Here is a 72,089-nt window from a genome sequence, read left to right on the forward strand (position 1 = left end):
CATTTTCCCTCAATAATTAATCTGCCTCTTTAAAAAGGTTTGCCACCTGTTTGGGCACCACAGGTTATAAAGCACAACACAGAGGAAAGGAGTTGAGAATTTGCAGCATTTAAACAAAGCACCTACAGGTCCATATTTTACACCTGCAGGTTTTACACCAGCAATTTTTGGTTCTAACTTCCAGTGAGAGGCTCTGAAAGCCAGAGCTGGACTCAAGATTGTGGGAACAGGGCCTGAAGCTGACTCTGTCCAGGCGCTGCCTGAGACCACTGAGGCAATTCCACAAAATAAATCAAAGGCTGAACAGCTGATCAAGAAAGTGAAATTATTGAGATGCTGTTTAAACTTGTTATAAAAAAATGCAAACAACCTAAAAAGGGCTCATGATCAGGAATGGGGGCACTGGTGCCCACACAGGTTATTTCTCTGGATAGGAGGGGGCTTGGAAAAGCAGGGCTGCTGACATGGAACAGGGTTTACATAAAATAAAGTTTGTAGCAAGCAGACTGACCTGAATCAAAGTCCTCTTGTATTTAAGATGGGAATAAATAGACAACTTGGCTATGAAAGAAGTCATGAAGCCCTGTGATTTTTGCCATACAAATCTCTTGGTTTTCATCACAACATTAACAATTTGGCACGTGCAGTTTGTATTTATGGTACTTTTTAGATGGGATGTCATTGTCTCAATGTGAGACAAGAAATGAAAACAATGACCATGGCATGCACTTTCACCATGTGGCTTACAGCTGATAAATCCAAAGCTAAAACCAAACACTCAAAACCTTGCTAAGTTTAAGCTTACAGGAAACCAAAACTGGAAATGCAGCAAGAAGGACCCTTCTTGCAACTGAGATATCCGTGCAGGATGAAATAAAGATTTTGGAAGGAGTTTGGCAGGGCTGGCTATGAGGAGAACACATATATTTCACAAAGCAACAATCCAAATGCTGTGTGCCTGAATTAATTGTTTTGGGGACATCACCCACAGTTTGAAACAAAAGTCAGATAATGCATTGAGAATATCAATGGAGAACAGACTCAAATCCCGCAGCACATATTCAGTGAAATATGTGGTTTTCTATTCCAAATTCAACCTAACTTCAACTCATTTATTAACAGAGTGTTGCAAATCAAAATAAAGACAAGTTTTGATCATTGCAAAGAAAGTTGTTTAAATTTTCCACTCAGTTCACAGTACAGGTTTCTGTTCTATGATCACCCTTGTCACACTGACAATGAGCAAAAAAAGGACATGTCAGAAATTCAGAGAAGGATATGATTTCTGGAAAATCAAAAACAAAATAGAAAAAAAGGGGGAAAATGGGAGGGGGGAGTAAAAAGGGCATATGGAAAAGGAAAAAGGGAAAGAAATAAAAGAAGAGAGAACTGACATAAAAATAAATAAAATAAATAAAATTTATTAAATAAAGCCTAACTTTTAAAATAAATAAACAATGAATTTAAATAATATTTTTAATAAATAAAATTAATAAATATGATTTTAAAAGCTTGCTTTAATATTAATGGCCTCAAGGAATTTAGAAAATCAGAGTCCTCTCAGAGGTTTGTCACTTGAAGATATCTTGCACTCAACAGCCAGGGAGCTCACAGGGAAACACATCAGACAAGCAGCAAAGGGCAGAAGTGTGCAGTTGTCTCAGCCACTGAGGAGCAGAGGGACTGGCCATTAGTGCAAGTATTTGGGTGAAAGAAATAGATCCACATGCAGATACTGTGAGCAGAGCAATTAGATAAGGCTCCTACTGATATGAGAGCTGTAAAGCACTAGGAAAACACTTTGCTGAGATGAAGTGTCATCACCACACACAGCTCCACGGCTGGCTGATTTTGGAGAGGCTGAGCCTTGTTGAGCTGCTGCTCTGCTGAGCTGTCTCTCCATTATCCAGCACACAGCACTGAGGGCTCTGGAATTTGCACACCTCAGGGGAAACAGAGCAAAGCAGTCGTGTCAGAAGATGGAAGCCAAACTGAAGTCTTGAATGCCAAATGTGAAGTGAATGATAATATATTTACACCAATATCTGCATAAACTTCTGTAACACTTCCACTTGTGCTCATTCAGTGCCATTAGAGAATTGAGATTCAATAGCAGGTATGGCAGAGGCAAAGTAAGGGGTATAGAATAAAACAGAAATAGAAGAAAGTACCTGAAACTACTTTCCAGCATTGGTTTGACTGACATTTTTTGTAACTTGGAGAAACATAAATATTGATTTCTTCTCCAATATTATTTGATTTGCAAACTCCAAAGACATTTGTTTGTGTTTTAAGAGATGAGCATATTTCAGTACTATCTGTATGAAAAGGCAGCAAACAGAAAGAGCAAATGGGGAAAGATGTACCACTTGGAATACAAACCAGATTTAAAAGCACTTACAAAGAGGCTTAATGGGTATGTACATATAAATCCAGAGAACAATTTCTGCTTCTGGAAACCATATAAACTGTCTGAAAAGACACCATACCTTGTCAGAGAGAGCTGCACACTGACCCTGCTGGCCCCTGCTGCAGTGACCCAAGAGCTTCCTCACCTGCTCCCCCTGCAAATTCCCAGAGACCTCAGAGCTGGGTTAACCAGCCAGAGGGTCAATGCCTGCACAATCCCCCTGATTTTGCAAAGGAGCACAGTCAACTCCTTATAACACATCCCACACTCCACAGAAACCAGCAGTGCACTGGGCAGCCCTGCACAAATCACTGGATCATGTGTGGGCTCACTCAACATGATTGAAATGTAAATAAAATATATTACTTTGAAGCATCCAACACAAAGGTGTGATGGGTGAGGCAGCAAAACAATCTGAGGTGGTTTCCCAAAATGGTAACAATATCAGATTAACAAAAAGAAAAATCTTTCCTCAAAATTAAATAGAAATAACATTTGATATTAATAAAACAAAAGCTATTTTGGGATTTGATAAGAATACCATAAGGAGAAAAAAAAAAAATCTTATGTTTATTCATCTTTAGGAGATGTCAATATATTGACAAAAATATGCATAATCACCAAACTCACCATCCAGTATCAGAATTAGAATACCCTATACTGCTGATGGATTAATTATGTTTTTTCCAAGCTATTCAGATAATTAGACATACTAAGTTCAGAGCTATTTTTGCAATGATAATGGACTTGTTTTGTTGTGGTCTATTTAACAAACTGTTGGATGCTTTTTCTAAAGCTTGTTTACATTCCTGTACATCCTAGCTTGATTGATATTCTGTCCTTTGGATTATAGTGTCATGCCAGCAACACCATTGAAATAGCTCAGGACAATATAAACCTCGTTTTTCAGAGCCTCTACAATAAATCAGACTACAGCAACTCTTTAGACCCTTGCTGAATTGAAATGCAGCATATTGTGCCAAATAATTCTTTTTAATTTTATACACACACACACACCCTTGTGTGTGAGAGAACCCCAGACACAAAGGATTCCATTCAGCAAAGTGTTTCAGAGCTACTTTCAGCTTCAAAACTGTGTGCTCAAACACTCACCAAATGCACCACAAAACAGAACAAAATTTAGATTTTTCAGTTTCAATGCTTGTAAGAAACACATTTAAACTTAGGCACAGGCATGCATGAAGAACCCTGACCATTCTGGGCAAGTTCTCACCCTTTTACAGAGTCAGCTGTTTCAACTGTTAACTGGACTGAAGCGCCACCACTCTCAGCAATCTGTCCTGGATCACATCAGTCACATCAGTCTCTGCCTTTAGGCTGCCAAAGAGGAGCACATGAGGCCAAACTCAGCCCCAGCAGAGGCTGAGCATCATTCTGCACCTCATGCTGTCAAACTTTGCTGTGGAAGCACTTAACCAGCTCTGGCTATTCTGAAATATTGGCAGCTTCAAAGAGAAGCATTCATGCAGCTTCAGACTTTCTTGTGCTTGTTCAATGTCTGATTAAACCAAAGATCTACTTTATCTGTATTAAGAAATCTTGCCTGCCACAGAGCTGTCATGCACAACAAATATGAATATGCAGGCACAATTTTGTTTTAAACACACGTATGTGTATCTGTTGTCATTTGTGTTATCTGGCTGCAACAAAAATAAACAAAAGTTGCACAGCATTTTTGAAAGACCACAAACACTTAACAGCAGTATTCTTCAAAGTGAAAGTGCCCATTAATCAACACATATCTCAAAACATGGCTTTGTTTTTAACGTGCTACAAATGAATAGAATCAAAATATTAAAGTTAGCAGAAAGAATTCTAGAATTATATAATTAAACACTGCTTCTTTCCTTCTGGGTACCATGACTCACAATGTGCAAATGTATTATGCAAAATAAGATTAAAACAGAATCTGCATTTTACCCTTGGGTTCATTCAATAGTCAAGAGGAGTTAGAGAAGAAGAAGTTAATTTAGGATGAAAATAAAGCATTAAAAAATAAAATTTTTCATATTGTCCTTCAAAGATCAATCCACACAGAGACTTGAAAAGAACAGTATGTCTCTTGCAGTGGAGGGACATTTAAATCTACACTTTCATTTGTATCACACATCCCTGGAGTCCTGCAAAGTCTGTTTGCTTGCTTTGTTAAAAAAAAAAAAAGGAGGAAAAAAAGAAAGAGGACTTTACCATACTCTCAAATAAATGTATTATTGGACATACATAAGAGATCTGAATACTAACCTGCATGTCTTAGCCCTGTGAGTAAGGTATTTCCAAAGTTAAAATTTTGTGAGTTGGAAGGGATTACACAGCACTGAATAACCTTATGCAAGCAAAATTCTAGATGAATATCCACTGTGTATTTTATTTTATAATCCCAAGATATAAAATTGCATGTAGGCCTCATGTTTTTTTAAGTTTTTGGTTGTTGCTGTTTTTTGGTTTTTGGTTTTGGTGGTTTGTGGGTTTTTTTGTTAATCCTTCATGCAAATTAGAAATGCAGATTTATTTATTTATTTATAACATTCACCCAAATCAGCTTTGCTGGTTTATTCTTGTAGCTTACAGTTCAGCTTGAGATTCATTTTCTCAGGGGATTCATGTTCTCTGTCCATAGCAGGGATAGAGCAGCTTTGCTTCTCTAAGCAACGCACTCACTGTGTACAGGACTGGGATTGCAGCTCCTTCCTGGGCTCTTTATTGGAAAATGTTCATCTGCAGGTGGTAATTAAACACTGGATAGTGTGAAATGATATTTGCCTGCTTAAGGGGCAAACCTCAGCTCTGTCCTTGCATTACCCTTGAGTTTCCATGAAGGAATGGGGCTGATGCATACGAGGACTGACATGCTGAGCATGAGATTGCACAGTGGTTTTGGTCAATTTGAGCAAGGATTCCACCAGAACACCCTCCCTGACTGCCTGTGCCCTTCCCTTGGGCTACTTCTGTGCTTTTACAAACACATGGTGATCACATCCTCCTCATCACACAGCCTCTCTCCCCAGCAATCCTTTGATTATACTCATGCCCTCAATTCTCTCTGTAACCAGACACTAGATTGTCACTACACAGGAAAGGTGAAAACAGAGTCTAAAGGCAGAAGAAAGTAAAGCAGGACTGTTCCAGGCCTGGGCACCCCAAAAATCACTTAATCTAAGCTGGTCTGTGCTGGGATCTGCAGCCAACATTTGAGATAGTCCCCGGCTCACCAGGGAGCCATGGCTCTGGTAGCTGGTGACAATCCTGGCAGCAGGTGACAATACTGGCCTGCAGGTGACAATCCTGGCCTGCAGGTGACACCAGGGACAGGTCACAGCCCCAGGGGCTCAATCCTCAGCGCACAAAGAGAAGACAGAAGCAGCTAAGGGTGCTGAAGCAATGACTGAAGCTGATGTGCTCAGAAAGTGTCCCAAGCCATGGCCCAATGATTGGCCCTTGTGTCTCCAGGTTCCTTTGTTGTTTCCCATTTTGGTTTGCCTTCATGTCAATCCTCCAGTTCTAGGCAGCAAAACACAGCTCTAAGTCAGTCAACTCATATTTATATTGCTCCATCTGTGAGTGACTCAGCTGCAGAGGGCAATTAAAAATAGTAAATATTTCCAGTGCTTTTCTCTCCCCTCCTTAGAGGAATTAAACCACTGCTGTCACAGGAGGAAATGAATTGCTCTTGACTGCAGCTAACAAACACTTCATAAGTGCTTGGAACACTTCTGGTGATCATGACCCTCATATAAAATGTCCAGTGTGAATGGGCATCTACTGCTCTGTAAACAAGCCACAAAAATGTCTTCATTATTTATGAGAATAGAATGCTTCATCACCCTTGGCATGTGGATTTCTCACCTCAAAGGACTTTTTAAACCCCAAATCTCCAGTCAAAAATAATTCATATCATACAATGGTCTAAATGGATAGCAAGAATAAATATATTTGCTCAAAGTTTCTCAAGAGCCACTGATGATAGACTATCAAGTAATCCCTATGCTCCAGGTCCCCATATCTCTAGCTAAAATGCATTTTAAAAAAAAAATCACTCAAGGTTACTACACCTATGTACAACTTGTGGTGTGGTATTTTCCTTTAGAGCACTTTGAATCTTCCACCTCCCCAGAACAATGGACTTCAGAAAATAATATGAGAGGAAAAATTTCTCTTGCTTTCAAGAACATAATTTCAGGAGTGATTTCAGAAGTGATTCATTGAAATTAGTGCAGAAGGGAAAAGAGTTGGGATAAAGGATGAAAATGGCCATTCTATTTGCTTTGTATTGATTCTGCTTTAATCTCCGTGCAGGGACTATGCATTTCTAGGTGTGGGGCATGGCAAGGAGGTGGAATGAATAGGACATCAAAATTACATCGGAGTACTTAAAGCCTTCTATTCTTTGTTCTATAGACTGCTGCATATATATCTGTGAGATGCTCATCTGCTCTGCACATCTAATTCCAGCAAGGAGCACACTGCTGCTCCTTTTTTTTTTGCCCCTCCCAATTTTCAGAAATTAGTTTAATGAGGCAGTTAATTTATAAATTTCACAACATCAAATTCCGATGAATTTCCTATTCATATAAGCATCTAAAAGAGAAGAAAATTGACTAACTGGGGTCTTCTCTGTCCCTGTATTCAGGCAGAAAGATACATAAGGAACTGGTTTGCTGACAGCCATTGGAAACTTGAGGGGTTTTTCTCCACTTATGAGAACAAAAGAGAAGAAACCCAAGATTCAGATGCTTATCTCTCAACACCAGAATGAAGCACTGACCTCACCATCACTGCTGGGGTGCATGCCTTAGGAACAGGGGGGGCTAACAGGCTGCACAATTACTGCACTGAGCCAGCATGCTAGGTGGCATGTGGATTATTAAGTAGATTATTAAAAGCCCTGTAAAGGTTTCTAAATGAGCCTGACAAGTAAACTGTGTTGCTTCTCCTTTTCTCTCTTCTTGCCTACTCCATTTAATAATGATTTAATTCTTAAAATGCTCAAGGATCAAAAAACCAACAGACATCCTACTCACCTATAATATAAACTATAATAATAATGCAGGGGCAAAAAATAAAAGCCAAACAGTTTTTAAAGGCAGACAAACTGCATGATAACAATCACTACAGAACACAACACCACATGATACCCAGAACCAAAAGCCCCAGTGAGCCAACACATCAAACCAGGCTCGTGGTCACTGCCCAGGTCAGCACGAGGCCACCCTGCTGCAGGGGGACCTCAGGAGCAGCCCAATGCTGCCCCTCAGAACCTTGTACTGAGCTGCTTCTACAGACACTCAGAACCTCAGGGGTGACTCTGGGTGTTCACATCAGAGTTTCCCCAGTTTTATCATTCCCATTTCCCATCCTCAGCTTTCCTGGGGTCACTCAGGGGGTGGCAGGGGAGGCTGGACCCTGAGCTGTGCAGGACTGAGCCCCAGCCCAGGCAGACCTGGTGCAGTGACTGATGGCTACAAAGGCCCTTGTGGCTCAGGGATTACTGAGGAGGGCAGTGCCATCATCACTCTTGCACTGCTTGAAGGATGCTTTCCTCTCTAGGGAACAGAACTTTCATAACAAAAAGCCCTGCAATCGTTTAGCATCCAAAAGGCTGTTTATTGTGTCACTGGGGCAGTGCACTGCACCCAGACAGCAGGGACAAACTGGGCTCTGGGTGTGTTCTGGTAATGCACACACTTAAAACAGATAGCCTCTCTTTAGTCAAAGTGTCATCATGTCATCATTATAGCCAGGTCCTGTGCACGTGGTCAAAACCGTCATTATGTCGCATTGTGATTAACCTGTGCCCTTCTTCTGCTTCACACCCTTCCCAGGTGTGTAAGTCATGTTAGTTCTTCAAATATTTAAAAAGTCAAATGTATTCATTTGTATTTTTAAACTTCAGTCCTCCTGATAAATCTTATTTAGTGGGAAGAGCTGCTTCTTTTCTACTAAGCAAAATGACAGTTAGAAAGATTTAAATATCAAAATCTTTATTTGTTAAAAATTCAATCTTCAAGACTTTTACTTCTGCACATTTTCTTTGAAATGAATGCAGACTTTTACTTGAAAAAGGACCAAGACTTAGCATCAACTTCTACCTTCATAATTGCATTCAAAGGATGCAGGTAGCTTTTTCTTTGTTTTTCATGAAAACTCTCAAACACAGATTTAGGATTGTTGCTCCTAAAGCTCTTCAAAACAGCCACCATCTGCTGGAGCGGAGGGAAGAGTCAGTTACTCTTCTGAAGTCACTATCACAGCACCTGACAAACAACTAGACAGAAAAGAACAGCAATAGTTCTTGCTAACTTTTGTTTTGCTATAAAGCACAAGAAGTAAAAACACTATTCAGTCTTTACTGGCTTTGTGATTCATTTTATAAAAAAAGGTAAGACTGAGGCTTGCTTCAGTAGATAAAACATTAATCCTTTCACCTCTAGGACAGATGTTTTGTCTAACACAAGCTCCTAAACGACCAGAATTGGGCATTCTGCTTTGTGATAGCAGTTCATATCAGACTCAGCCTGGAGCTCTGACAGGCTGGGAATCCTCTCTCAGCCTGGGAAGGGTGTGAAGCAGAAGGGCACAGGTTAATCACAATGCGACATAATGATGGTTTTGACCACATGCACAGGATGTGGTTATAAGAAGAAAAAGTCACAACTCTCTATTTTCACCATTACTCTGACCTACACTGCCCTGCTTACTCCAGGAATGGAAAGACTAAATGAAGATTTAAAAAGAAAATTAAAATGTTGAAACAACTACCATCCCATCCATGGCCTTTAGAAATTTAGATTTCAAGTGCTGAGTGAGGCTGCATGCATAAAGGCCTGACGGCTGCATAGATAAACATTTTATATATATCAAAACTGGAATATACTCATGGAAAGCTTTCCAATGAAATCTTAACCACAAGCAGCCTCTGCACGTTCTGAACTGTCTGTCAGCAAGAGAAAATTCAGAATTTTGATCAGTGCTTGGCTTTTTGAAGACATTCACTCTGAACCATTCTTGATTCCATAAGCTATATGCCTTGTTTGTCAATGAGTCAGCTCCTGTTAATAAGTCATGCAAAATGATGCAGATTGAAGTTATGCAAAGAAAATTATCTTTCTTGAAACTACTGTGTTAGCTGATTTGCCTACTTAACATGTTATGACAGCTTCAAGATCTGGAAACTGTCTAGAGATATACACAAACCATTAAAAACTCCAAGAAAAGCTGCATTTGAAATAATAGCAAGTGTCAAAATATCTTGGAAAACGTAGGGCAATAAAATATTAATAACAAAACAGCTGTTTAACGGCAGCCTACTGAACATTTAAACATGATGGTGTTATTTAAAAGTGAGGGTATGTCATATCTGGAAAACGATGAATGATTCCCTGTGGTTCTCCAGGATGCTTTAAGCACATATTTGGGAGGAAAAAGAAATAAAAATAAGAGAGAGAGAGAGGAGGGGAAAAGCCCTATTACCTATATTTAAATTTAACCAGTGTAGAAATCAAAATGACAACTTACTTAGCTATAAAGCTTTCTTTATGCACTGACTCTTGATAGCCTTGAAGAAAATAAGAACAAATAATGCCTTATTTTGATGTTAACATCTTTGTTACCTGTCAGTGGTTTTTGTTTATTGGTTGGTTCATTTTAAAATACCAAACACAGAACAGCAGGCAGAGGAGACTCCTATTATTCACATGTGTTGAATGAGCTCAAGTAGATATATGTGACACCCAGGTCAGTGACACAGAAAAAAAATATAAACTATTATACCCTGAATATCTAGATTACTCTGAAAGATTAAGGGTCATCAGAATAAATAGATTTTTTAATGGTTTCTGAATTTGGAAATATTTTAGATTTGTAAAACCTTTTAAAAAAACTACATGAAAAGTTTAAGCACTTCAAACTGAGCTGTAGTTGCAAAACATACAGGGCATAGAGCACTTCCATTTCTGAAACAGGTTTCTTCATCCTGGGTTTTACAGTTTGGTTTTCTGGACATTGAAAAAAATTTAAAAAAAGATGAAATTATATCCCCTTTTTTTTTTTTGAGTGCCATTTTCTTAATGAGAAATTGATGAATGATGACATCTGGCAAGAGAAAAAAAGCATATGGTCTAACTAGCTGTTTCTAGAGAGGTTAAAATCAGCTTTGCAATTTCCTATGGTTGCCATTATGATTGACAGATCATCAAATAAATCACTCTTCTCCCCCTCTGTGCTGGTCCTCTGTACCATCAAAGACACCAGGGGGTAAATTTGCACTGTACTATATGAGGAATTAGACATGCAAGATCCATTAACATAAATGGGATTTTTGCACCTAATTCCCCACACATCATACTGAAAAACGTCGCCGTAGGATATAATATTCATGTTTTCTTCTTTATTCTATTTATAATTTTTAATTATTAATTTCTAGCATAATTGGGTTCTTCTAAAGAAAATTAAATGCTTGGTATGTTACCTAAAATACTGTTTAAGACCCCTTGGGCTTGGTGTGGAAGATGACAGGGAGGGTGAAAATCCCTCAAAGGAAGGAGGGTGGAAGGGATTGTTGATCCCACACTCAGACTGGCTCCTCAACAGGCAGAACCCAAACCTTACCTGTGTCAAAAAGTAATCCCAGCCACCAGTAATCTCACCCATCCCACCCTTACCTCTGTCCAAAAGTAATCCAAATGGATACAACAGCTGAAAACTATAACAAAGTGAAGCTAACTACAGCATCTCTGGGTCAATGGAATGGGACAAACAGATGTTGAATTTGAGATTTTTTTCCCTTCATAATCCCTCAAACTGCTAAATAAAGGCAGGCTTTCTGGATGACTTCGATACAGTCTGATGCCATTCCTTTGCATTCATTGGAAATTCTGAAACTGACTTACCCAATTTCAATCTGCATAAATTTTAAATCTTTCATTTTGATAAATGTGCAAATGATCAATTTGGGTTGCTCCACTCTTTTTTTTTTTCCCCAGAGGCTTAATGGCTACACTGAAAAAAGTTAAATTCCACTGCAGTGGCATAGAAATGAGATATGAAAAGTTGCTGCTCGGGACGTGATTTGCTATCCCAAAACACTTCTGTGTAGAACAGAGAACCTTTCTATAAGGAGACAAAGTCCTTCTTCACATTTCTGTCTTAAACTGGCAAAGGCACCAGAGCTGTTGAGACTGGGATTGATACTCAACTCTTTGTCTACATAAAATCTGGGTGCTATTGTCCAAAGATTCAAGAAGTGGTCCTTTACACCAAGGAGCTCAAAAAGAGAGGATAATGGACAAAACTTCAGCAACAAATTAACTAAAAAAGTTTCATGCAGGAACATGGGGCAGGTTCAAGGGAAAAAAAAATTACATGAACAACACAGAATTGAGGCTGGGTTTGCTATCACGCAGTTTAAGATCTGAATAACAGATAATATTAACAAATTGCCAGGTCAGACAAGTAATTTGTTGCCTTTGTTAGAGGCTGAAGAGAAACCAAGGCCAGGAATGGTGTGTCATTAGAGATGATGCCAATGAAGATGAAGCAAACCAGGTAGACATGGTCTTAAAGGAGATACTTGAGATTTTAACATAATAGGCAAAAGGACAAGTCCCAAACTGGATTGAAGATCTGAACAAGAATTGTCTTTTTGAAAGGGGTGAGGAAGAAGAGGGAGAAATGCTGAGATATTGACTGCCTTATTTGTTTTGGTTATGATTAATAGTGAAAAAAAGGCAATGAAACACACCAGAGACAGAAAAACACTGGGTAAAAGAAGAAAGGTCAGAATGGGAGTGTTAGTTTTACAACCTATTCAACACATTTCAGTGTGAAAGATACAATTTAAAACTATTAGATAATATTTAGATCTTGATTTCCAGTGCTTACTACCACCTTTTCTTCAATAGTTTTAGAATTCACATTTTTAAAAAGTGTAAATTCAAACTCTAGACAAAGCATGTTCCTGTAAGAACAATGTGAACACAGAGCTTATTTGCTATCTTGGTCCTTTTCTGACAAAGCCTGACAAGCAGTCCCTCTGTTCCTAACAAGTCTGTTTTATATAACAAGCTTGTTTTGAACAAGTATTTTTGTAAGAAACACCTATGTCTGTAATGATTCCCCCCAGAGGCTTAATGGCTACACTGAAAAAAGTTAAATTCCACTGCAGTGGCATAGAAATGAGATATGAAAAGTTGCTGCTCGGGACGTGATTTGCTATCCCAAAACACTTCTGTGTAGAACAGAGAACCTTTCTATAAGGAGACAAAGTCCTTCTTCACATTTCTGTCTTAAACTGGCCTAGGCACCAGAGCTGTTGAGACTGGGATTGATACTCAACTCTTTGTCTACATAAAATCTGGGTGCTATTGTCCAAAGATTCAAGAAGTGGTCCTTTACACCAAGGAGCTCAAAAAGAGAGGATAATGGACAAAACTTCAGCAACAAATTAACTAAAAAAGTTTCATGCAGGAACATGGGGTAGGTTCAAGGGAAAAAAATATTACATGAACAACACAGAATTGAGGCTGGGTTTGCTATCACGCAGTTTAAGATCTGAATAACAGATAATATTAACAAATTGCCAGGTCAGACAAGTAATTTGTTGCCTTTGTTAGAGGCTGAAGAGAAACCAAGGCCAGGAATGGTGTGTCATTAGAGATGATGCCAATGAAGATGAAGCAAACCAGGTAGACATGGTCTTAAAGGAGATACTTGAGATTTTAACATAATAGGCAAAAGGACAAGTCCCAAACTGGATTGAAGATCTGAACAAGAATTGTCTTTTTGAAAGGGGTGAGGAAGAAGAGGGAGAAATGCTGAGATATTGACTGCCTTATTTGTTTTGGTTATGATTAATAGTGAAAAAAAGGCAATGAAACACACCAGAGACAGAAAAACACTGGGTAAAAGAAGAAAGGTCAGAATGGGAGTGTTAGTTTTACAACCTATTCAACACATTTCAGTGTGAAAGATACAATTTAAAACTATTAGATAATATTTAGATCTTGATTTCCAGTGCTTACTACCACCTTTTCTTCAATAGTTTTAGAATTCACATTTTTAAAAAGTGTAAATTCAAACTCTAGACAAAGCATGTTCCTGTAAGAACAATGTGAACACAGAGCTTATTTGCTATCTTGGTCCTTTTCTGACAAAGCCTGACAAGCAGTCCCTCTGTTCCTAACAAGTCTGTTTTATATAACAAGCTTGTTTTGAACAAGTATTTTTGTAAGAAACACCTATGTCTGTAATGATTCCTATAAACTATTCTGCTTACTGGTTAATCTAATGGCTTTGCACATCACTTCAGCAAACAGAGAAAGGAAACCTGCACCCTTTTGCTTCTTGTATGACAAGTTTTTGTACAAGAATATATTTTCACAGTATATAATGGGGCTTTTCATACTTTCTTTTTCTTAAGATTTTCATTTCCTTTTGCTTTTCAGGAGCATTGATTGAGAAAAAAATCAATGGTATAGTTCATGCTTACAGCCTCTTCTATATCCAGTCCCCTCATATCTGACATAACCAATTATCCAAACAATGCTACCACCACCTTCATTTCTGCTGAACTATACATACTTCTTTCAATCACTCCTGAAATTACTGAGTGGGAGCTTTTCTGGATGGCTTTTAAAATGGATATGCTCATATAGGTCATCATTTCTCTCAGTTTCATTAGTTTGCATTTTTCTGTGATGAACAGAACTCGAATTGACAGCTACATTTTTAATGTTTCCTGAACTCTGTTTTCATTTATGTAACAGCTTATGGTGCTGAAGCCGAATTCCCTGTGAACATGCTTTCTGTTTGCTACTGCTGGATTACAATGAACATAATTAATAAAACAGCACTAGGCAACTCCAACAGTGTGTCAAATGTGGGACGTGACAAACTGAGTCAAATAGATTCACTTTTATATCTATTCCTTGATAAAATGCCCAACAAGTTACCAGAGATGGTGCCAAGAGATTAAATCTTCTTGTTAATAGCATAGAAAAATCAATGTTACCTTCAAGAGATTGCTGATAAAAGATTATAGAAATATTTTATTTTCTGGGTAACAACTATGCCTGTTGCCCTTTTATTTTAGATTCTTTATTAGGAGATTCAAAATACTCTCAGTGATGTAATTCCTGTAATTTTTTTATTTTTATGGATTCAAGTTTAAGAGTTTATTTGTGCCTGTTCTTTTGGGGGATATAGTTCCCTGGCACTTTGAAAAAATTGATTTCCAACAAGGACAGAATATATATATATAGCATGTAGGAAAAATGATCCTTAGGTTAATTTGCATGTAGGTATGTAAAATATATATGTGTGTGTGATCTAAGTTGCCTTCATTGCAGTTTCCACTTACTTTCTCCTGAATAAAACCAGGTAAATTTCCCACATATTCAGCATTAAATGTATGTTTAGTCCCTTTCTGAACACCAAAGGAAAACTGTGAAGATACCTGGGCATGGAAGTGCACTCTGAGGGCACTGTATGAAAATGGAATTTACCATGCAGCTCATCTCATCATCTCAAAGGAACTGTGTGCCTGCAAAGTTTAGGAAATTGTGGCCTTCAGCATCTTCACGCTGTAATAACAAAGCTTGTGGTTTTATTGCAGGCTAGTTGAGTAGATGAACAATACATCCCTTAAAATGCCAAATGAAGCTGCTATTTCCCAAGCATTGTTGTTCTCTAAATCTGATTCCAGCTCCCTTATCTACCGTGCTTTCCTCTAAGCAGATTATAATTGATCAGACTTATCAGTAATGTGGGATCGTGAGTTTATTATTTCATGAGCTCATGCTGAAAGGGTTTTTCCCCTGCTCCAAACTGAGAACATTTTATATGGGCTGCTGATGGTAGCACTGACCACTTCTCAGCTATCTCAGGGCAGATTAACATCTCATTTGTTCTCCCACTTTTGCCTCAAGGTCTCTCAGTGCTGTTACTGCACAGTCATTTCCTCTCAGCTGTATGAGTTTCCATTTTCCCTAGTGAACTTTCCTGTGTTCATTATGAAATTTTACTAAGATAATCTTTCAACAAGATAAACAAAGCAACAAATAATCTTTTTTTTTTTTTTTTCAATTCCTTGAACAGGGATGCTGAAAAGGAAGAGCCTAAAAATCACTATGTGAACTATGTAATGGCATTTTTTTCTCTTTATCAGAGGACGCACATTTTTGACAAGCTGCTTAAGTAGTTTCATAAATATTTTTATCATAATTTATGTTGGTAAAACACCCAAAACAATTTTCTTCAAATGAATTGCAGCCAATGCTGTAATTACAGCCAGTCAGAAGGGCAAGTAGAATTTATTGTTGCTTTCATTACAGTGACATGAGAGATACTGCTCCTCATTGTTCAGCATAATTTTGTCTCCATATTTATATTTACACTCTAGAATATTCCTACCTCATAAAAAACCTGAACCAAACTAATCCATTGAAAAGATATTTTAAGAAATTGTCAGCATGATTACTGCCTATTTTGTGAATACCATGGATCTGTTTCTTCTAAAACTGATGAAGAAGCTTGATACATATGATGAAGATAGCTAAAGATTCTAAATCTTTAATTTGTTATTAAAATCTGTTAATTGCTACTAGATATTATTCACTAATTTCTTTCAAATTGTGCAGTGCCTAATGAATGAAGGAATCTTCCCACATCCTATGGGCAGTGATCACACTGCAGATACTCAGTCCCTCGTATCCTTGCTTTGATAATCTATAATCTGAAACCGCAAGGCTTGCATAGGAAGGGACCATTTTATGGCTCTAAGTTATAGATTTGCACTTCTATGGCTTTTTGCAGGAAAACTGTGGGAGAAACCTGCCATGAAGTTAAAATTGTTGGAGAAATGCAGCTTCTCTTTTGTGGTTTTCTGCTTTGTTCTACAACAGAATACACAGAAGACAGAATCATATGTAAAATTTAGCAGGTCAAAATAGGCAGACTTCTTTTGGACAATTATCAAGGATTCTGAAATCCAGCTAATCATCAAAAACTACTCCAACAGCAAACAGTAGTAATTGACTTTAAATTGATTTTTAAAGGTGAGATATTTAAATTAAGTACCTCACTTTATTATAGATTATTTCTTTCTAGACTAATAAACAAAAGAAATATGGCTAAATTATTTAAAATATTCAGGTTTTACATAAATATGTTACATAAATAATACAAATGTTGTGTTTAAGATATTATAGTAAATCTAATTTCTCTTCATTTCATTCATAATAATATTTGAATTTCTGAGCTGAATATAAAACCCATAGATAATAAAAGAGTAGATTTGTGGTTAATTTTTGAGTAAAAAAAAAAATATTTTTTTAAAAATCAAGAAGTACTGACCTAAACAAGAGGTAAGCTTAGAATGAATGTACAATTTTACTCAAGCCACAAATCTGCCTATGCTGTTAATTTTGTAAAACAAACAAAATCCACAGCCTAGTGCAGGACAGAACCTGTTTTTTGCTCCACATGAGGGTATTGCTAGTTCACAAAATGAGTGGTTTTATTTCTTAGATTCTCCTACACAACAGCTGTGCAAGACTGAAAGTTGCCCGATAGAAACAGAAGTTGTTTTGTTATCATGGTTGCGAAGAATGAGTTGGAAATGTGAACACCTATGTCTCAAACAACTAAAAAGAAATAAATCCATAGTATTCAAATCATGATTTCATACCTCCTTATAGTTCATAGACATTTGTCTCCTATTTGAGTACACAGGATTAGCTGTGCAGAGAAGTATCTGATTTTGTCTCACTAAATCCTGTACTTGAAAAACAGAGAAGGAGGAAAGAATCTGACTAAAAAAATATGGAGAATATTACCTTAAATGTTTTAGTAGTCCCTGACCTCTCAGACTTGGTTAAGGAATGGACAAAATGTCAAGCAACATTTAAAGCAAACTGAGAACTCCAGACAGGGCAGCTGGCAAGGATAAATCCAACATCAATGATAAAGACAAAGGTCAGGGGGCAAATATATGAAAATTACTTTGTACAAGAGAGGACAACAATACTGTCACATCTGTCAGTTCTGGAGAGCATCTGAATAATAATTTCCCTTGGATCAGGACCCAAATGAGCCTTATAATATGAGACTGTAATTCCCCTTTGGGTAAAAAAACCCTTTAAACACAATGATAACCTAAAGATTACTGGAACAGGAATAAACAACATCACTTGGTCACACAGAGGAGCCACACTGCAGACACAGCGATGACCAGAATGACCTCAAAATGAAACAGGCAATGCAGGACAGACAGACACAAAGAGCTTCAGCAAATAAGTGGTTCAAATATGTGATTCAAAGTCATCAGAGCTGGAAGACCAAAGTGTTTCCTCTCTGAGTTTGGGTATATACAGGCAGGTGAAAAAGTTCTTTGCTGCGACAGAAGCTTTTAGCTCAGGACTAGTTGAAGTGTGCATCCCCCTTCTCTACAGCAGACTGTAAGCACAAGGAAAGGGAGAGATGTGTAATCTGCATCTGCACTCAAAAGATAAAAAAGCAGGAGCCTAGAAAGCTTAAAGTCTTACTGTGGTGCAGCTAATGCAAAATCAATGGCAGCAAAACACCTCAGAGCCTGGGTGATGCAGGAGCTTGGCTGGGGGAGAGGCCCCACGAGCTGGGAAGGGAAATAACTCTGATGTGAGACTCTCCCTGTGAAAACAGTCCAGAGCCTTTGTAATATTGTGGAGTCTTCATGAAGGGAGATAAGCATCAAGCTTTAAATAAATGTCATTTAGAAGACTGCACACATTCAGTGCTTGGATCAAAATTTTTCCACTGACTGAATTGGGAATATATCAAAATAGGAACATGAATTACAATAATAAAAGTTGCTTTTTTACTCAACTCCTTAGCAAGATAAAAGCTCTATGTCTGATATATTTGCCTTTCTACATTTGTTTTTGCATTTCCCATATCTGATGGCAAAGCACACGCACACACTTTGCAGCAAAACAATCCATATTCATATCTGAGAGTGCATTATGTAATTCTGTCTTCAGATAATATAACTGTAATGTGAAGTGAAAAGTGCTGAATAAATTACTTATCCTGATAAGTGTTTCTCTGTAAATGAAAGTCTAAAGGCACCACAACAGTAGGGGTAGCATTCAGGCTGAAATAAGAATTGGAATTGTACAGAGTATTTTCACCATCCTGGTGGCATGAAATGGGACTGCTTAATGTACAACACATCCTTAATATTGTTTCCAAAAGAAAAAACCCTGATAATCTAAGATTCCTGTGTGGGTGTGTAGTATTGAGCCAGCATTTATCACGGCCACAATGGATGGTAACACACTCACAATGATTCTGCTGTGAAACTCTAACCTCAGAGTCACAACACTTCCCCAGCAATAGCAGCGCAATTCACGAATTACAGAAAAGCATTTGACATTCATTTGTTAAATAACCTGTTTCTGAAATGGAACAATGGGTCAAGATGAGTCAATTACTATTTACACATTTACCCAGCTGTGCGACCCAGGCACAGGTAGAGCACGCACAAAGGCAGCTGAGAGTGGAAAAACAACCCAAGAATTGCTACAACCATATCTCTGTTTGCTTTGCTCTGTGCCACCGTCCATCCTGCTCCCCTCCAATTCCAAGGAGCTTGAGCAGTGTGGCAAAGTGTTGTTATTTCACTGAGTAAAGCAGTGCATTGCTGAAATTACCCTCCCCAGAGTGAGAGCCAGAGGGGCTGAGGAAAGGTTTGAATTTTCTCTGATTGCTAGACACTGCCCTTGGCTCAGCTTGTAATGAGCTTTCCCTCTGGAGAGGGCAAATCCCCAGGGCTTGGGGCAGAAAAGAGAATAGAGAAGGGTGTTGCTTCATGTCCATGTTAGTACAGGGCTGTGTTTTGAGGAGAGGGCTGTAAAATTAAAGAGAAATTGAGAGGTAAAAGGGGAAAATTAAAAGAAGAGGGAAAAGAGAAGACAAACTGGAGATCTGTGAGAAACAATAGGAAAAGGAGACACAAGAGATAAAAAAGCACCAAGGAATGAAATACTTGCAGTAGCAAGGAAGCAACAGGATAAAGTTACTCTTCAGTTATTGTTTCACATGGTTCTGTTTACCCAAAGCACAGAGATGAAACATAAAATGATTAACAGCCAACAGAGTAAAGAATATTGGTTGCCATCTATCAATGCGGAAAGTAAATTCAAGTTCATGGAGAAGGAAACATCAAACTTTCTAGCATTTAAAAAGTCAAGGTTAGATTATTTTAAATTAGATTTTAAATTCAGGTGAAATTTATAATTTGTTGAACAGCTGCTGACATTTTTGTTTTTCCCCAGCCTCCCAGAGAGGCTAGAAGGCTTTATTTCAAAGAAGAGAGGGAGAACAGGAATCAAATTCTTCCTGAAGAGATGAATACATAAAAACATTCAACCTGTGATGTCCCTTGGTTCTGATCTCAATCTTAGCCTTTAAATCAGCACAACTCATTGTCACTGAGGAGAAGATATGGAATAGGAAGACAAATCACACAGGTATGTGTGGGGAAGCAGCAAACCTAGCAAAGAACATTTCTAGATGAACTAGCAACCCTTCATGAATAATAAATACCAAGATGCAGCCATCCAGGTTATTTCTGTCACCAGTTTCTTTCTGTAGTGCTTTATATCAACAGAAAGTTATTTTTAAATACTTGCACAGTGTTTCTTCTTTGGTGGTGTTTTACACACGTGCAGGATTAAACAAATCAGATATGGAAAAGGACAGGAAACTCACTGGTCTGTGGCCAGAGAGGTCTGGTTACTTTAAACCACATTGCAATTTGAATTATAGTAAGGTTAAGAGTGGGATTCTGAACAGTTCATGATAAACAACTGTTACAGTGATCATTTCATCTTAATGTCAGGGAGATTTCATCCTAATGATTCAAATCTCTTTTTGCTTTAGCACCTGTATTACTCTTAAAAGCAGCACCTGTATTGCTCTTAAAAGTATTCCTCTTAAAACAGGCCTCTGACACCAGGGGCGAAGCTCTGAAAAGTTACCTCAAGATGACAGCAGACAAGACTTACACGAGCATTAAGGGTTGGAATGCATTAAAAATCCATATTACAAATAATCAAAGACAGGCTGAAAATAAACACCCAAGGGCAATGGGGTGACATTTGTCACCCAATGTCAGACTGCCCATCCTTCCTTCTTATGCACCAAGTCACAGCTGAAACTGCAGCCGAGGGTTTATTGTCAGGCTGACATTTCATTTCCTTTACTTACCCAACAGAACAACTGACTGCCTCAGGAAAATCTTACTCAATAAAGAACCCTGGTCTTAGATTCTGCAATAATACCCACAGAATTCCAGTGAGTCAAACACCACCAATAATTTCATACTAAATACTGATTAAACATGAACCCTACACAAGTATTGCACCCGAAGTCAGGTAATTTTTTTGTTTGCTTCTTCATTCTTCCACCAATCCTAAAGAGGAAGATCTGCTTGGAGCGAACTGTTTCAGGCTCCAGCCCCATCTCAAACACTGGCAGTCCCTGCTAATCACTCTAAGTGCATCCCTGATTTGTTTACCAGGGAAACTGCCACTTGTCAAACAGCTCTCAGTGCTGTTGTTTACACGCTGCAGATGTAAATCATGATGTGACCATGCCAATGTGACAGCAGCAAAGTGTCCAAGCTCCTTTGAGGAGATGAGATGACAGGGAACAGAACAGACCTGCACAGTTGATAATTCCTGACACTGAACATAGGTTGTTCATTTTAGCCATTATTTTTTCGGTTTTACATAAAATCGCTTTGGTAACTTATAAATATTATCAAGGAGGAGAGCCCACCTCATTTCACTGAGCTGTGGGTCACACAAGAAAAGCTGTCAAAGCAGAGTCAGAGAGAGGGAGGGCCTTTGGAGAATGCATTTTGTCCTGCCTGGTGATTTCATGAGTCCACCATGCCCTTTGGAAGGTAAATGGGGAGTAGACAAGAAGACAAAGATATGTTTTATTTCTCTTCACCTAGTCTTCATTAAGGAAAAATTAATTTCATTTAAAAGCAAACATGCTAACTTAGATACTTTCTCAAACTGCCATGACACCATCCCTTCAAAATTTTGCAAGAACAAAGACTCCTACCTGAACCAAGTCCACTGCAAACAAGAAAAGGAGAGAGATGTGGAAGACAACATAAACCTGGTATAATAATTTTGTCAGGGCTACAAAATAAATTGAAAAAAACCGTAGCAATTAACATTCATTTTCACTCTGTAAAAGCACCTTGTTACTGCTTAAACAGCTTGTTAATATTTATTGTGACAGTGGTTTGATGCAAACCCATTGCTGCAGTTCTGAAAATGGTGTAACATAAAGTCCCTTCTGGGGTGTGGGGGCACAGCTGGTTCTGAACCCCAGCTCAACCCCAGTGACCCCTTTGGGCTCCACCTTGCCCTTCACAGAAAATGGAGAGCTGGGGAAAAGGAGGAGTGGGAGGGGATGACCACTGAGTCCCCATTTTGAACCACATCTCATCTGCAGAGATGAAAGAAAGGAATTCAGATATTTTCTGTTCTCCAGCTGAATTTCGAAGCATGTTGACTTTTTCTACTTTTTAAAAAGAATTTGCATACATGCTAAATTCAGTGTACAAACAAGAAAGTGAGGAATAAGCTTAATGGCTTTTTCCCAAATACCCACACAGTTTTCCATTATTAAAATGCAAGTTAGTCTAACTTCTAGTGGAAGCTGTCCCTGTCCATGGCAGAGGGGTTGGAACGAAATAATTTTTAAGGTCTTTTCCAACCTACACCATTCCATGATTTTAATCCACCATTCCAACTTACATTAAACAAAACCCAAAGTAAGTACATTAAACTTCCATTAAACAAAAACCAAAAATGTATATTATTTAAAATAGCTTAATAATTGCCACTCATGTCCATTCAGAAACTTGACACCCACATGTATATATAAAACACAACCATGAAATCACACTATGAATTAATTTTATTTCCTTCAGTCCTCTTAACATGAGGTCATCAGGAGAAGGAGGTTTAACACAGATGCTTAAACTGCACCTAGATTGGATAGCAGATTATGAAAATTTCCACCCCATCCTAAATTCTCCACTGCTGACAGGGTCAGAAAAAGATAAAAAGGGCTTGAAAAGTCACCTGAGGTACCAAAGCAAGTGTAAAGCAGTGTTAACTGGAGGTTTTTGTTGAGTGGTGTCCTGGCCCCCTCACCCCACTCCCTACAGGGGTTTTCTGTGAGTGCTCAGGCAGTTTGTGCTGGTTTCATCAGCACGTGCACAGAGCACAGCTATGGGTACCTACACTCTGTGAGGGCTTGGGGACATTTTGTGCACAGATTCTGGGGTTACATCCAGGGAACACAGAAGGAAATTGGACATGTTTGGTTTGGTACTCTCTGCTGCTTAAGCTGATGTCCAACAAGGAGATCACTGCTGCAACATCAGAGCTGCTGCTGCAAATGCCACTGGCTGGGGAGTCAGATATTCACCACTGTCACCGCCTGTCCCAGACCACCTCCAAATCAAACAGGAGGGCTACTTCTCCCAGTTTCTGGCGCAGCTGAGGTCATGAACTGAGTTGCTGGGCTAAGAGTTTGAATCAGAAGTAGGTGTCAGATTGGTGTCACATCGTCTCACCAAGTCTCTCAGCGAGGAACGGCTGCCTGCAGAACGCTTCATTCCGCAAGAAGTATGAGTAATGCAGCAGGGAGGAAAAACAAAGAACAGAAGGCAACCTCTCCCTCTCTGAACGGGGGCACTGTGTTGTCATTAATGACTAACACCAGAAAGTGTCTGGAAAAGCTGCAACAATAAGCATAAGGGAAACTGAAGCAATCACATCACACTTTCACAGCTATAAAATCTCTCTGACATGCTTGGCAAGGAAGTTTAGTGTGAAGGGACTAGTATATGCAGGATGTAGTAGCAGCAGATAAAGAATGAAAAAAGCCTCTGCATTTGTTGATTAATCACAAGCTTGTCCTTGAGTTCCCTTCAAACTTTTGACCAGGACAAAAAAAAATTTAAAAAATTATCCAAGGAAAGAGAATGACATCATGTTCTGAGAGTGAAACATCAACAAGGCACCATCAAATCTGACAAATCTATAGCAATATTCTGTGTATTGCCCTACATGACTGGATGAAATTAGGGGCTGTCAAAGTCAGTAACTAAGTCCAGCAGCAATTTGAGACAGATGGATCTTGTGGAGAAAACCTGAGCATCTTCAAAATGCTTTTCTTTATTCAGCAGTTAAGTTGTTGTAACTGGGAATAGAAATTTAAAAATAGAAGAAACTTTCATTTGAGGAAGCTGGAAGTCTTAACCAAAAGCCTGGAATCTCAAAAGCAGCATTTTTTGCTTGAAACACGTAAAAATTTTGGTACCTATGGATAAAACCTGGCTTTTTCCATGAGCATTGTGCCACATTTGAATGTTGTGGCAATAATTTTCAGCTTTGGAGTTCTGATTCTCTGCCTAAAAGAAAGCCATTCTCCACATAAAACTGTTTTGTAAAGACTGTGTAAGGCCCATGAAGTATCCCTTTTTTGCAGATGGACAAATTTCCATGAAGAAAATAGATATTTGGGGTAGCTGATAACTGCACTGAAAGAAATGCCAGGGCAGAAACTCACTGTACATTAACAGGGTGCACCAGGCAGGGCTACACCTCGTTCCTCTTTGTTTTGTTCCCCACACAAACAATTTGGGCAAAATTATCAAGAAATTAAGTGGGGTTTTTTTTCCCCATTTCTTTTTTGTTTCTTTTCTGTACTGCAGTTAATTTAGAAAAACATTTTCTAAGGTATGCCCTAAAATTTCTCAGAGCTACCAGGGAGTAATTTCCTCAGACTAATCTCCTCCACAAGATTGTAAAAACTGTAGGATAAAAGGGGAACTGTGGCGATTTACCTACTAATTAGTTGCTCTTATTAAGAGGAGTGAGATAATTGATTTTAGGATGCACTACCCCTTATTAAGACCTAATTTAACTGTATATCAAAGACTAATTAAATGGCATTACTCCATCTCACTGATGAGTTTTGATGCTTGGTGAATAGATTTGGGTGAAAAATGAACACTCAGTAATAGATTTCTAATTCACACAGATAACTATGAACTAAGAAGCTGAGCAAAGGGAATTTTGCATTATCTAAAACTAACACATTTTTTGGTATTCCTTTACATGGATAGTCTGAAATGAAAAAATAAAACATTTAAACACCTGCTGAGAACTACAGGGAAAGGGAAAGACAATGAAAAGGCTCTCTGTGTAAAGTGGTTATTTAAACATTTAGGTAATTTTCTTACAGTGAAGAATTAAATTTGTGAAAAGACTATGTTCCTTTGTGTGTATTCATCTGTTTATTCTGCAGAGCTACGTAGCTACATAAAGGGATGACAAATAATATATACTATTTATTTGTGCCATTTTAAAAAAGCATTTAAAGAAAACAGACTTCAGAATTATTTGAATTTCTGATTATTCCAATACCTTGCAGTACTGAAAGTTTATTTAGTGCTGAAAAGGAATGAAGAGACTGAATTACATGCCTCCAATTCTTTGAAATAGTCTGCAAGTTAAAATAAATATGAAACAAGAAAAGATTAAGTTGCTTTTGTGCAAAGGAATGGCAGGGACTGAGTTTACTAATAAATCCTTCAATATTCATTTAAACGAAATCATCTGTCCTAAAATAATTCCTTTAGCAATCCAGTGTCTGGTTTAATAAAAAACAACTTACAGTAAATTTGAGTGTGTAAAGGAAACAAATGCAAAGCTTTAATCCCATCAATCTACCCTCTAAATAAAATGTTTTGTCCTCTAGACACAATTGCTCTGACAATACAAACTCATCGTTGTATTTAATCTCTCAGGTCATGGCCCCAGAGATTATGATGAGCTGCCTCTCAAAGCCACACTGTGCTGCAGTACAACATCTCTTGGATAAATCACAGGATCCTCGCCCAAAAAACCCAGAAACTTCACTACAGCTCTGGGGTGTACTTCCTTGTTTCTATTGGTTTCTTTCACTGGCAAGAACATAACTGCATATGGGAGCATCAGTCATGTGTCACTTCTCCATTCATTTTTGGCCAAGGTGTGACGTACAAAAACAACAATCTATAGCTTTTAGACATTTAAAGAAACTGTACAGACTGAGGGTTATTCACTTGAAACTAAAACTTGAAGGCATAAAGTTATGCTGTATTAGCTGAAGGATATTTACACATTAATTATTCTTCTACTAATTCAAGTAGAAATAGCAATACTGTAAAGGAAAACAAATATTTATTTCAGCATTTGCACAAATCATATTTATAAATAGATATGCAAGCAAACTATTTATGTAAACATCCCCTAAAGAACCCTGGGTATGACCAGCCTTGCAACCAAGCTATACATAGAAGATTTTTGAGTAAATAATTACAACAGAGTTTACTCTTCAGTTTCTGGAAAGTGAGGAGGATTTTATATATTAAGACATTTATATCCAAATACATAAATGTTACTAGAGAAAACTTGCAGCTTTCTAGAAAAGAACTAAAATGCAAATACACTTAAAAATGACATTAAGAATACAGTGCTTTTCCTTCTTATTTAAAACATGTCCTTTGTAAGCACATGGAAATTTCTGGCTGGATTTAGAAATACACATCCCCTCACCCTTCTCTACATCTGCACCTTCATGACTGCAGATACACACTGGGTGCAAAAAAACTCACACTGAAGTTGCTGTGCAACTAACCCTCATTTTATTCATGTTTTTGCCTAGCCTCAGTCTTACTGTCACAGATATTTGCTAGAACAAGTGAAGAAAGGGTGTGTTCAGGAACTTGGGTCTAAATGCAGATGTACAGCTACTGATCCAACATAACAGGCAAAGCAGTCTTACTCTAAGACCTTTTCCCAAAAATCCACCCTGAACTTAAAATAGCAACACAAAATATCCCACAATCCCTCTGGTACTTTTACTCAGCTCACTCCTTATTTTCTATATTTGCATTTTGCTCTTTCAAGATTTCTGCTGGCACTTTCTGATTAACACCGTGAGAGATTCAGTACCATCACAGGACTTTCATATTCTACTTCAGGTCTCTTCTCTTTATACTTAAAACAGAGACTAACATTAAGTGAATGCAACCCTTGATCATAAATTTCCCATTCGAGTGACATGAAAAAGATACCTCACTATTGCATAAAAAAACTACAGGAAGAAAAGTGAAAAGTTTGGAGACTCCACTTTAATGAGAGAATAATGAATTTTCTCTTAATGGAGAATTGCTGTGATAATCACTGCAGGCTTTGCTACAGGAGTCACAGAGATTCTATTCCTCAACAACATTTTTAAGATGCCCATTGGCTTAATGGCAAAAAATAATATCAGTCCTCAATATTCTGCTACAAGGACAGCCCTCTTTTCTGTTTTTCTAAAGACACTGGCACAAGGATATATTTGGCATTAAAATACAGGATGTAATACTGGAGAGAAGAACAACTATTCCAATTAATTTCCCTGCACTGATAAAAAGGTTAAAATAGGGGAAGTTAAAATATCAAGTTGGATTTTTTGTTGTTTACTCAGTGAGCAAGAAGAACACCAGGCAGCTAAATAAAAAAATTCCAAAACTATTACTGCCTTACCCTCTCCAATTAACATTTACAAAAAGGAAAATCTGACAGCATTCAATAGCCAAATCTTAGCAATTATTAAAAAGCACAACTCAAGTAATCAAGCAATTCATATATTACTAAAGAAAGAACCAACAGTAGAACATGCAAAATGGCCAGACAAGTTCTATACAAACAAGTATTGTAGAATGCCAGCAACAATGCATGGTAATGAGTTAGCTATAATTAGTACCACAAGCCTTAAAATAACTCCATCCTCCCAAGTTTGCTGTATCCTGGATATGATTAAATCTTTTTTTTTTCTCCCCAGCATAACTAAAATGGTAATTGAAAGCTGATTTAGGATCAAAGACAATCTCAAGTTTATAAATAGTTGTAGCTGGCTGTGAAAATTATCGTCAAAATTTCTTGGAAGTGCTACAATGGTAGTACACTTGCAGGAACTAAACTGAAATAAGGTATTTTTTGAAAGACTTATAGACAGGCAAAGAGCTCTGAGGAGGAAAAAAACCCACAATAGAATCTACACCACTAAGCACTGTTAGATGAAGGCCATTATAAAACAGTATATTTGATGTATCTGAAAAACCCAAAACCAAAAAACCAGACCCCACCACAAAAGAAGAAAACCCGTCCCAACACCACTAGCGAGTAAATACCAATTACCACTGAGAAGCCCAAATTACTTGTGTAATTCTTTATTCTTTTCATCCAATGTTTTCACAGGACACCAGCAATTACAGGAGCTTTGGTTTTTATTCATGACTGGCAAAATCCTAGTTTATAATCCCTCTAAGGTACCAACCTCAATATTTGCAGTTGTATTTAAATTATTTTCTGCTATTTTGCCATAGTTTCTGAAACAATGTACTTTAAGTGTCTAAAGCAGTTCCACAAATATGAACTTTTAGAAGTGTTCTTTTTTGCATTATATGAGGCAGCAAAGCAAGACAGAAGCAGTGAAAACTTTTAGAGACAAAAGAAACTTGCTACCCAATATCCCTTCCTCAACTGACCTCCAAGGTTGTTTGTGGACCTAAGCAACCCAAATAATTTTGGGATTGAAACTAAAATGTCAGTTCCAAATGGAACTGATCACATTTAATGATACTTAAGATACAGAGAAAGAATTCCCAAGCAGAAGAAAAGTGTGAAGTAACAATTTTGCATAAACCACGAGCTCTCCTATTAACTGAATCTCAACAAAAAACCCATAGAGAATGTGGCTTTGAATTGCTGAAATTTATGTTAAATTTTCATGAAGTGTAATTACCATCTCATGAGAAACTGGATTAATACACCCCATTGATACACAGTGTATAAAAATATCCCCTGTGAATTGCTACTGTATATTCTAATCCAGTTGCTTGGGACACATCTGGATTGCAGTCACTTCCTTTTAATATATTTGTTATTAAAAAACTACTAGTAGAACTCTTTATTCCAAATTTTTGTCCTCTTGAACAATCTGACCAATTCATTTTAGGGATCTGAAGGAATAAATATAATTAATACAGTTGAAGGCATGACCTCTGATACAAACATCAATTTCCCAAGTTGTTTTTCTTCCCTTCTTATCAGTGCTGAATAATTAACACATGCACAAAACCTGAGTTCGTAGCTGAAAAGTGCACTTGAATATTTGAGACCTGCTTAGAGACTGATGACCTTTCAGGTAGGAAAGGGAGAGATCAGATCCAACAACTTGCTTACAGGTTGTGGTGCATTAGCATCACAAATGCCAGAGCCTTGGGGACCAGAGGCTGGCAGTCCTGGGGATAAGGCAACAGGACAACATTCAATCACCAGGTGAAACATGCCTAGTGAAAGGATTAGAATTTCCATTGCCAGTTTGTGTAACTTATGATTCTCTAAGTTGCTGACCATGTCTTCCCCCCACCAACTGTGTTAATTTTTTCTAGTTTGACCACTACTTTCCCAGAATAATCAGTCTAAATTTCTTAGTCTTCTAACACAACATTTCACCTGGCTGTGCCATGTGCTACAGGTTTTTCATCTGGCAGTTCTGTGTAACCTGCATGTATGAGCAACCCTGGGATCATCTTTAGCTATCCAAACAGAGAAATCATGGAAATAGCACCCTTGAGTGTTGCTTTGCTGACTCTCAAAATTCACAAATAGGTCTTTCAGTACATCTCTGACTTGCAAGTGCAAAGGGAAGCTGCAGACAGACACAACCCCTCATGTCACCAGTTTATATGTGCCATAATCTTCTGCTGACAAGATCTTTCTGCTGAGAGAAAGAACCATATTGTAAAACAAGCCTCTAAACACAGAGAGATAAGTAATTAAGAAGTGCTGGGGCAGCCACAGGAAGAGAGAAATCCCTCCTCAGCCATTCCTTACAAGAGCAGACCAGTGAGGCAGGGAGAGCAACTGAGCACCTTGCTGCACCCAGACCTGAGCAAGGCAGTAGTAGAAATCAATGCAAGCACTTGAAAGGACTCCTGAGTACATCCTAGGTCTTGAATTTTCACCGGGGAGCCAAAGCACTGGGAATAACACATACACTTTTATTTTCCCAAATCACAGGACTTCCTGCCAAAAGAAGCCCAGGACAAGGCAAGCAGAGTGCTGCAAGCGCCAGTAGGGATCTCAAATCCCCACGACTGCAGCCTGTAATGCAACGGATATTGTTCATCCTGCAGAGCACAAACCTATCAGCACAGCTCAGGAAGCAGATCAGTAGATTATAAGGAACCTCACAGTCATCACAATGTCCTCTCTCCTCAAAAGAGAACCTCACTCAGCGATACAGGCATATCTATATGGTCTGTTTTCACTGCAGCAGTGGGAGTTGCAGGTGTATATATACAAGTATGCATACATACACATATAAATTTTATATATACATACAGAAGTGGGTATTCAGATGCATTCACATGTACACAGACACAATCTTAAAGATTTGAACATATAAACCTTCCACCAAAGAATCCAAAAGGAACCATTACACTGGAAATGCTTTTGAAACCCACACAATGAGTTTACATAAAAATCACACAGGAACTAGACTGAGACCTATTTCAGAAATAAAGTGTACAAGCTCATGACAATGAATACCAAATGAAATTTTAAAGAGAGAAATAGACTAAATGCTTGAGCAGATGTGGCAAAAATTAAGAGCAGTTAAAGGCAATGATCAAGTTGTCTTCTCAGAGAGAAAAAAATCAAGCAGTATATAGAAATAAGGTGACTGCAAAAGATGAAAAGGTAGCACAGAGATATGAAACTGCAAAATTTGCACAACAGCATGGAAAGTGAAAGTGTGATTAAAAATTAACCCAAAGTAATCAGAACAAGGACAATTATGGATATTTAAGCAGCAAGACTGATGCTGACTCTGAGAGGAATAGCACAGACTGTAGAATTCACAAGCTCTTTGGATGAGCAAGAAACGTTTTTCAAGAATTTAGCTTACAATACGCCTGCTGTCATTCACAAGCATTACCTTGAGGAGACTTTCAGCAGGGGATGAACTCTGAAAACACTTCACAGAGAGGTGTTTGGATTTCCACGTCGAGTCTGAAAAACAGAAAATCACTGGTTAAAGCCATCAGCTTATGACACAGAGGCAGTACTGGCAAAAGTGACAGAAAATATCCATATAAGAAATCTGCCCACTGAACAGAGAAAGTGTCAAGGAGAGAGGTGGATTAGTGGCTTTATCTCAGAAGTGACAGATTTCTGCATTTCAGAAGTGCCGTGCTGGAGTGGCTGATGGAAGGACTTACATGATCAAGGAGAACCTGTGGCTCACCAATAGCTGAGGGTTTTGATTTGATCTAAACTCTTTTGTAAAATCCCAAGATTAACCCCATACAGCCACTTTTCCCCTTTGAATTCCAGGGAGATGTATTTCAGGGAGATTGAACAACACTGGAGATATATCCCAATAATATAACCTGAGAACAGGTTAGGAAAAAGTCTGGTTTCAACCTTCCTTCTACACCTCCCCACCCACCCAAGGAATAAAAGCAATTTTGGGTTGCAATAAACTTTGTTGTATAGGCAGCTAGAAGGCAGCATATTCTTTTCATTTCTCATTTAAAGACACATCATCAGGAAGTCATTACATTGGGAAGATTGGATCTCTGCACTGTTGTGGTGTAATTGAGCACTGCTGTACACAAATATTGTAAACAATAAAATGTAAAAAGGTTTGCAGTATTGGACTTGTCCTTTTTGCTCAACTATGGTGTTAGGTTTAATCCATCAGCAAAAATAAAGTTTTCTCCAAACTTAGACAGAATTTGCCGGATTGGAATATATTTTCTTAATTATTGTAAACAGTTTAAAAATTAGATAATCTAACCTATGATTCTGGCTATTTTGTCTGAACTCCACCTCTACCTGACAGAGGGCTGCAACCAGGACAGGGGACTACTACCAGCACATAAAGCAGTAGGGAGGGAGGAAAAGCAGACAGCCTATTTTAATGGACATGTCTCAAATCACAGGTCAGCAGTGCCTACGCTGCTTTTAAGTCAGCACCAATGCCCTGATGTTTTAAGCTGCTTCTTGCAACATCAGGATCACCATGGATGACGGACTTGCTGCAGGCTAAATTCAAGGAATATGCAGAGATCCTGTAAGGGTTACAGATACTTCAATATATCATGTCTGCCCTGGCAGGGGATAATATTAGTGCTATTGAGATAAGGGTGCAGTGGTGCTGTTTGAAAAGATCAGCATCCTGCCTGCTGGGCTGTGATAAACAGTGGTGTGTTTCACACATTGGGGGAAGCAGTGACAGCCCCGTGCAGGCACTCCAGAGCAGCAAGGAGACACAAACAACTTCGTGGTGTGCTGGGAGCAGCAGCAGTTCTGCATAAGTGAAATTGTTTGTGGTGTGGTGGGAGCAGGAGCAATTCTGCATAAGAGAGCTCCTTTGTGGTGTGGTGGGAGCAGGAGCAATTCTGCATAAGTGAACTCACATACTGCACAACTTCTGTCTCACCACAGCATCTTAAGGAGCTCGACTCAGCTGTTACAGGGTTCAGGTTCTGGTCAGAAAATAGGATAAAGACTTGAAGAGAAGGTGCAGAGAACAAAAATTCAACACAGAAGAACGGAGCAAAGTGAAGACCACAAAGCTAGATTTACTCTGTGACTGAGGGCCAGACAGAATTGCTCCATAAAGGTGTGAATACCACATTTTAATTCTACCTACAGCAACAAAATGACACACCACCACTATGAAGTGTGTTGGTTTCAATACATAGCAAAGAATTCTCTTCTCCCACAAAAGACACTTTTGTTTTAGTGACTCTTTGAAGAAAAGAGAATACTTAGCAATTGCTTAATATTAAAAAAAAAAAGCTGAGAAAAAATAACTGCATTCAGAATATTTTTTATGCACACAACTAAACAGCTTTACAAAATTTCACTGATTTCTTTTTTTCCCTTTCTCCTTACTACATTTGTTCCAACTATACTTGTAGATTAAATACTACCTTCAAACTTTCCAAGCATCCTTTTCTACCTTTTGAAAGGACAGCTGCTTATCCATAAGTAGCTTTGTCAATCTGAGTGCACGGGCCAAATGCACAGGTAAGATCATAACAAATTTCTGAGCAATTAGGACTTGTTTCAGACCTAGAAGGAAAAACTGTGGCATTTCCAAAAATTAATTAAAGTTCCGGAAATCTTACTCCCCAGTTATTTGGGGATAAAGAGTTTCAGCTCTGGCAACTTCAGAATTATTTTTTAAGAAAGTTAAGTTATAAGAGGTTCTCATAGATTTGTAGTAATGAAGAGTTGCTCCTGTAACTTCAGTTCAGCAGAACTGCTTAAGAATTATTGGAAGATGACAGAAAGAACATTTCCTTCACAATACTCTCTCTACAAACAATAAAAGTAACTACCTGAAAGCAATTTCCTCTCCTAGACCGTCTTAATATTAACATAATCATAAACACTTAAGACAGCATTCCTCTCACATCTCCATTATTAATCTCTTAAAGCTGAGTTATGAACAACATAAAACATTAATGCATCATGCCCTAATAATTGTTGTCTTATTAGAACATTTGCCCCATATGGCTTGTTAGATGGTTTGTGTTCATAAGGAAGATAAGTTCCCATTTACCAGAAGATATTAAAAAAAAAAAGCAGCATCCAAAACAAAAAACACACCCTGTCAATATTACTTCCATCAATAGCATTTTCATAAATTAATAAAAAATTAATGAAGCAGACAAAATGTAGTAATCTGGTTAAATATTAATTTAGGAGCACGTCTGCTGAACTTTGAGCAGTATTTACTGACAGCACCTGAGCCCCCACCCCGGGCTGCTCAGAGCAGCTCTCTGTGCTCCCACAGGAGCAGAGGGATCCCCTCACCCTGCTGGGAGCAGCCACAGCCCAGCAGTGCTGCCCAGAGAGAGCTGCAGCCCGGCACCAGCAATCCCAGTTTCCGCTCACCAACCCCTGTGCTTGCCCTACACCTGAGGAGCCGGTCTGGCAAACTGTCCCTCGAACAGCAAGGGCTGCCACAGACATCAAAGAAATGCAGCCAAGTGCTCATCAGCCTCTGAGATGGTTAAAAACACACCCCTAAAGGAGATGGGAGAGTTCTCAACCACGCCTGAAACTTTAAGACTTCTATCATGTAGATTATTTCATTGCAGCAGCAGTGTACATTCACATGTTTTTAAGTTCAATTGTGTGATACTAAGTACTTTGAGAAACAAAATCCACTAAATTCAGACGAGGGGAATGAGGCTTGTTTTCCATTTTCTGCTTCCTGCCTAAACACCACAATTGCTTGCTCTTTAATTTTGAAGTTTGCAGTCAGCAGTGATCCTGCAGGAGAGATTTATCTTTCAACAAACTTGGACCAGTCAGAAAACATAGCAGAAGAGGGATTTAAAAAGATAATTGTCTCTCTGACTATAAATAAATTTCCCATCAAAGCCATTCCTAACACGGTTTCACTAACAGAAACTGTATAACCAATACCTATAGGTACATTTCCCAACAGAGGAATGGTGGGGCAGATCAGCCAGAGAACCTGGACACACAGGTCTGTGCATTCTAATTCCACCTCAACTCACTCTAATTCCATCTCACCAACTCCTGGAGCTCAGGAGCCACTCACAAAGTGTTTGCTTCTATTCCTCCATCTGTATAATGGCAATGATATCTAATTCAGAGGGATGCTGTGAGGATTAATTAGTTAATGTTGGTAAGTGCTTTGAAGATGAAAAGAGCTACAGAAGAGATAATCAGTTTTACAGTCTCTAAAAGCTTTTACCATGTCTGCAGAATTATTTTGGAGTACCACAGGAATACCATCGGGAAGAATCTGTCATTTATCACCTGCATCCAGAAAAGGGGAGGGGGTGGGGATTGCAGGGTCGGAAGGAACAGGTATGAAAATATTTCAGTGTTAAATCACCTATCTTGTTCTGAAATCTGCAGACAAACAGCAAAAAGCTCAGACTTCCTTTCTACAATCTACCTGTACATTCCTACCATTTTCTTAAGAAAACAAACACCAAATGGCTTTGTTGACTTAACTCTTCCCTTCTTTGTAATTTGAAATTCAGAAACTACAGTGACTTTTAGGGTTCTTTTCTGTGTTTTTGAATATCCTGGCTTTTTCTGAGTAAGTATACTATAAAGGACTGCAAGATGACATCTCATTTTCTGAATAAATGTCTTTAAGTTATCTATGTTTAGTTTTGGAAGATTTACTTTTGGTTGCCTAGAAAGTCTTCAATGTCTATAGCCCAGCTGCAGTTCCCATCTTAACTGGTTTTCAAAAGAGAAGTTTGTAATGAAACAATCAGAGCCCTCAAACTCAGCAGACAGGATACAGAAGCATACATGGTTGAAAATTTCAGATTTTTTTTTAATTCAGTAATAACTCTATGTTATTCAGATAATTTTTTATCCCACATAAGAATAACCGTATCTTCTTTTTGATTTTTAAGTAGAGCATTTTTCATGGGTGACTTGAAGCACATTAAAAGAACGTCAGCTGCTGATGCAACTGCTTCACAGCTTGTGTGCCTTCCTGGATGAACTGCTTCCAAGTATAACTATTTTGTGATCAAAAATGTGTTCTTGAATACACATATTTCAAATGACCATCAGAAAAAAGAAAAAGAATTTGATCTGACAGATGCTGTCTACAGAGAGCACAACCAGAGGAGTACAGATAAGTGATGTGTTAGTGTGCAAAGGGAGCAAGGTATAGAACTGTGTTTATTGCAAACTAAATGCAATGCTGACTGGCACTGGCTTCAGATAAAATTTCTACCATAATCAAATACAAAACTTCTGTATTAAGCTGTACTTTCCTCTTTAAAAAACAATGTCTAGTGGCTCTTCTACTTATTCTCAGTAGTTAGGGTATCATTAACACACGATGAAACAATCCACAATCAGCATTGTTGTGCAATGAAATATATTTTGCTGCTGGTTATAACCATTATGTTTTGCTCACAGCCCTTCCCCAGCCTTATGTCAAGTGTCAACACTGACAGGGCTGAAGGAAAAAAAGTAAATATTTCAGCTCACTCTTGTTTCTCAAGCCCTTTGAGCTTCACAAGGCAATAATGATTATTTATAGCCCCTCTCTGCTCCCAAAGATGCCACCCACTACTCTCCCACCACATTTAATACTTCAAGGCTACACTTCTGTTTTGTGGAAAGGGGTAGAATGTCTTGACTTAGATGCATCCTTTCATAAGGAAAAAGATGAAATAGAGTGGAAAAGATTCTGGGTAACTGGACAATGCTTTGCTATTGCAATTGCCCCATATTCTTACAGTCTTTGCCAACTGCCATCACTCTGCCTTGAAATAAGTCAGCTCTGCTGACCCCATGGAACTTTTCAAAGGCAAATCTCAGTGCCTGGTAAGCTGGACAGATCCACTTTGATCATGGCCAGATGGTACCTTCCAGGGTTTTTCATTCACATTTTCCTTCAGGTTAAATAGTCCTTTTCCCTTTCCCAGTATTTATTCTTAATGCATTTATAACAAGTAGTTATAAATTCAGATCCTTTCTCCTGCGGGCCCAATGATTAAAGGCCTTTTAGACTCATTTGCATGACAGGTTACCCATTATCCTAATTGTCATTGTACAGCATCTGACCCATCCTTCCCCCCCTCCCCATTTATTTAACATGAAAGAGCAGATTTTAAACACTACTCCAGTGCAAGGTCATTTTGACACTTGCCTGTGTACAGCAAACCCTCTGCCAGCTGCACATCGTGGGCAGGTTGCTGTGGTGGGTGGGGAGCAGCCCCACTGCCCCAGGCTCCGTGTCCAGCTGACCAGCTTCAAACTCACACTGCAGCCTCATGATCCTCAATAAATACCCCAGAGTTCACATTGCTGGACTGAAATTTCGTGTTTGTTGCTGCTGCCCTCATTCTGTACCCCAGAATGACAGCAGCAGCAAACGTCCCCATGCTGGGGTGTTCTTTCCAGTGAGCACAGGAGGAGCTGTGGGTACCACCCCAGAGACTCCCCACATGCCAGAGGGGCCTGGGAGACAAGACATGTTGGGTTTCCTTTTGAAAACCACCAAATTTGTGTATACTGTATACATCAAGACTCAGGGACATCCCTGGTACTTTTTTCCTTTCACAAGAATAAACTCCTCACAGCCTTCTCACCATCCATGTGCTGCACTGCCTCCTGTGCCTCCTGCTTACCAACACGATTTCCAATGAGTATCCAAAACCTGCCTCTGAATGCAAAGGACTTGGTGGACCAACCACAGCCACACCAATCAATAATTTCATGTTGCTACAGAGTAACCAATACTAAGAAACAAACAAACAAACAAACAAACATGAAAAATTAAACAATTGCTAATTGCTGGGAAAACTGCTGCAGGCCAGTACAGAGCCTCAAGGAGTGCTGCTGTGAGCTCCCAGGACTCCTGCTCGTGCCTGAATTTTCCATGGAGTAACTGAACCTGACAGGAAACAATCCTGATACAATTAGAAACACACACCTTGCCAACACAGCCCTATCAGTCATTACGCCACATACTCCTGTAATATTCCTGAGTCCTCCACACAGACACAGCTCTAAGTTAGATATTTTGTTTAATTCATCTGAATTCAGAGAGTCAATAAAAGGGCAACTATCCTCTTTAAAGAACCATCATCTCTGATCTCTCACTGTTGATAATCAAGGAGAAACACACTTTTGTTCTGGGGAATTAACAGGTCATCTTTCCCTTTACTGATGTTTCCATTCTGTTCTGTCTGCACCAACTATGCTTGCGCAATCAGACTTAAAAAATGAAAAATTTATCTCAGGTTGCCTACCTGATGAACACCATCACAGCACACACTAATCGATTGCAGGTTCAGAAAAACTTGTCTGCTTTTGTGTTCATACTGGTCCTGATGGCCTGTTTGCATGCATCTTCACTTAGCATTTCTAGGGCCCAATAAAATGTTACTAGGAAGGATAATAAGATTATTCTGGTCTAGCTGAGATTTTCATACTGCAGAACTGGGGAAGAGAGACTGTTAGGGGTATTTCTGCTGCCATCTTTTATCCTTCTTTCTATTTTATGTTCTACTTTAGCTCCAAAACTGTACATTTTACAAAACAACTCATAATTTATTGCCTGAGTTCAGAACAGGAAGGTTTAATTTAGCTGGATTTGCCTCTTTAAGAATTAACCAGCAATACCTGTGCACGAGACTATGTAGCTAACATGGGGAGGAATGAAAGCAAAAGAGAGATAACACTACAGCTCATAAAGCATGGCAAAACATATTGGCACATTCTTCCCACAACAACTTTTAAAGAGAGATAGAAAGCACTTTTGATTGTTTTCCTATCCTCCTCATCTGTTTAATAAAACAAAATTTTCGTTATTGTATTCATCATTTTTCTTGCTCTATTCACAAGAGACAAACTAAGAAACAAGTGAATTAACTTTCTCTCTACTTAATTTCACATTATTTCGTTTTTTAAAATAGCTTCTAAATTACATATATTTCTTCCTTTACTGAATTCCAGAGAATTAGATAAAGTGTGCCTGTATTAGTGTGACATACAGACATCACTTCTGATTAAGCAGCTCAAGCACTGCTAAGATAAACACAGCAGCTACACAAAAGTATAGAACAGGACAGAAAACAACAGCAACAAAAACCCAAATTACCAGGGCAGACACTCAGATACTTGATCATGCTGAGGTGCAGAGTGCAGGGGTTAGGAACAGTGACCTAGTCTGCCTGCATTGTACCTAAGAATTGTCACTGCAGCAGTATAGACACACACTATAATTACCTCAGTTTGGCATAATAACAATTAGTGCAGACAGACCACAAAAGATAAATTAGAAGAAAATAAAGAGACACTTTAGTTAATTAAATTTTGTTTGTTGTACGTATAAATACTACCTTACCTGATCAAAACCCAGAAATATCCTCCATCGTGCTTTGGAACTACTAAAGAAATAACAACGCTCACAGCAGCAATTCATTAGCTGCAGCCAGCTCAGCTGTAGCTAATTTAAAGAATCACAAGCACAGCAGCACAAAATCAAGTGAACTTGGGCAGCTGAAAGTACTTTAACTGTGCAAGAGCTCGGGTACCCCTCAGTGTCATCTGTGGTGTGTGTTCCAACTGTGAGGTAGTAGCTGGGAGAAGTGTTACAATATAGCCCTAAGAAGTTTAATTAGAAGCCCCACATATTTCCAGGATCCAGGAATACTTATTTCATTTCAAAATAGATGTCATTTTTACCTAATATAAAATCACTTTAGTCCCTTTCAAGTCACAGGACAGAATATTACAAGTGTCCTGAATCACAACGTACTAAGCCACAAGCTTTGTTTTCAAACCTTAAATAGTTTTCTTTGGGTAATTCAATTCTCATATTTGATAAAACATATTACCAGCCCCTAGAAACGGAATATGCAGAGCAACAGGGTAAAAATTACAGGAATACAGCTGAGTCTAAAGCTGAATTAACTTTGCACACGCTATCAGGGCTGTAGAGCACAGGAAGGCAGTTTAGCTGCATCAAGTTAAGCTGAGCTGCACTATCATCTCTTATTGGCAGGCTGCTGACTTGATGAAGTTATTGCCAACATCCACAGACTCTGCCTGACCAGATTCTTCTGCCTCACTCTGCTCTTACAGGCTGTCACACCATGGGCATGGTTCCCTCCCAGAGCATGTTCTTCCTCCAGCCACTGCTCCTCCCATGGCATAAAGATGCAGTAGTGCAAGAACTTTGTTGTAATATTTTAAAACATGCAATATGTGAATGTCACCTACTGAAATGCAAACTGTGGCAATAAAAATACTATATATAAATATATATATAATAAATATATATATAATAAATATATAAATATTGCCACCCCAGTTCTTGGGGTGGCAATATAAACATCCAGAAGATATTTCAGAAGCAGACCTGCTGGTTTGCAGAAATTACCTCCTGCTCAGGCCAGCCTGACTGCTCATGCCTGGCACCTGGGATTGAAAGCCCAGCAGGTGAGGGGGGTGTGCAGCCACCTCTGTCACCTGCTCTGCCACAGAGGCACACATTGCTCACACACAGCCATGGCTGGACTATCCTCAATCTCTCCAGTGCACAGCAGGGATTAGCTCTGAGGGAAAGGGTCATTCCCAAAATGCTGCCCTCTGAAGAGGGGTTGTTTCTCTCAAATATTTCAATCACTAGAGCATTTTCAAGAATTAAGTGGCCCTTGAAATCCTACTCCCAGACATGATCTTCCTAATGAGAACAATAATGGTAAAATTATTATACTGAAAAGACAGTTCTGCTGCAGACAAGTTGGAGAATTGTACACGGCTGTTGCATCTCCACATTAGGCTGAAAATCAGAAAGAATGCAAATTCAGGAGCTGATCTTAGGGATGGAATGCTCAGAATGGGGCCCAAGTGCATTTTTCATTGAAGAGCTGGGCCTGGGCTGCCAGTTTTATTCAATTAACAAAGTTCAAAATGAGCTCCACTTCACACAAATATTCTTTTTATCTATTACATCACATGCTATTCCCAGTGGTATAGAAGCCCCAAGCATCAGACTGTGTTCAAAAATCAGAGGCTGCTTTACATTATGTCTTTGTATCAGGGCAACTTCTCACAAATGACTTTGACACAATCAATCATGCCTAGAACTAAGCTGAAGTGCTTCAGAAAGCTGCCCACCATGGGCTGTTGAAGAATCTCCCCAACAAGGCTTTGACTTCAGCAAAATAAATGTGTGCTATCCCAATGAGGTGATAGAGGTTTATGTGATTTCAAATGCTGTGTTGGTTGCTCAGTACTAATACCATAGACTGGAAATGAAAAAACATCTAGCACTATTGCCTCTAAATAATTTATGCAGACCTTAATGTTGTCTACACAACATTATTTGAAACAGACTTGTTGCAGTGCCAGCAAGTATTGAAATATTCCCAATAGGAACTGATCATATCAATCTGACCTTGCTCTTTATAGCAAGTCAATGTAAAGAGAGCAAGGAGAACAATCTAAGCAGGTTTTAGCACCTTCAGCATCTGCTTGAAAACAAAAAGACCAGCATTCTCCTAGAAAACTCATTCCCTGTTTATCTTAATGAAGGCAAAACAAGCAGCAGAACAACTTGTTGAATGGAATTACAATAAAATATAATTCTTTTTTTTCAGACAAAAGGGCACAAAAATCAGTTTTCATTTGGCTCAGTGACTATCCTGTGTTTGAAAAGAATGTTACATATTCATTTCATTTATCATTTAAAGTCAGATAATCAGGAAGTCATTATGTGGCCTACACTGGGCAGCTATTCGATTAGAGCATAATTGAACACCCTGTAAGGCAGCCAAAGCTGACAGGTTGGGAATGCATAATATCCTTCCCATGGCGTTTTGAAGCAGGGGATAACTGTAGGAAAATCATTGTCAATCAAAACCTGACAACCCAGTGAGAGAGGCTGGAATCTCTGCTGCTTTGAAAACAGAAACCCAGCTTTATTTCCTAAGCTCTTGAGGCCTGTTACGCTTTGTGTTTTTATCAGATTATAAGGCGTCATTTTAAGAGATTGTAACTGAAACCAGAAAATTTTATTTGGCCTTCTTGTCTCTCTCATTTATCTGCAGGGAAACAGTGATCAAATATGAAAATGAGAGTAAAGGTTGGACTCACTTGCCCAATGTTTTAAACCTGGCTTTGACATGTTCTGATTGCTGAGAACAACTATTAACAAGGAACAGACACACAAACCCCACATGGCTTGCAAAAACATTGGCCTTCCAGTTGTTGAGTATTTAAATTACTGTTTAATGTCATACTGTATAAGGCTTGAGATGAAAAGTAATTTTTACTAAGAGACTTGAAACTCTATTGCCAGTTAGTAGCATAACAACTTTTTAAATTAAAAGCCTGTTTGTTTCCCTAGCATTATCAGTGTGTATGTTAGTAGAAGCTTACAAGTCCTTTGGCAAGCACCTACTAATTTTTCTGGATTTCTCAAGTGTGCACACACATAGATCAGGAATGGGCACATCACTATTCTATCAAAGATCAGAGCTAAACCTTACAGTTGTAGTTTTTACTTGTAGAAATATTTTTGATCACTAGCAAGCAGAATAATAGGGCTAGCAGATGATGTCCAATACCACTGCAATGCACCAACACCATGTTCCAGCTACTCATGGGAGACTAAAAACTCTTTTGAGACCCCAGCATCTTTGAGCAGCTGTAGTTGGAAAGCATCATGGAAAGCAGATGTCTTAAGCTTTTCAGAGTGTCCTTGAAGGCTCTGCATCTCAGCCCCACTGTCTGCACAGCATCACATGCCAGAAGATGTCACAAGGTGGTCATCAGCTGATTAGATATATATTTAATATATTTAATAAATGTATATATATACACATACACACACCTGTGGTATATTTCTACATGTGCCAAGTTAAACAAAGTGGAGGCAAATAACAAGTGACCACTGAAAGATTACTCTCATTTCCACCAGGTTGCCACAATGGATTTCCTTTTTCTTTCTTTCCTGAAAACTCAGTCTGTATGCCCTGCAGATAAAAGGCTGAGAAAACTACATGAGGGGGAAACACAAGCAGAAGTCTCCTCACCTTATCCAGACAACACAATAACCTCTGATAGCCTCCATCCTAAATCATCCAGCCATGCCACTAACAAAGCCTGGGAATAGGAGCTGTAAATCACGGGGGGTAATTCCAAGCCCAAGGGGAGTTGTATCCCAGGTTTGGATAAATCCAAGCATTGGAAGGTTTCCTTTAAAGCAAAGGTGACCTCTTGAGCTCTTTTGTGGCTACAGTGTAAGGAGCAGGAGGGTAGGAAAGTCCTGCTGCAGTCTGCACTCCATTCACTCCCCATCACTCCATAGCCCTGGGCTTGACAGTGAAATTCCCACATATTTGGAATTTCTTCAGTTCACTCCATGGAATTTCTCTATCCAGCATCTCACTGGCATAGCAACCAGAGGGGCTGGACCCTGGGAGAGCCCCTTGGCCTAGTGAGGAAAAGCTTCAGTGAGAAGTGGGAAAAAAGGAGGAAAAAGTGAGGAAAAAAATTACTAGGAACAACAAAATTCTGATCTGTACTCTAATTGTCTAACATTAAAATGTTAACAAATACTAAATATATGTTGTTCATGAGATTTCACTAGAGTTATTTACATAAGATCAGCACCTGATTTACAGAAGAAAGAGATACTGCAATTAGCCTCCAATATAATTATAATTAATAATTATTTTAGTAGGTGTATTTATGCCAATTAATTTGTAAACTTGCAGATTTTCTAATCTAATAGGAAGGTCTTAAAATTACTACAAGCTTCCTGAGCATTTACCTTGATTTGACTTTTCTCACACTTTTTTTTTCTCCTTGCTGTCTGGCTTTGTGCCTTCTAACGCTAACAAGCACAAACAGGAGTAAATCCAGTGGAGCAGCACTAAATTGCATTATTCTTCCAGAGGTCATCTCTATCCTCTTTTTAAGGAACAGCCATGGGTTTGTGCTCTGCTGCATTATCCCAGCTTTGTTACCTGATACTACAAATCTCCAGAGCTGCTGGGGATTATATCCAATGAGGAAAGAGTAGAGAAAATTAAATGAAGAAAACAAGAATTACATGTCAGACATTTCAGCCTTTCAAACGTTTTTGGGTTTTAAAACCAAGTAAAAAATAGTAAATCATGGGAATTTTGTTTTTTAATTTCTTTTTTTAATGGGGGACAGGACTGTACTATGAATTGGTAGAAACATCTTTATCATTCGAAATAAAAATTTGCATGTGGACAACTCTTTTGCCATCTGACAAAGTATTATTCAACTGAAAGAATTTAGTGGCTTCTAAAAAAATCAGTCCTTGGTTTCTTAAAAGCTAAAATAAGAGTGGCATAGGATGGTCCTATGATGAACAGGATGAAAAATAGTAATGTATTTGTTAAAGTTATTTCACCAGGAGGTCTCCTCTTTCTATTTAATAGACTTCACAATTTCCTTTTGTGAGGTTGTATTATCCATCTGGATCCCTGAGACCAGTCCAGAGCAACTCTGTCCCTTGGTTTAGATTAAACCAGAGTATTTGTAAGGGATGAATGTCTCTTTTTTTGTTGACACCGTCTCTCTACCTCGTGTTATCTTGGCATATTTCTTTGTATTTTATCAGAAAGCTTATTATTGAACATCTACTCAAAATGAGACCCTGGGGCCTGGGGAGAATACAAGGTTCCAGGTTCTTAAGGGGCTACAAATATTTTCAATGCTTCTGCTTCCGGAATAGGCTGACTCAACCCCAAGTACACACCTGAGTGCAATGAAATCTTTGGGTAGTTTTTCAGTTAGTGGTGCCACTTTCAACCCAAATTCATTTCCATCTAAATTTAATCATAGATTTGTCAAAAATCATGAAGAACCAGTGAGCTAAACACAATTTCTTTTGATTCTTTCCCTCAAGCTCTCCAAACAGGACAATATTTCTAACCCCAAATTTATTTCAGCTGCTCTACAGCACAAGTTTTAGAACTGAACTGGACATTATTACCAATTCCAGAGGGTTGCCACTGCCTTTCTTTGCTTCTGTACAGCATAAACTTGTGCATTGCAATTGTATTTATTGCTGTCTCAGTGTATACATAGAATGTGCACACAAGATTTACAAGCAGCAAAATTAATTTGTCCACAGTGTGTGTCAGGTGAAAATAATTTAGTATTAAAAGTACTGCTAGAATGGAAATATCATGATAAACCTATCTGGAAGCACTTGAAAAGTCTTAAAGAAGTTCCATGGTATTCTGGCAAAAATATTAACCCTTCCACTGGCCACATTGTGGTAGAAAAAACAGAGCTACATTTCCCATCCAACTTTCACACCACTCAGAAATGTGGAGTATTCAACTGAAGGGAGTAAAATGAGAAGCTGTAATTTAAGCAAGAGGCAAAGAGCACTCTAACATGTGGCTTTATGGGATTTTCGATTATAATAAAATAAGTGAAGATGCAAACAGAGACAGAAACAACTGTACCATCAAACATCTGCTTCATCATTGTTTGAACAGCACAGTGCTTACAAATCTCCCATCTATTGATAACCCTGGCATGGACTGGTACCATTCATTTTGTTCTAGCTTACTTAGAGGAGTACTGTTCAGTTAAAATATTATTTCCCACACTGCTATGTGGTGTTAATGAGATAACAGCCTATTCCTCAAGACTTGATAACACGCTGTTTGAAGTTGGGATTTTAGGAAATTTTTTTAAGAAACCACATCTGGCAGTGAGGTACACTATTGATTATCTCAGGTTTTACAGCACTGCACAGCAATACAGATGTTCATCATAGAAGATGAACATTTATCTTGTTATCTGAAGATAAAATGGAAGCCAGGTCTGCTGCTCCTGTCTTTAAGAATAAACTATAAAACTCTGAATTCCACATAGAAATGTATTTTAGAGTGCAACAATGCAGAGCATTTTTCCCATAACTCATAGAATTAAAAATTAAGTTGGAAGTGACTCCTTCCACAGGTCTTTATTATAATAAATTTCAGTCTGAGGAAATTTTCTTACACACAGAGTTAACTCTAGCAATTAAATCTTTCCAACAAAAAAGGAAAATAAGAAATTGAAAAAAAATTATTGACATTTAAATCCTTCCAATGAATTACTGTGAGACTGAGAACATCTGAGATGGTCAGAAAATACATGGGCACAAGACCACACCTTTAAAGGCAGCACCATTTCACCAGATGGTTTTATGGTGGCTTAAGAAAAGATTCCTGCCTTTCATTTTTGAATGTGAGGCAAACCCTTGCCCTCTAACCTCATCCCTCTTTCCATAAAGCTTGTATGTAAAATTTTCATTTAGCATCTTTAGCAATCTTCCATTGGGTTTGAATAGTACATTTTCATTTCATTCATCATTTAAAGACAGATAATCAGAAAGTCATTACATAGGCTGACACCGGGCCCCGCGCTCGATTGTGTTGTAATTGAGCACTGCAGAGCGTGTGCCAGATCTAATGGATAATGAATATATTATGTCAGCAGAACTGCCTCTGCAAAGCTCCTGGGGAATCACAGGGGGACTGCAGTGACATGGAGGGTCACAGATGTTGTGCTGATTTACTGATGGAGTGATTGTGTAATTAGGTAATCAATGGCGGGTAGAGGACTATATGTGGACAGCTAATTTTATACAAATAAAGACCATACAAGTAGGAGGCTCCTATTTAGGACAGTGTAAGATGATATTTTGGTTTGGCTTAATTATTCATAAATTCTTAATGATACATTCCAAACGTCTGATGGTGGAAGGCCAGCAGCAGAGGTCTGACTCCAATTCAAACACTACAGCAGCCTACTTTCACAAACTTCTTACAATATTATCCCTCTAATTTAGAGAGCTCAAATTTTCTGCCTTGATTAAAATAAAACTAACCTGGCTTTGTGATAGAGAATTACTATAACTTTTAACATTTCAGGCAGAGGTAAAAAGCAGTCATGATAAGGACATGAAACAACTCTAAATATTTGCCCTATGTTTACTCTGCTCTCACTAGGAGCATTCAGTAATATTTACTCTGTTCTGAGTGACAGCATGTTTAAACAAAAACTGTAGAGGCAGAAGGTTCACATCCTAAATTTTTGTTAGGATGCTTGTAAGAGAAATAGATTTTAATAGAAAAACATGTTACTTTTTAAAAAGTCAGATGATTGAACTCTTTACTCAAGATGATGAACAGTAATTCACATTTATGTCCTTTTCCTAATTATGACTGGCTGTAAACAGCAGCCTCTCTCTCATCTGCCCCTCTCTCCCTGGTTCCATTTTAGTGTAATTCTGACACCTGGCTTCACTGTGCTTAGCAAAGATCTGTGTGATCCAAGGCCTCTCTGAGGCAGGAATACACCTGTCTGGTTTCCAGCCACGTCAGTGACACTGTCTCAGGTGGGGTTTTGGCATCCACAGGATCTTCCCACAGTGTCTGTGACAGCAGCTTCCACTCAGGGTTTGGCATCTGTGAGGGTTTCCCTCCCAGGAGCCTCTGGTGGGTTTGCAGTGACACAAATCTTCAGGGGAAAATGCTATTTACTCATTACTCAAAAACAGAAATATCAATTAGGGAGACAGGAGGCATGAGCAGGCAAAGGCCAGCAAGGATGGTTATCACTTATACCAGTTTGTTCCATCCATGGCAAGCAGCAGCAGATGGCTCCTGTTCATTTTCTGCCTTTGTCCCTCTCTAAGCCTTTGCCAAACTGTCAGATCTGCTGACACCCTGGGCATCCTGTACTCAATTCACTCAGCTGCCCTGTCTTTACTACGGACACTGGCTCTTCTTTGATGCCAGGCTTTAACCCTGGGAAGAATAATCCATTCTAGCCAGAGGGAATCCACAGATCCAAAGACAAAGCAGGGCAAATCCTTATTTTCCTCCTCCCTACTACACTCTATTAATATTTCTTTTGGGGCAACTGCACAGTAGGTAGGGCACAATAAAGAAGCAAATGGAAAAACAAGGCATTTGCATAACAAGCAACAGATTTTTCTTAGTTTACCACAATCAGAAATTTCAGGGAGAATGATATAGTTTTGATCCTAACATGCTTTTTTCTCTACCCTCTTTGAACATACACAAGATTCTGGACTGTGCTACAGCCATTTGCAGTTATTTGCTCCACACAAATATTTTTATCCTGTTTAAAGGTGCATATATAAGCATGCTGGGTTTAGATCAATCTGCATTATTTAGATCACCCTTCAGTACTAGATCCTTTCACACCTCCTCCCTCTCTTCCCCCCTCTGCCTTAGTGCACTCATCACTAACAACTGTACATTAGTACATGGAATAAAAACAGGCTACCACTTTTCATTACATTTTTCCATTTATTTGTTCATTTTCTACCCCCTACAATGGCATAAAAATGGTAAGACCCAAATGCTACAAATCCTTTGCTGCTAAGAATTTTGTCAAAGAAGTGTAAAGTATTTCAAAGCTTTTTTTTTTTCATGGTCCTTGATTACTTTTCTCTAAGTTTGATTACTTAAGGTTTTACTGGGCTTTCTGAATGATGACTTTTTCTTTTTTCAGCTCCTACTTTAGCAGAAAAGTATCCCCTCCTCCCAAATAATCTCTCCTTTCCTGAGTCCTGAGCAGTAGAACAGGTACCTCTGCTACTTGGTACCAGAGCAAGAATTGCTGAAGCAGGCTCCCAGCACAGCAATTCTTCAGCCTGGGCAATACCTATCAAATCTGTATCAGCTTAGAGTTTTGGAGTTTTTTCCTGACTGAATTTCACAGTCCACAGACTCCAGAGAGCCAACCTCTTCCTGAAATTAGGACTACCTTTCTCATACAGAGTACTGTAAGCATGACAGAGTTTCTACTGTAATTTCAGAGAAAAACTACAGGAAAGCTTAAGTTTCAAAATAAACTTCTATTTTTTATTCACAAACATGACTAGGAGATATCAACAGTTTTTGTTTAAAAAACCCTTAAATCTCTTTAGGACTCTCCAAGTATTGGACATGGACACCTTAAAGAAAACAATACAAAAGTCACCCTATACAAGGAGGATTTGCTGGCAAACACAGACCAAAGGAAAGCTTTCCTTAGAATTCCAGCACATTCCAGCTGCAGGGAGCTCCTCAGGCTATCCTCAAAAGTGGTAATGCCATTATCAAGGGGAGGTAATGTTTCTGAATGCTGCTTGGTAATACTGCAGTGTATTTATGATGATAATGAGATAAAACACTCATTTCTAAAAGATACCAGGAAATAAAGATATGTATTTATTTAAGTAATAAAAACAAGCAGAGTCTAATTGCCTCCCAAACCTATCTCAAGTACTTGTATAATGAAATTCTGAATAATGGTTTTACTGATCTTTAATGTGTTTAGCCCTTTTAAAAGTACATACGAGCAAGAAGATGAAAATTCTTGGAGATATAAAGAGGTGTGGCTGGAGCAAAGTGTGCTCTGATGCTTTACAAAATCCAGAGAAATGTGGTGAAAGATGTTCAGACATGCCAGAGGAGGAGGAGGAGGAGGAGAGGGTAAACAAAACAAATGCTTGGGTGAAAGAGAGGAATCTTTCATAAGAATTCCTCAATTTTTAACCAAGAACAGAGACAACAGAGTCGTCATACCCAAGAATCTGTTCAAAGCACAGAGAAGGAAGGGAAGAGAGGAAAAAAAGAACACACTAAGTAGATAAAAATGAAAGGAAAATGAAACTGAGGTAGATGTGGATAGGAAGAGTATGAAAATGTTAATTAATCCTGCCTATTACTATTTCTAGTGAAGTTTATTGTTTTAAAAGTACAGACCTTGCAAAGCCTTAATTTAAATGACATGCAATGTTCTCGGGCAGATCTTTATTACCATGTTACTTTATTATTTGAGACTTACTGCTCAGTGCAGATTTTATGATTAAATAATTGACAGTATTTTTGCAAACACCATAGAAAATCAGGTTGCAATCAACTTTATCAAAGGACTCAAATGCTGAGCAGGAATAACTTGGAAGTAATTTAAAATAGGACACAGAATACTAAATAAACAATTATATTACCAAGTAAACCACAATATATACAAAATTTCCAAGTAAAAGATATTTAATACTGAAATGAAACAGAATATAAATGATCCAGATTAACTGTTCCCTTTCAAAATTTCACAAAAAAAGTTACTCATTATAAAATACCGAGCAAAAGAATTTTATTAACTTAAAGATTCCTTGAGTTCAATATAATTGAAAAACTTCTTATTCTTCAATTCCTTTGTATGACCACAGAGCTCCTACACTTTTAATCATCTCCATTGGTCAATATAAATCTTGTTCTCTTTCTGCAAAAATAAGAAGCCTTGCTCATTCTTAAATTTAGAGACCTTTTTATATGCAAAAGAGGATGCAACATTTTATTTCTGAAAGAAATACATATTTTTGGTGAGGCTTTTCTAAGTTTTATTTGAAGTATCATCACCTGAGGTGTGGAGGCTCACCTGTAGTTTCATGATGGGTTATTCCTGATGCTTGCTGCTGTTCCGCAGGAACATTAATGTAATTTCTGCTCAGTGTTAATGTCCTTCACTCAGCCCCTGTGTCACCCATTCCAGGAGCCTGGGCTCACCCTGGGGCTGTGTGGGGCAGCTGCTGACTGTGCTGCCAGTCCTGCAGCAGGCTGGCTCTACTCACACCACCTCACTGCCATCTATGGCACCCCTTCTGGAGAAAACTTCTGCAATTCCATAAAAAAATCCAGATTGAAGGCATTGTATAATTTGTACTTGATAGGGATTTTTTTTCCCCCTCAAGTCTGCCTCTATTGTAGAAATGAAAAATGGATTACTTTATCTCCTACTCATGTCTGAACTTTGTCAGAAAAACAGAGGACATTAATCCTGAAGGATTAACCAGAAGAGAGGGATGGATATTCCACACTTGCTCCCTCAGTTTGGTATCTCTGCTAAGCAACATCATGCACTGTACACATAAAATTTTTCCTTCGCCTCATGTGCCCTAAAGAGTTTTGTCCTTGCCAGTGAGGAAGAAGTTACAACAAAGTGTGTGATAGAGATTATTTTTAATGGAATTTTTCATTGCTAAGGAAGCAATGATACAGCAGCCTTAGAGCACAATGTCTAACTCTAGAGATGAACTGGCATTTCATTCATGTCATTCAAACAGCAAACTTTCCTTCCTTTCCCTATAAAACCAAACATTCAGCATTTTCATCATTTGAGAAGTGCAACATCTGCACAGAGGCCTAAGAAAGCATTATTGTATTCCACAAATCAGTCTTGCAAGTTCAAATGATCAAATACCAAGTATTAAACATTCACTTTTTCTTGTCAAATTGATATTCTTCTACTGTATGCTTAATGTACAACTTATATAATTTCCATTAACTTGCTGGATTTCTTGGGGGCAAAAAGGAGTTATTGTTCAGCATTTCTTAAATGTCAAAGAAAAAAATTTTAGACAATTTCCTTCTGCAAATCCTCCTAGTACAGATTTTGAAAGACAAGCCACCACACAACCATGTTGACAATCTGTCCCTCCTATAAGGCTTACAACTGTATAGGGTTTGGAATATTTTTTTCAAAATTTCTGAATTTTTTTTTTTTTTTTTTTAAATCAGCTTGGAAAAATCCCTCATCTTTATCCATTCAAAATCTCATGGCACTCTTAATGGGTGATAAGTTGCATTTCATACAGCTGAGGCATAACTGGGGTAAATAACTTGTGTTATTCAAGGCTCCAACTCAAAGAGCAACTTCATTGAGGATTTCATTTACTATTTCCATTAAACTGTTAGAACACAAAAAACCAAATGCACTACCATCAGAGGTTTTAAACCCACAATTCCAACAAAAAATACCTGTACACAGAACACTACATAGGCCTAAATATAATTAATGTTAAGTCATTTTCAGGATCTTTGCAATGAGATTCCACTGCTCTTTTTAATCCCCAAAGAAGCAGAAGCACTCCAGAACACCTCTGATTTAAGTGGGTACAGTCCTTTACAAGTGAAGTTAAGACAGACCATAATTGCTTTGCTGAGTTACAACATAATCCTTAAAAATAGACTTATGCATTGAAACCATTTATAATTCAACCTCAAACAAGCCTCTGCTCCTAAGGCTCGTATATTAACTGGTCTACAAAGGCCATTTCCTGAAATTTGTCTCTTTAGCTTTTTGTTGGCATGAATATAAAGAATAGTTTGTAGTCTTCTTTATTTCTGTCTTAGACAATGTGGTAAATACTTAAGAAAATCTATTTTTTCTCCCCAGCCTCCATTAGAACACTCATGCTAGATTTGTGCTTTATTTCTTCCTTAATTTCAGTTTTACATGGTGGGCTAAAAGCATTTCACAGGTGTTTGCTGGAACTCATTAGACTATTTGGAACTCCTTCATGCTCTCTAAAAGGCAATTAAAATGTGTCTGCAAATTACCTCATGTGGTCTGAAGCACAGCTGCCTCTTATCCCCCTGTTACTACGCAGTGTGTCCAAACAGAATGGAAAAACTGCTTTGATACCTGCAGTTTACAAAGGCAAATCATGCCTTCATGAGTGACAAAAAAATCCTCCACTTGCCTCTTAAGTCTTCAATGCAATTGCCTTTGTTGGGCCCCCCCCCAAAAAAAGTTTATAACGAGCTAAGAGACACAACTAGTTAATTAAGTGAATAACAGAAGTAATGAGAAAGCAGCAAGTACTCACATAATTCAAAGAGTTGTTGCTGCATGCATAGAAAAGCTAGGTGTGAGCAGGTAAAGCATCTGATTCTAAATGGCCAAGATGCATGGGCTAGTATTTCTATTTCTTGTTTCTGTATAAAAAGGAGGGGTGAAAGAATCCATTATCCCAGCAGGTGTACTTACAGGATTTATCCTTCTTCTGCAAATATCTGGCAATTAAATGCATATTCTGCTTGAGTAGACACTGAATGAATTTTAAACTTTTGTGTTTTAGCTGTTTTGTCCACTCTATTTTATTATTAAAAATGAGTTGTTCATGACACTGAATGGTTATCTTTTGCCATCAGATGCTGACAAATTAAAGTAAAATTCAAGAAGGTTTTTAATAATTCGCTTTACTATATGTATTTGGCAGTTCCAGAGTAGCAGAGTGTTGTGTCTAGAGCAGAAAGGCCAACTCCAGCATTTCCTTGCTTGCCAGCAGCAGAAAGGAAAAGACATGTCTGGCCTTTTACACTCTGGGGTTGATGCAGAGTCCAGAACAGCTTTCAGGCTATAGTTCCATCCTTTTATGTTCCCTCTGCTCCAAAATCACCAATACAAATGGCAGCAAGAGGGGCTGCAAATCCTTTAACTCTCCTTGTATCTTCAGCACCCATCAGTTGAAATTTACTTTGAGCTCTAATGATTGCCTTGGCCCCTTCCAGATGGAGCTGCTTCCTCATCCCACCCCATACTCGATATCTTTCCCCTTTTTCTCCCCACTCAGCCATGATCTCCATTGAAGCCTCTGTGGTCACAACTCTCCATTATACCCAGCTGACAGAATCCTGAACAACACAGCTGTATTTATTTCAAACAAACTTTCATCTCACCCCTTTCTCAGTTTCCTCTCTTTCGCTTTTCCTTTCTCTTAGTCCTTAATACTTTTTTTATTATTTTCTTCCAGTGAGCATAAAATATGTCTATATAATTTCCATTAATTTTAAACAAAGCAGTGCCTGGTAGTTACAAACGACTTAGTGATGCTAAACGGTGATGGAAACTTTTCATGAGTCATGTCAACTCAATCATGGTCTCAGGAAGACTTCTGTGAAAGCAGCAGCTGTGGGTCTGAAGGTAACCCTAAATACATTGCACTTTTTAAAGTGCAGTCACATACCAGCACTGGGGAGTGCAGTTCCTGGGTTACACTGCAGTTGCCACCATGCGCAGGAGAACTGCAGGGTACAGCAAGAGCCATCTGAAGGTACAGAGGAATAAAGTGCAGCCTGCAATGGAACATCACAGCAATTGCACAAAACAGCAAAGTCCTTTAGCTGTGATCCCACAAACTGGTCTGTGAATCATGTGAGTAGAGGCAGTAGGTTTATGCATTAAAGTATGAAAAAACCCCAAACAACAAACCTGGAACCCGAAAGAACACCATATTTCTGGCCCCCGAGTCTTTTCAGCACAACTGTGAAAAAATGGCACACTTTTCTCAAAACAGTCTGAGAGACAACCTTGTCTTTTATATGAATACAAAGTTATTAGCTTTGTCAGAATCTTACAAGACATCAAAGTTGTGTTTTCGTTCCTGATTTCACATCTGTTTCCAATGATCAGAAATATCACATACTATTCAACCACCAGATTTACACAGTGAAACCTCCAGTAAACTAACCAATGCACTAATTTAAAAACTAGCGACACTATCTTCTGAATTCCTACTTCATCTTGTCTAACCTAGCTGCTTACAAAATGTATTGTTGTGGCTTATAATGTGATTATGGGAAGTAATTACCATAGTTTTATCCAGTTTTCAGAATCACAAGAGAATTTTAAAATTGTATTTCAGTTTTAGAAGGCTGAACACCTCTTCCTAGTATAAGAAAAGAATTAAAATTCTACCAATAGATAAATTATTTTCCTACATGATTGTTGAGTACAAAGACCTTCCCAAAGCTTGGGAATATATCAAAGGAAAGTTCCTTCAAAACAGAAATATCCTGAAAGAGTTGAATATCCTTCTGTGCTCAGCTGAAATACAGTCAGGTCCAGGCCAAGACAGACAGACACACACTGCTCATTACATTAACTAAACATATTTGTAATTTTGTAAACAAAATGCCCGCACAATTAAATGCATAAAGTAGTGCTATGACACAGTAATTATACTATTTTCAGAGCTGCAGAAATTTTGGGCTGTCATCTTGCAAATCCTGACATGACTTGCTCCAGTGCTGATGTCAGTGACAGTTGTGAATTCCATTGCTTCGAAGGCAATTTAAATCCTATTTTTATATGAATGGGAATTTTTTAGTTTAATGGCTGGACATGTTGTGTCACAACAAGAAATGCAGCTATTTAGTACTGCCAGTACTCTAAACCTCGACTTGTTGAACTTGTAGCAAAGTCATGTAGAAGTTTTACTGACTAAATCTAGAAGTTCTCTGTGTATGACTCACTTAATTATCAGCTTCATCTGTAGAAGGATGATTCATGTAAATGTCTTGCAGGACCTACTCCATAAAGCAAAATTTCCATTAATTTTAGAAAATGAAGATTAAACAATGGACAAGAATTCAGGAAAATAGTGCCTATTGTAATTCCAATTTGTTTTGCTAAAATTTTCAGCAGTGTACTGTGCATATATTTTAGGCTTCAAGGAAATGTGTAAAAGGAAAAAAAAACTATTTTTGATGTTCATAATGAATAGCGAAAAGAAAAAGTTATTCCTTTATTATATTCATACCAATCTAATTATTATTTTAGCATTAACTCCTTTGGGTTGTCAGTTTCCAGTATTCTTCTTACCTTAATTGAACTTTTTGGGAAGCATGCCATCTTTTATGTGTTTGTGTAGTAGCTGGAATAGTTGGAGGAACTGTAGTTCCCACGTACCACAAACTCCAGTGAGGATGCTCATCTGCTTTCAATTATGTATTAAGTATGTGCTGAATCATGTTAAAAAGATCTTTCTCTTAATGTTGAATTAAATACATTTATTCCTCTTCATCCTACAGATGTATCATTTTCATTTCACTGGGGACCATTCCACATATCTCAGAGACTGTTAGTGGTACGTTCTCCTCTGTCCTCCCAAATTGGCACCACCAGTCAAACTGACTGACATAATTTAAATAACCTTATCAAATACAAATTTGTAGTGGAAATACTGAAAGACTTCCCCAGAAAAGTTCCAGGCTAAAAAAACCAGCAAGGTGATTGCTTCTGCTATGGTGTTCCTTTTTGGAGCAAAGAGTTTATAAACCAAACGTCTGCTGCCAATTTTGTACTTTTACAAGCACTAACATTTTAACAGCAGAAATGTTAAATATCAAAGTAATAGATGAGCATTCCACTAGAAGGCAATTTCACTAAATACCACAGGTATTAATCTTTCTGAATCTTAATTACACCCTTTTGACACATTATCCTTATCTGACCTTTCCTCCAGAGCTGCACGAGTAGATGTGAGGTTTGGCAGGCAAGCTCAGCCCTGCTTGCCACCTGACATGCATCACTTCAGTGCAAAGAATGAGTGGACATAAAGATGCAGCTCATGTGCAGCACATGAAGTCATTAAACCACTATTTTCTGAAAGTTATCTTCCAAGACCCAGCTTTTGTTCCAGGATTTTCCACCACCTTCCCTTTCCTGGCTTTGGTCATGCCTCAGAACATAGAGGTTCAAGGAATTACCAGGAGTGTAGACCTGTAAGATATTACCAAAGAACTAAACTTTTTGAACTGGAACCATGCAAGCAACATTGAAAAACAATTAGTAATGGCAGGCCTTCATCGAAGAAACGGAATTTCGGTTTAGATTAGTAAGGGCTGGCGGTTCCCAGATTAAAAAAGTAATGATTCTGCCACTAAGCCACACTTCCACCAATCAATACTGAAAAGTATCCAGATTTTATTAGATCAACCAAATAAGCAAAAAGTGGGTAACTTGGGCATATAAAATTTAGGAAATGTTGTGTGAGAGGTGAAGCGCAGAGAAGGAGCATGGGAGAGCCAGGTCCTGCTCTGACCTTAAGGAAGTTCCTTCATGTTCCTTGGTCAGGATTTCACAGATTTCACAGCCACAGCCATGTCTGAGACTCTCTCTCAATGTGATCCACATCTGTCTGATGCTTGTGTTATTCTTCTTGTCACAATTATAGGGCAACTTTTTATCCTGTTCTCCCACTTGGTGCTCAAAATGAGATTTTGCATCGTAAATTCTCAGCTGGAAAAATGCACAGCACTAAACTGTGTGTATTTAACAACTGCTTTATGGCAATCCATGTTGGCCACATAGTTCCCAGCAGGGCCTGTGAGACCTTTCAAGGCCTTTCAGAAGACATCTAAGAGACTCTTTAAAGTACCTGAAGGGAGGTGGCACTTTGTAAACAAAACCAAATTGCAGTACAGCATTAAAGCTGAAAATTAAATATGAATTATTCCTTCAAACTAAATGAGAAGAATAAAAGCCCAGGCAAATTTTTGGAGTCAAAATGCTTGCCAAATCAGTCTGAAACTCATGGTTGATTTTTTTTTAGATTTTTTACCTTTTTAATTACCTTGTCAGCAATTTTAGAGATGTATAATCACCCTTATGTGCATTATTAAACTAATTATAGCCTGAAATTAAATCTTACCCTTTTTTTCTGCACAATTCTACTTGATTGGAAACAAATTGAACAAATAATATTTTATAAATATTTACTTTACAAACCTGCATCTCTTGATTTTCCTTAGTTTTCTGTTTAAATTCATACTGCATTAAGAATTGCCATTTTTTCCTTGTGTTTTGTTCATTCAAAAAGGTTAAATGATTATTAATTCTGACTAAGTAGCAGGGTAAGTGTCCTTGAAATCTCTGATAGTTTGATTGGGGCTGTTGTTCCACTTTGTTGTAGTCTTCACTTCCTCTCATGTTCCACTATCAAAGTGACTTTCATAGTTTATATCCATGCACTGGAGAGAATTAACCAGAGAGCCCTGACTCTGTGCAAATCCTAAACAGCTTTAATAAGAGAATATAAAATTGCATCCCTACAATCACTAAAGTATTAATAAATGGCATCCTTTTTCAGGATTAAAACTGTTGGATTACATCTAATCAGTGCATATGGTGACCCAGGCTTTTTTTTTTTTTTTCTGAGAAATGTGTGTTTAGATGCCTAATCATGCACTTCTGGGAATGAGGTTGGCTCTTAAAATTTTGGGTGTCCAACACTGGACGTTCAAGTCTGTGGGAAAGGTGCAAAACAGGACAAGGTGACAGTTTGGCACACACATAGGGGATGATGGGGAGAAGGATGCTGAAGGATGGCCCAACTTCCTCAGCTCCAGTTAAAGCTCTAACCAAAGGTATGGCTGTGAAAATGTCTCCCCTGTTATCAACACCAAATGCACACACGTTATTAAAATGTAATTGTCTTAACAAGTTTAATGTGGATTGTGTCTAAATAGTTTGGATTTTATTGATTGTGGAGGTAAAAGAAGATTTTCAATATTGATGTAGAGCAATACTTATTATTGCTCCATGGATTAACTCTCTCTCACATTACTGCTGCCTTACCCAAAGGTATTGTACCTAGTGGATTAGGACTTCAAATACTTCGAGGACACAAAAGCTCTTTACAGTAAAATCCAAGACTCTAGTAATTATTATCCAAGTCTTTCAATGATTTTTTGATGTTTGGGTTGAGCTTTCGGCAAGAAGATTAAAAAAGAGAGAGAAAAAAATGGCAAAAAAAAAATCAGTTGCTATAAGACTCTTCAATGTCTCATCTATTGATTTTCTTCAGATCTTTAAATTCACAGTGTGACTTATATTCCATGAAATAGGGTCATTGACATCTGAAAACATACTACAAAAAATATACACTTCATATCCCATGGACTGAAACACATAATTGTCTAATGAAAAGGTTATCCAGTGTGTTAAATCCATCACTTACAGAATTTTTTTTCATGCTTCTAAATGAATGGATTTTGCTGCATTTTAAGAGAGGAAAAGCTTCATGGTGACTGAAAAAGTCTGTAGGCACTATACTGTTTGACTGTGAGCTTAGAGCTTTGGTTCTAATTTTATTTAATGTAATATTTTGTCCAGTGATATTTCTGAATTAGCCACCATGTGAACACACTCCCTGACCTGAAAACTCTTATTTTTGTACTACTTACTTTTCTATTCTCTTCAGTTGTCAAAACAGAAAATAAAGAAGGTCTAAGATTTAAAGAAAACCTTGAATTATCTACTGATGAACAAAAGCAGTCAAAACCATTAGCAAGCTGTTTGACAACATGAAACTCTCTTTACAAAGCTCAACCTCTAAACAAGCCCTTTTTGTAATCTTATTTATTTTCCCCATACAATATTTTGAGTTCATTTTCAAGCTTTTTCTTTATTCATGTGAAAGCTTTGATGCTCAATAACCAAATAATCTCCACAGCAGAGACTTTAAGAAAACAGTGCCATAATGTATGATTAACTTTTCTCTTCCCAGTTGTGTTGCTACTGCAGAGTAAATAAAAACCTGCACTCTTCTATCCAACAAAATTACAAATCATAGAATATGGAAGGCATTTTGTAAACAATTAAAGTAACTAGTTTATACTTTAAAGCAATGAACAATTGTACATGTATTTAACCTTTCATGAATTCCAATGAAGCGAAGTAAGTTACTAACATTACTGTAATTTAATCACACCTGTATTTATCTGGTTAGACTTTAAATTTTCACTTTTTGAAGCAGATAATTACTAGAAGAGATTTTTTTTTATTTTTCCAATAAATATTACCTCTTCCTTATTTACATTTAATTAACTAAAAATGCACAATGGTTTCTTAGAGTCAGAGGCCTCTTGAAGGAAATTTTGCCCCAGCACTTCCCAGGAGTACCAAACATTGAAACTGCCTGAAAACAGCCACTGCTAGTAAACATAATGAGGCAAAATCCAAACAAACACAGAAACAAACAGAAAAGCCCAACAATTGCCATTCCAAACACCTTTCCTAAACCTTATGATCATCACCATGAAGCACATACACCTGAGAAACCACTCTGGATTGCTCAAATCCTAGGATCTCTACTCCACTTATATAAAAATTCAATTTTGTTCTTTGAGGGGATTTACTACTTCAGAAACTGTTGCTTTTTGTGGCCTGACTGATAAAACACAGTGGTAAAGCAGCTAAAATTACCACTGCAGTCCCAACTTCAATACAGATTGCTGCTACAGATAGAAATTTTTCATTTTTTCATATGCTTGTAAGGCTCTGACTTTGAGAAAAGGAATGAGATTGCTTTACATGAGGGCAAACCTTGCTGGAACTACTCCCACCCTTGGATTTGGTCATGTTTATTCCTCCTGCTGGACATGGACTTCATGTTTCATGAGGTCTTTGGAAGAGTTTTGAGTGATTTCAAATGATTTTAGATCATAGACAGGTTGATGCTATCTCTCTTCTATACATACACCTGTTTATCTATGTCACACAAAGCATCCACAAGAGAATCAGTGTCTGCTGAGGAAAAGTGGAGTCAGTTCAAGGGAAAGGGTGTTAAAGCACAAAAAATTATGTGTTCTCTAGAGATGACAGAGTTTGAATGTTGTCAGTTTATAAAATGATCAATTTATTCAGTGCTACTCTAGCAATAACATTCTGAAGGATCAAATCCTGATATCTCTATATTAGGCATTCTGTAAAGCAGAGCTGGAATCAGAGTTTTTACAGATTCCCTGGACTCTTGCTTTATAAAATAAAGACAGACCTAGAGTTCTTCTCTTAACCATGACTAACATTTTCTGAATTAAGGCAGAAATTGAACTTTGCTTTGATTTGGTCATTTAAAGGGCTTATTGGGAACCACAACCACGCAAAATTAAACAAAATTTTAATTGATCAAAGAGAACAATTTATATTGGGCTCCCCCTGAACTGGAAGATGGGCCCTGCTGGGGAAGGATGTTGAGCCAGCTCAGAGATGGTTTCCCCAACACCCCATGAACAAAGTCTCCTGTCACACCACTGTGAGTAACCAGCTCTTCCTAACTGGAAGCCTCAAGCACATTTGTAACCAGGTAAAAACAAGTCAAGAAATAACTGTTGCCTTTGATGGGACACTGGGAAATATCCTTCACTAGTTTTGGGTAACAATACCTCAGTATATTGATAATGCTCAAATTAACACTAGAAGAAAAGCACTGCAGGAATTCATTAAAAACAGATTTATCAGTGAATAAGAATTCATGATGTTTAACCTTAAGGCAAAAGCAACCAGGGCAGTTTGAGTAACAGCTTCAAGTGGATGATTAGCTAAGGGGATTCAACACTTAATAGCCAAAATAAATTAGTATAATTATTTTATTACCTATGCTGATTTCATTGTTTTTATAGAAATAACGGCTCCCTAAGGAATGGAATGTTGCTTCAAAGAATCCCAGCTGCAAGCTTCTGTGTTCTCTTGTGGCAATCAAAAATGACAACGATAACAGCTGTCATTAATAACAGTATTAATAAGTGTGCTACCACACCTTAGAAATACATTCTGGATTTGCCTGTACACCTGGACTTCAATACAAAGTTTTCTAGCCACTGGAGGGTTTTAGATACAATTGAAATAAATCTGTAAAGCACTTATTAAAATAAACATTAATATTTATAGAGAACAATGGAATGCTTTAAATATATTTTTAATAAATGAGTGTGTGATTACTTGAGGAGCTTGAGAAATCTTTTAATTTGACCTCAAAAGAATTATTTGAAAGTCTATGTGTTTCTGCTTTTGCTCTCACTGTGAAGTGTTAACAATACATCCTCTACACAAGAGTAAGTTTCAAAGAATCTTACTGCAACATAAAGGGAATTTTTATAGAGTTCATCTCTATCACTTTCAAGATTCTACCCAGGTCTAACTTTGAGCTGATTTGTATTCCAACCAGTATGTGTTGCTGTTCAATACCTGCTGTACCCTCCCCTTGCAGGCTCCCACCTTACAACCCACTACAAATTAGACCCTCCTGGAAAAGCCCCAGGGAGCTGCCAGGCCCCACACTTGGCTGTGCCTCCATCATCTCTCGCACCTGATAAAAGCACAGGGAGGGCACAAAACAGATGCTGGTGGCTCAGGCAGCAGCTCTGCCCCAGCCACACACCCTGGCTGTGCTCTGGCTGCTCCTGCAGTGGAGCCTGGCTGCAGCTGGGATGCTCTAAGGCAGCAAGGACCAGAGAAATAAGTTCTGTACGTTGTGCAAAACAGAGCCAAAGAATTCTGGGACTGGATCCAGTAATAAAAATGCACATCCTAGGGACACTGATCAACAGCAGATTTTGACTGACTGTGTCTATGTTCCCCTGCTTTCTAATGCCTTAACAAATGCCCAATTCCCCTGCACAGCTGGAGAAACTAATTATCATTCTAATTGGTAGTGGTGGGTTTTTTTGTTATTTTGTATAATATAATATACTAGTACACACAAACTGAACATGGAGATTTTCTCATTTCTTACTTGTTGAGGTTTCACCATGTAATTCTGGACATAACAGATGTTACCCTGAACAAACAACTACCAGCTCATCATGCCTGTCACAGGAGCTGGGGCTGGAAATCAAAACAAGGAATGAAGGAGTCACAGCAGGAACATGAACTACAGAGGGGCCCACTGAGCCACAGCTTTTCTACTGGTGAGCCCCAGCCTGTGGCACCATGGAAATCATCTGATGACCTTCACAGGAACATCAGGTCTGGAATCTGGCCTAAACTCCATTTGGAGAGATGGTTCTCAGAGTGCTGACAAGGCTTCAACATGGTATCATGAGCCCAATTAACTGGTTGTAAAATTCAGTACATGTCTCCTTAGTGTTGTAGAATCAAAAGGAAACAGCTTGATGAACTTCCAGCTAGTGAGCAAAATACTGGAGAACTTAATCATGTTCTTTATTAGTGGTACCAATGGTCCTAAAAGCTGCCCAAAAAAAGGCTTAGCATGATTCCATCTCTTTGGCTTGGGGTTTGTTTTGTTTTTGGTTTGGTTTTCTTTTCCCCCCCCATGGAAATCAACTTTCTTGAAAGGAAAAGTAAAATAATGAATGTAAAAAAATTCTATCGAAAATTAAAAGTCAATGTAATTTGACAACAATACTGGCAAAATTGCAGGGAATGCTGTTAAAAAAATTAGTGCATATTCAACAAGAGCTGGCATTAATGAAAACAAACTTAAAGTTCTAACCTTCAAAATATGTGACTTCTCAGCATCATTAAATCATAGTCACCATATGTATCTCCTGACATTTTCAAAGTTAATATCTGGACATCTAATACTGAAAAGAATAATATCATTCTCATAGGGTTCAGAACAAATAGTATTTGCATTAATGGCCCCATTATAGCTGGGAATGGAGTGGTTATGATGCAACTCATCAAGGATTAGCAGGGAGGGACCTCTGAAAACACCATGTGGTTTTGAGTCTTGTGCTTTGGTTTCTTACATGTTAACTCTTGAATCTGAGTCTGCACTTCCTCAGTTCTGAAATTCAATCTCTTTGAATATATCTATAAGTCAACAAAATATTCTGTAGTGAAGCTGTCAACTAATTCAAGTTGGGTGTAAATACTCTAAATCCTACTTCATCTCTTTAGGACAAATATATCCTAGGTGCACAAATTGCCTTTTATCTTTCATATAACACCACATTTGAATAATTTTTTTCAGTCATTTCCTTTAAATTGCCTCTTTGAACAATTCTATTTAAAATTATTTCTTTTTGTCTATTCTCTTCTTTATTCACTTCTGATTTCTGAGTTCTCACGTGCGCCTGTGCATCACACAAGCAACTTCCCTCCTAATCACAGCCTGTTCCTTCTCAGCTACAGGCATAGGAAGAAAACAATGATTCTGTGACATCAAATCCACTTATGCAGTAATGAACTGTGATGCTACAAATGCTTGATTGTGGCAACCAGGAATGAATCACAGACAGAAAAAGATGATGAGCACAGAAATGCTTTTTTTTAAATGCACATTTTGGTAATTAGCTGTAGTGGCCAAAGGCTCAAAGCAGCAAACACTGTGCTTCTTGAAAGTGCTTCTGGTTGAAAGCAACTTTGTCAATTAAAAACTGTCTGGAAAAGCCGACAATTGGTAACACTGTGGTCATTGGCCTGGATGTAACTGAAAACTTTTCCCCAAAATTAGGAAACAAGGAGACTGTTGATTCAAAATAATTGTTATGTAAACAATGTGAAATTGTTAAACCTCAATTCTCTGTTTTTTAAATTTTAAGCTTGGAGGTAAACAGTGAATCAGAAAGTGATGTAAATCAGTCAAACCCCCAGAACATTAAAGGCTGATTTACACCAGGTGAAGAACTACCTCCATTCATTAAATCAGTCTTTGCACAGAGTGATCTCACAGTAGTCATGAAATCACAGGGATGAGAGAAACAAGCCCAGGGTAAAGGAAAACAAACCAAGGATGGCGCAGGCACATTCAAAAGCTGTTTAACAGCTCTCACAAGAAAGAGGCAATGGGGAATGTCTTGCCCCTACTGGCACTTGTCTTGCAGTAACTAACACTCAAACATGATAAAACAGGAAGGCAACAAAACCCTTCTATTTGTAGTTGCTGTTCCGTGCTCTGAGTGGCTGCCCCAAGGACATCTCCCAGTGCCATCTGGGGTCTGCCCTTCCCTGGCAGAGCCCTTTGCTTTCAAGCTCCTCACAGCCCTGCTCTAGGAAGAACAGAAGCACACAGGGGAAAGCTTCACACCAGGTTCCCAGCAAACACTTTGTTTAATGTAGCTAAACAGTGTCTACTTCAAGGCACAGAGAAATTCCAGTCTTGATTTTATGTAGAGATCCAAACCTCAGAAGAAATACAGGTGCTCTTTATGTAAACGTTTGCCTAACTGATTGCTAAATCCAGGGAGGAGCAGCAGCTCTTTCTGGTTTTTGTATCAGTTTTTCATCTGCTTCTGCTCAGTAACTGAAAGGTTTACAGCAAGAAAAAATCAAAATGTGTTGTAAACCAGGATATAAATTATGAATCAGCCATAAAAGGAGAGATAAAACTGAAGTACTAAATATGGGACTGGGAAAAAAGATTAATAAAACAAACATATAGTTAAGAATTTATGTAATGTTTTTCTTGCCCCTTAGTCTTCACACTTTGTGTATTCTGATGGTCTTACAGCCTTCCTCTGAGTGTGAGAGGAGAAGTAATTGCTTTGCATGGCCATGAGATAATTATTTCTGACAGTGGAAGTTCTCTTTCCTCCCCCCCCCAACAACAGAAAACCTGTCCACTCCCCAGATTTAACTACAGATACTCAAGTAGTCTCTCTTCTGAGTAACCCTGGATGAATTTCAAAACAGAGGCATGGAAGATGTCACAGCATCACCTTCCCCCTGAGTAACAGCAGGTGAAGGTGTGCACAGTCAGTTTATTTTGCTGCTGCCACCAGTGACTCCCTCTCTCCCCCTCTCTCTAAATCAAACATGCAACACTAAAAATCTCAGAAGATATAAACCATTTCAGACCTGCTTCTACTAGACATCTGTTACTGCCCATTAACTGATTTTAAATTCACCAAAGAGCTGGTGTCAAACTATTCATCTTTACACGTCATTTCCAAAGGCACGCTCCTACCCAGGGTTCAGCTGTTTAGATCACTGCTGGCTTTAGGCATAGCACACACCTCTGGGAATTACACAAACCATATTGCCATACTTAAAATTTCATGTGATACCAACATGACTACGTTTATGTCCAAAAGCAAATGTTTTCAGACAGAGAAACAGAGAAAAAAGAAGAATGCCAAGCCTAGTAAGTGGGAATGCTGCTATCTACTAGCAGAACACAAAAGATCCTGCAGTACAATACTTTCTGCCTTTCTATAATTTAACAGTGGTTTAAAAATACAAGAAAGAAAAGCAGAAAGGAAGCAGAAAGAGGCCAAAGTTTACACTGGAAAAGAAAAATTATAGCTTCACATCTAACAATAAAAAAGAATGTACACAGTTACGCCTGGCAACATAGGTATACCTACTGTTTCTTTAATTCAGCTCATGTAGTTTGTAAAACTTGGTGTGACACTTTTTCTAACTGCTCCAGAAGTACAGCGCAACAGAGCCGTCAGGTACCTTCCCAGTTTCTCCTAGGTTATAACCACGAGGAATTTAAATGTTTAAGCCTGTAGACCAGAGTTCTATGGCATCCAGAGGAACTAAGCTATGTCAGGATATATATGACAGAACACTTAAGTTGTCTTTCCTGCTGATGGTCATCATGTATTTCAGGGATACCTAACAAAGGCCATGTGGCAGAGGGTTATGGATAACTTTTTAGGAAGGAGGTCTGCAAGGAACCACTGTGAAAGAAGAAAATCATAATTGCTGGAAAAACCTATCAAATCCTTTTATGATGTGGCCTCTTGCAACTTTAGTGGGGATCCTTAGTTCTTGGAAAAAAAGAAAGGGAATACTAGTAATGGATGCTGCACTTACAGCAAGGATCTTGATATCAGGAATTAAAATCTAGTTTGCTTAACAGCACAGTTTATGTGAGCCTGGTCTTAAAAGACACTTTTGCACCTCTTCACCTCTTAAGATCAGTTGAGAACCAGTTCTAGAATGACTCTGGGAAGGATCTCCAGACTGTGACAGCCAAAGAACAAAGAATGGTACCTGTTGTGAACAGTTTCAAACATTTTAAGCTAAGTAATGTTTATTTCTTCTAGGTGACAAAATGACGGCATATGGAGAGAAAACCTAATAAATTATCATATCCTATTTTTTCTAACACAGTTACAATTCTCTCCAATTAGCACTGAACAGAATTTACTTGAACAGAACAAAATATTACAATTCCACCCAAGCCTAGTCTTCAAAGATCTTTTAATCTTATTTAGTGATCTTGCTTTTCTAAGGCTGTGGCCTACTTGGAATTACTTCTTTGCCTGCCCAGAGATGATGTGAACATGCCACAGTATATTCAAGTTACAAAACTGTCATCAATAACATAATACAATAATGCATTTGGCCCTGCACACCCATGTACTATAACCAAATATCATTTAAGCTACACTAGTCAAGAAGCTGTGGAAGCATCCAAGTACTTTCTACTTTCCTTTTATATCTTGCAAGAGATGAAGACAAGTAAACATAGAACTCTTATTTACTGATTAATTACTCCAAATGAATTTATTTGGTATTTTGTTTTATGCTGGTCCATGTTCCCAAGAAGTGTTCAGTGCTATTTACAAAAGCCCTGCATTCCCTTCAGGGATGTCACAGCCACCAGGCTCAGAGAGAGGGGTCATTTCTGTGAGTGACACAGCAATGCAACCAAGGATTAAATGTTAAAAAGGTTCCTCTAATGTTTTCTAAAATAGTAGTGGAAGGCAGATCTCATCAGAGATAATATATGGCAGTTACAGTAAGAAGGCATTTACATTTGTTATGTAACATAAAAGGAAACCAGGATTTGTGGAGAGAAGGAAGCACACAGCACTGGGCACATCCATCCTTGGTCACCTGAGCTGCATCCTTGCTGTGTGGATCAGGATTCTCCATCCCACAGATTGCAAACTGGCACATTCCAGCAAATGTTATAAGAACTACAGAATGCAGAGAAAGCTTCCTCATCTGAATAGTAACTGACCAACAAGTAGCAGAGGAAGGGTGAAAGCAAAGCATTTGTTACAATTTTAATGAGCATCTACTTTGATCAAAATACAGTAAGAACTCAGTGCCTTGCAGGCAGCCCTGAGTGAATCAGGGCCTGAATATCTATGTGTTCATGCAGCATTGTAAAACACTGGGATGGGCATCCAAAGGTCTGGCCCTGCTTTTAAAACTTCCTTCTTGCACACATATATATTTGAAATGTAATACCACTAAGATGATATATGGACAGTGTTCTAAAACTGACATGGCATAATAACATGAAAAATAACAAAATAAACAAAATTTTTTAAAAATAAAAAAGAATGGACCTCTGAAAATGTACTTAGCAATTTTACAAGAAATGCATCAAAATTCACACCACACTAAGCTAAGAAGTGAGATGCAATACCTGTACACTTGGTAGTTATGAGCAGTGAAAAAGTTTTTCAGTGTTGCAATCGCAGGTTATCAGATGGTTGGTTGCTACTCCACAGCCTGGCGGGGTGTAGCTCCACTGTAACCAACAAAATAACATTTTGCAGCCAACTTGAAAAAAAAAATAAATCTGATTCCTAACTGTGATTAGAATGTCAGTTCCAGCTGCTGCCTTGTTCTAACACCCCCACACTTCTCAGCTCACAAGGACACGTTCAGTGAGAGAATGGCCTGCATTCGTGGTGTAATTATCAACCTCACACACCTTGGAAACAGAGAAAGCTCCAACACGTGTAGGACTAAAAACACCACCATGAGATTCTGGGCTCCAACAATTAAACTATTTCCTCATGTACTTAATACACTATTATAATGGGAAAATAATGGGAATATAAAACCTTTTCATTAGCTTGACTTTTTATAGAAAGATTTATCATTGGAAAATCGTATGATTGAGATAAAAGGAAAAAAAACCAAAAAGGAGTCAAATGCTGGAAGAGGAGGGCCAAGAACTTGCTCGTGAGTTGGCAGGCTGCCCAAAGCACCTCTGCTGGGGAATATGCAACTTTAATCTTTATTATGGAATGATCACAAATGGACTGTTTCAGAATACCATCTGTTCTCACTGAAGCATTGGATCAGCAGGCTGCATGCTTCAGTCTGTCCTTCACCTTGTGTCTGGGTTTTCAGCAAAGCTCCCATTTTGGAAAGGGAGGTTTTTTGAAAAGAAGCCTTTTGGAAAAACTAGCATAGTATCTAATTTAAATTTATTATATTTTTATTTTTATTTTTGCAGTGTTTCTATTTTGACTTTCCACATTTCTCTGAGGTAAGCTCCAAATGAAACACTCATAGAAGGAAAGCACTTCTGATTTCTATTTTCCCTTTGTGAAAAACTAAGTGTTTTTACCAGCTGTAGTGTCCAAACAAGCTCTTAACAGACTAACATTCCTCCCAGCCCTCATTCCAGAATATCATAGCAGTTAAATGTCTGTATCTGTGCATCTACAGGGCATGTTTATGAGCAGACCTGAACTTACTACTAATTCCAAATGTTAATATCTAAAACACAGCAAAGAAATTACAAATGCTATGTAAAGGGACTTAGTTCAGCACTCCCCATCCGTGTGTAAAGGGCACTCTGCTGCACAGCTGGCTAAGCCACTGCAAAGCCATTAGCCCATCAGCAATTAATCACTGATCCTGTTCCACATCTGCCTACAGATGCAAGATTGCAACTGAATGTGCTCCTGGGCTTTGAGCACTCCCAGGAGGAGGCAAACAGAGGAAAAAGGAGCAAATCTTTTTGACTGAAATACAGATTCAGAAAATCTTTGAAGGATTAAAATATGGGAGAAAGGAGAAAAGATTATGAGCAAAGTGAAATGTAACAAAGGCGTGTTAGAAATACAGATGATGTGAAGTTAGCACAGCGTGGCTGAGGTGTCACTTTCTCCTCTGAACACACCTGGGGCTGTAAGGTGTGTGTGTGCTGTGACAAAGCCTCACCAGAGGGGAGATGTGTTTGTTTGTAAGGTCCAAACTCAATAAAGGCAGAGAGAGACCTCTTAAATTCCATTTTTGAATAAACATAGTTCAACTGCATGTCCTGCAAGTCCTAGCCAGCAGCTCTCTCAAAGATTTTGTTTCCAATTTTGTGAATAGTAACTTTACCTCAATCTGTGGTATGGGTGATTTAGCAGTAGAAGCAAAACAACAGAAAATGAGACATGCTAGTGCCATGTAAGCAGCAACCCTTAAGGACTGGATACCCAAATATTTCTATAGAGTATTCAAGGAAGCTCAGCATTTCCAAAGTATTCACAGAGCAAGGGGATGCTCTCCCCATTTAGCTCCACAAGCTGCAGTGCAGAGAGCAACACTGGGGATTTGGGAAGAAGCACTTTCTGAAAATCACTGCTAAATTATCACCCCAGACTCTGGAAGTTATTAGAAAAAGGGCTTAACCCACAGCAGGTTTGTGAGAAGCCTGGTGATGTCCAGCACACGTTTCATTTTCACCCCTTTCACTGCACTTCATGCAGCTGGAAAATATCTCTGTGCTGTTAAGGTCCAGTCCTGCCAACTTTGATCCACATGGACATGAAGAAAGCTATTGCTCTGGAGAATTACACCAATTAAAACTGTCAGCTGATAAATCCTCTTACCTCGTTTAAGAAACTAGATCTGCCTGTGCAAACTGACAGGCAGTTTTCTGACAAACTTTCATATGGGAGACAAGGGAGGAGAAGAAAAAAAGAACCTAAAAAATAAGTATTTGGGGCATCAAGGTGTTTTTTTATGTGATTTTCAATGTCTGGCAAATGAAGAAAACCAAATTATTAGTACTGAAAATCTTAGCTAAGTTCTCATATCCTCCTGGCACACACAGGAAGCATGGAAAAATGGAGGGAAATTCTCTTTAAAAAGTGTAATGCCTGCAAAAAATACTAACTTAGTTTTGCTCCCTCTAAAGTGAATGTGTTTTCTTTCTTTTTTCTTTTATTAGAACAAGCCTTGTATTTTGCCATGAAAAAAAAGTCTTGACAGTTTTATATAAATCATATGCTTCAGAAAAATTAAAGTGTGAAGATTCTCTGTTATGTTTCCATTTTTGAAATTTTATTGAATATTCAAGGATTGTTAGTCTATCAACAGGCAGAAAAAATTACTATTTTACTGTTCTGTAGTGATGAAAAAGTGACTTTTTTCTGTTCCCCGTCCTTCTTCTTTTTCTCCTGTCATCTTCCCTCCAAATCAACATCAAAGTAAAAGAAATTGGAAATCACTTCATGAATGGACTATTGACCCAGTTGATAAGCAAAATTACAGCCTACCTTCACATTTCTTAAATGCACAAATCTTTAAAGATCATTCTCTACAGAACTGCATTTTTTTACCTTTTTTTTTCTTGTACCTCACCATCTACACTTCACCTGTGTTAAAACAAAATATTATTGTCAAATGCATGCTTACTGCTGAGTGTAATCAACATCTTCTGACAACACTTCTACCATTTTCTCCTACTGAGATTGGAGTATTCATTAAGACAAGCTTGGGAAGAAATTAAAAGAGTGCTAAAGAAATCCTACTTTGCCAAGGTGAAAAGAAGTGACTGTAGTCTCTTGCTAATGGGATTATGAAGAATCATGCTCTATGTATGTTTTTTTTTTTCCCCAAAGAGGACTTTTAAACAGTGTCTTGTTAAAGCTGGGAATATTTCTTGTCTGAAGCTGTCCTTGTGCTATGCTCACAATGAAAAAGAGAAGGCAGCCTGGGAGAGAGGTGAAAGTATTAAGTACAGAGAGTGAAAAAAAAATTCAATATATTTTTAAAAATGGTTTTAGTTTATAATGCACATTAAAGGATGCAAATCAAGCAATAACTCAGATCCAACCAATTATTTTGTTTTTAATTTAAAAGAAACATGTAAGTCATGTTTCTCATTAGTACACCACTTAGAGTTCATCTTCATTTAGTACATAGACTGCAAGATTAGAGAAAAGATTTTGTCCTTATTGGTGTAAATGGCCATGTTTCTGTGGCTTTAGTCAGTCAGGGTTACTCCACATGTCAGTGATTTACATAACATCAGACAATTTTTTCCCTTCATTGCCATAGCAATTCACCTGTTGGAGGCTCTGCAGTTTGAGGGAAGGCAGGCAGACACTGAAACACCCACCCAGCTCCCTGGAGCTCAGGGATGGTGCCTGAATCCTGCAGTGCCACTCCAGGGATGGTCATGCCTCCCGCGGTGCCCATCCCAGGGATGGTGCCTGACTCCTGCAGTGCCCATCCCAGGGATGGTCCTGACTCCCGCAGTGCCCATCCCAGGGATGCTGTGTAAGAGCCTGAATGAGAGATGCAGGACTCCGGGGGCTCTCCAAAATGCAGTTTATTCCATCCAAAGTGTTACAGCAGTCCAGGGTCGTGGGTGACAGAGCCTGTGCCTACAGCTGTCAGCTCCAGCTGCAGGCAGGCCTGGAGACCTTTTCGTTTTGGTTACAATGCCTTATATGCTTTGGTTTTGGTTACAATGCATTCTATACTTTGCTGAGCATCTTAATACAGTAAAACCAATCTATACCTTAACTATATCTCTAGCCTATCATAACTGCTATAATTGCCATATTCATGTTACTGTTCTCCAATCACTAAAAGTTAGTACATTACAGTTTAAGCTAGAACTGTTTTTCAGTTTTCTTGCAGTGGAAAATTCTGAGACCTTTTTTCTACTTGCAACTTTTGCTGACTTGTTTGCCTGTGCTATCTTTCTGCTTGGTAAAAACATCTTCTTGTTCGAGGTGGGTTTATCCTTTGCTCTAAGCCATAAAAACCTCTTCTAACTAACACACCCCTTGCCTCCTTGGTTATCCAGTAAGACTGGCTCAGTAATTCTTTTCTTCTATATCAAAAATTGCTTTCATTTCTATTCCTTCTTCAGACTCTACATTTAAAAACCTTTCTGCTAAGCACACATATCTGTGAGACTTTCTTGTCAAACTTTCATCCTTCCTAACAATGCTGCCTGAATTCTGCAGTGCCCATCCCAGGGACAGGGCACGGTGACACTGCTCAGGGACTGCAGGCACAGAGAGCAGCACCCTGCAGGGCAGCAGGGCTGAGCCTGCCAGGTCTGACCTCCCTGGAGCTCAGACAAAACCTCCCAAATTTACAGCATCCTTTTGGAACACTGCACACTCACCCCTGTGGCTCTGACAGTGGACAGAGAGGCAGCACACTGCCTTGTTCTGGATGAAACTACCCTAAGGCAGATGAGTGAATTGAGAATATGATATGAATTAAACCCAGAATAGTTCCATAGGAAATCTCATGAGAATATCAGATTTGAGGCACACAGCAAAGGAGAGCCCAGCTGCTGTGAAGACAGTCCCTGCCCCTGGCTGGGCACCCAGCACGGCAGTGCCACCCTGCAGGGAGGGACCTGAGCTGTGCTGCACAAAACCTGACCTGGAGCAGTTTGCAGGGTGGATGTGTTCAGACTTTCATAAACCATCATGGGAGTAAAAGCCAGCTGCTGACAAACTAATATGATGTGAAGTGAACTAGGATGAGATGTGACGATTTAAACAATAGGTTTTCTGATATAATGTCATACAAGTGCCCTAGAACACTTTTGAATCTGCTTTGTGTGCAGAAAGAGCCAAAATCCAATGCCTTTTCTATAAGAACATTTATGTCTACACTATGAGAAG

This window comes from Geospiza fortis, unplaced genomic scaffold (genome assembly GCF_000277835.1).
Source record: "Geospiza fortis unplaced genomic scaffold, GeoFor_1.0 scaffold413, whole genome shotgun sequence".
NCBI classification, from domain to species: domain Eukaryota; kingdom Metazoa; phylum Chordata; class Aves; order Passeriformes; family Thraupidae; genus Geospiza; species Geospiza fortis.